We start from the raw sequence: 72,089 nt of genomic DNA on the forward strand, positions 1-72,089 counted from the left end.
ACAGGGCTGTTCATCACTGCCCACCACGGCAAGTGCTATCATCGCCCGTTGCATGAAGCTCAAAATAATGTTTATTTTTTTTAATCATGATCTCGTGCGGAATCTCTAGCGACCTCTCATGGAACCCGAGTGTTCCGTGGATCTCTGTTGAGAAACCCTGCTCCAGATAATCTTCTGGACTGGGGATCATTGCCAACTAAGAAGTTATTTGTGAGATATTCATTGGTTAGATGCAACATGCAAGTGTGTGAATTTTGGGGTCTGTGTCTGCCCTGAATGACTTGAACTGGTTACTGGCTTGGTAACTGATTTAGAACAAAGAACCATAAATTACCAGTTGTCACTTGTGGGAGAAGGGAAATAAATATTCATCTAAAACATTACTAATAACCCTTTTTCTAAAGTAAATTGTGGTAAAATATCCACGAAGAAGCAAGCAGAGGTGATGCTGATTCAAAGGATGGGCCATGCAGGTGCATTTCAAAGCCGAGGTGCAACTTGTTCAAGGTAAAGTTGCAGATGGAGTTGGTATCCATTTGGTACCAGTTGGTAACTGTTGGAGTTGGAGTGAGTGTCAGGACCAGAGGCAAAATAGTGTTAACTTCTTTGATTAACCTTTGCAGAACAAGGGTAAGTGACCCTACATGGAACACACCGAGAGTGGACTGGGACAACAAGGAGCAACTGGCCAGTAGAGACTCCTTTCTCTGGGTGTTACCTTTTCTATTGTTTCACTATTCAGGACAGTCAAGGAACCCGAGTGGTGTATGAAATCACGTGCTTGTTAGTTTAGACAATAAAATTACTTGTTCATAATCACAGAATCTCTCTGTGCCTCTCTGACCATTGTTACAAGGGGGATCCTTGTAACAGTGTAGATGCATACATCCCAAAGATGAAGTTGTATTCTAAAGGGAGGATGACACAACCTAGGTTGACAAAGGAAGTCAAAGACAGAATAAGTGTAAACGAAGGGCAAATAACAAAAATTAATTCAATGCTAGATGATTGGGAAGCTTTTACAAGCCAATAGAAGAGAACTAAAAAAGCCATAAGGAGAGAAAAGATAATGTATGAAGGTAAGCTAGCCAATAATATAAAAGAGGATATTATAGTCGCACTGATACGCAACGAGTGAAAGCAACACACTGACCCCAGCAGGACCTGGTTGAACTGTTTACTGTTTCAATCAGCGCGCGCTTAAGTACTCGCTCCCGGCATCCCCCGCTCTCTGCGGGGTGAAAGTGACGTCACCTTTTGGGCCGAGGTCTGCCCCGCACTCACAGCCTTCTCAGATGCCGCTGGCTGCGGACTCGCCTGCGACTGTTGGAGCCGGTTCGCTTGCTGTGTGGGTGAGCCACACCCAGAGCTGGCGCTAGGAGGTGCAGAGTCCACAGCCTGCGCACTGTGAGTTCTTTTAGGTGGCCGGCCTCGTCGTCGTGGGGGTGGCACCGCTACCGGGCATTCAAGGTCTAGATGCACCGGTTTGAGACGGTCAATGATAAAAGTCTCTTCAAGACTGCCGATGTCAAGAATGCAGGTGGTCCCATTATGGCGCAGCACCTTGAGGGTCCTTTGTATGGTCGCTGCAGGGGTGGTCTGTGCGCACCTCGGCGAAGGAAACCATACTTGCTCTGTTGTAGGTCCTTGGGCACGGAAGAGGGTGTTGTTCTGTGATGGAACACCGGGACTGGGGCAAGTGTTCCAAGCCGCTCCCGGAGTGTAGTTAGGACTGCCATAGGTGTGTCCTCCTGGCCACGGGGTGCTGGCACAAACTCACCGGGAACTGTGAGCGGGGCACCGTAAACAAGTTCGGCCGATGATGCGGCCAGGTGCCGTGCGGATGCCAAGCAGCACCCCGAGGAGTTCGTCAACCTAATCTGGCCCTCGGAGGCGTGCCATCAGGTCTGACTTCAAGTGCCTGTGGAAACGCTCCACCAGGCCGTTGGAGTGCGGGTGGTAAGCAGTCATTCAGTGGATGTGGGTTCCAAGGAGTTGTTCCAGTTCAGTGCACAAAGCCATGTGAACTGCACACCCCTGCCTGAAGTGATGTGGGCTGGGAGTCCGAACCGTGCCACCCAGGTGATAATCAGGGCTCTGGCGCATGTCTCTGTGGCCGTGTCAGCGAGTGGGATAGCTTCTGGCCACCTCGTGAACCTGTCCACCCTGAACATAATCTTGACCAGCTTTTTCCATCAATTTTAATATTCAAATCAGATTCCCATTTTTGTCTTGATTTATGAATTCCTGATTTAATTGTCTGTTTTGAATCAAATTATACATACAGGATGTAATTTTTTTAATTTTTCCTTTTTGAATTAATATTTCTATTTCACTAGGTTTTGGCATCAACATTGTTTGACCCAACTTTTCTCGTAAATAAGCCTTTAATTGAAAATAACAGAAAAGAGTGTTATTTGATATTTTATATTTATTTTTTAATTGATCAAACGACATCAATATACCTCCTTCAAAACAATCACCGAAATATTTAATCCCCTTTTGGAACCAATTATGTAAAAGTTTATTATCCATCGTAAAAGGAATAAGCCTATTTTGAATTAGTTCTTTTTGCTAATAAACATTTCTTTATCTCATTGTCCATATTTACCTTATTCCATAAATCAATCAAGTGTCTTAATATAGGAGATTCTTTATTTTCCCGTATCCATTTGGATTCCCATTTATATATAAAATCTTCTGGTATGTTTTCTCCTATCTTATCTAATTCTATTTTAATCCATGCCGGTTTTTCTTCATCAAAAAAAGACGCAATAAATCTAAGTTGATTTGCTTTATAATAATTCTTAAAATTTGGAAGTTGTAACCCTCCTAAATCAAATTTACATGTCAATTTTTCCAGTGATATTCTTGACATCTTTCCTTTCCAAAGAAATTTCCTTACATATTTATTCAGTTCTTGAAAAAACTTCTGAGGTAATTGTATTGGTAAAGTTTGAAATAAATATTGCAATCTAGGAAATATATTCATTTTTACAACATTAACCTATTAATGTTATTGGTAACGTCATCCATTTATCAAGATCCTCTTTTATTTTTTTTAATAATGGCAAATAATTTTGTTTATATAATTTTTTTTACATCATTATCAACTCTAATACGTAAATATTTTATCCCATTTATTGACCATCGAAATTGAGTTACTAATCAACATTGATTATAATTTCCTTTGGTAAGGGGTAAAATTTCACTTTTATCCCAATTTACTTTATACCCTGATACTTTCCCATATTCTTCCAATCTAAAAGATAATCTTTGCAAAGATTGCAATGTTTGTTAAATAAATCAAAGTATCATCAGCAAATAAATTAATCTTATATTCTTCTTGATTAACTCTAAAGCCCCCTATGTCTGAATCTGTTCTAATTAATTCAGCTAATGGTTCTATTGCCAATACAAATAAAGCAGATGATAATGGGCAGCCTTGTCTAGTTGACCTCGTTAAGCAAAATGGTGTTGAAATCTGACCATTTGTAACTACTTTAGCTTAAGGATTAGTATTTAAAGTTTTAATCCATTGTATAAAAGATTTTCCTAACTCATATTTTTCCAATACCTTAAATAAAAAATCCCATTCCAATCTATCAAATGCTTTTTCTGCATCCAAAGCAACTGCCACACTCATTTCCTCTTTTTTTGTGCCAAATGAATTATACTAAGTAACTGGATTATATTATCCATTGATTGTCTGTTTTTAATAAAACCTGTTTGGTCCATATGTATTAATTTTGGTAAATATTTAGATATTCTATTAGATACAATTTTTGCTAGTATTTTATAATCTGTATTCAACAAAGAAATAGGCCTATATGACGTTGGTTTTAAAGGATCTCTATCTTTTTTTGGCAATACAGTTATGATCGCTGTTAAAAAAAGATTGTGGAAGTTTATGCATTGTTTCCACTTGGTATATTAATTCCATAAAAGGAGGAATTAATAAATCTTTAAATTTTTTATAAAATTCAGGAGGAAAACCATCTTCTCCTGGGGATTTATTACTCTGAAGTGATCCTAAAGCTTCTTCAACCTCTTTTAATGTAAAGGGCATATCTAATCCTTTCTGTTCTTCCAAATTTAATTTTGGAAGGGTTATTTGTGATAAAAATTTATCTATCTCAGCAATCTTGATTGATATAGTTCAGTATAAATTTTTTTAAAAGTTTCATTAATTTCTAAAGGCTTATAAGTAACCTTATTTACACTTGTTCTAATTGCGTTTATTGTTTTAGAAGCCTGATCTGTTTTCAACTGCCAAGCAAGAATTTTATGTGATCTTTCACCTAATTCATAATATTTCTGTTTAGTTCTCATAATTACTTTTTCTGTACGATATGTCTGGAGTGTATTGTAGTTTTTTATTAACAAGTTGTCTTCGTTTTTCTTCTGTCATATATCTTTGAGATTCTTTTTCTAACTTTATGATATCTTTTTCCAATTGATCTATTTCTGCTGCATATTCCTTCTTAATTTTAGATGTATAACTTATAATCTGACCCCTTAAATATGCTTTCATCGCTTCCCATAATACAATTTTATCCTCAACTGAATGTAGATCTGTATCCAAAAAAAATTGAATTTGTTTTTTCATAAAATCACAAAAATCTTGATGTTTTAATAAAATTGAATTAAATCTCCATCTATAGATCGATTCCTCCTTATCCATCATTGTCATTATCAAGTGGGAATGATCTGACAGTATTCTTGTTTTATATTCCACACTTTTCACTCTATCTTGAATATTTTTTGATAATAAAAAAAATCAATCCTTGAGTAAGTTTTATGTCTATTTGAACAAAATGAATAATCTTTCTCTTGGATTAATTTTTCTCCATATATCAATCAGGTTTAAATCTTTCATTAATGATAAAGTTAGTTTTGTTACTTTTGATTTTGTAGCAACTTTAGTTGACCTATCCAAAACTGGATCTAAACAAAAATTAAAATCTCCACCTGTTAATATTTTATCATGTACATCAGCCAAATTCTAAAAAACTTCTTGTATGAATTTTGCATCATTTTCATTTGGTGCATAAAGGATCATAAAAGTCCATAATTCTGAAAAAATTTGACAATGTATAATCACATATCTCCCCACAGAATCAATTATTACATTTTGTATTTTAATTGGTAAAGATTTATTAACCAAAATTGCAACTCCTCTCGATTTTGAATTAAATGAAGCTGCAATGACATTTCCAACCCAATCTCTGTTTAATTTCTTATGTTCTGTTTCTGTTAAATGTGTTTCTTGTAAAAAAGCTATATCTCCTTTCATTTTCTTGATATATGTTAAAACTCTTTTTCTTTTCACAGGTCCATTAATTCCATTAACATTAAAACTTAAAAAAATAATCATTCATAATACCTTGGGAACTCTTTAAAATTCTCCATGTTGCTATGAGTCTCTCCCCAACCATCCAGGCAAAAAAGAAGAAAAATAGAAGAACGATAACTAATATATAAGAAAAAAAAACCAAAATACCCCCCCACTAATGTTGCGAATAAAAAGAACACAACATTACCCCCCCCCCATTTTACGGGTCATGGCAATCACCATGATTGTACACGTGAAACTCACAGCCATCGATCAGGAGCTCCTCCAGCTCCCCCGCAAAAAAAATATTAGTGAAGAAAAAAAAAATTAATGTTTCTACTCCCAATTAATACTCCTCGACTATTTTTTTCCCTTATAAATGTCCATCAAGTCTAACCTTGTTTCAGTCTTCATCATTAGTCCATTTCATTTCTATAATTCTTTACTCCTCTTCATGGACATCAGGTAATTCTTGTACAAATTTTTCTGCTTTCCGGTAGTCAACGAAAAAATTTCTGTAACCCCTGGGTCGCCTCAGGCATCGCTCAAACTCGTTCTAGTCTAGGGGGAGCCGCCTTCGGCCCCGCCAAACTGGGTAATCAGCTGGTGTGGATGCTGTGTGATGTCCCCGCCTCGCCCAAAAAACACAGACAGGACACCTTATGCGATTAAATGAGTACAATTTATAAAGATTACTATAACTAAGCGATTACTAACGATACAGTATATATGAATAAGAGAAAAAAAGAAAAGGCGCCAAACTTATCAAAGTCCAAACCACTTCGTGCACAATCGTTGGAGCTCAATTACTGAAGTCTCATGGCCACCATTCGATCCCCTCCGACTTCTCGACCCGCCTCCTGGGACCCCCACGGTGGTCGACCAGACGCTCCACACTCCTCTGTCTCCGTCTCCTCTCATCACCGAAACCTTGGGCCGGGGACCGTCGCCCAGCTTCCAGCATCCCGTCCTCTCTCTCTCACTCCATCGCCCCGACTCCCCAAGATCCCGCCAACAATCAGTTTACAGTCCCAAACAAGCTTCCAGCACTTATCATAACAAAGACGCTAGCATTCCTACTATTAACACAGGCGCCAGCATTCCTACTTTTAACAAAACAAAGACGCCATTTTGATTACATACACAGTAACAAAGAAAAAGGAAAAAAAAACCCAGTTACACTCTCCCCCCACCAAATAAAAGTCATGTCCTCATGACTATTAGATAACTCGTCACCTTTCCTGCCAACACACCGTAACCCAAGCACAAGCAGTGACATCTCCTCCCCACACAGTAAACCTCACGCCCTGTTCCTTAGGCGCTATATAGGCCAACTATCTGGGCGTTCCCTAACCCTTCTCAGACCTCCGTACCCCCCTCACCTAAACCCTTAGGCTAGGACACAGCTGGGGATACCTTGGGTCCACTACCAACTCCTCTGTCAACCTCTCACTCATGCCCCACACTGCACACAGCTAACCCTCCCCACTACACCTGACTCAGTGGAAGAAGGGCCAAAGGTCTCTTCCTCAATCGAGGGAAAGTCAGCAAAAGGCAGCATGTACCACACATCCAGCACATCAGTCTTTGAATCCGTATTCTTCCATATTTCTTTGATCGGTAGCTGCTGTTTGATCTTCTCCAAACGGAAACATGTGACCTTCACTGCTCCTGCAGTCTCATCAGCCTCCTGCAGTTGAGATTATCATCTTCTCTGGCCCCTGGCTCAGCAGTTCTGACTCCTGCATCCCGGCCATCTCAATCTGGATGCAGTTACTCCAACAGCTTCTTCCACCCCGACCTGAAAAGCAGCAGTTAAAGATTGGTCACCCTCCAGTTCAGTATTCACTGCACTTCTCTCCTGCTTTTTTTTCTCCTCATGACTTCTTCCAGATCAACCTTCAGGTTTTGCACTTCATTTGAACTGTCGATGGTCATCTTCAGGTTCCCTTCAAGCTACCGCTTCCCCCTTCCAAGATTTGTCCGCAATTTCTTCACCTCCGCAAGCTCCCTTCTCCAGGCTCTCAGTTTGCTGTGGCCCTCAGTCAAACAACTTTCTTCGTTCTCTCCAACTTGTACATCTTTCAAATGGTTCCAGATCACTCTCTCCGGTCTCTCAGTCTTCATTTCAAACTTGATTCTGTAGAGACAGTCACTCACGAGCTGCGACCTTCGCCAGCCCTGGCACGTGTCCAGAAAACACTGTAACTCTGTAGTTCTCAGCTGCTCCTGCAACGACCTCACTTCATATTCTCCTGAGGCAAATCCAAATACCAGGAGATCATCCACATACGTCAAAATTCCAAACGCCTCCACACCCCCATGGTCTTCCACATGCCCTGCAGGAAGGTTGCAAGGGCTCCGGAGATACCCTGTGGTATTGTTTCGGACCGGAAAGATTCCTAGGGAACTTTTAACCGCCGTCTTCTCCTTGTCGGCCTCACTCATCGGGATCTGGCAACATCCACTCCTCAGATCCAGCACCTTAAACGTCTTCGCACCACTCAGATAGGCCATCGCCTCTACGGCCCAATATAATCCACACCCACGCTGCCTACGTCTGCCACGCTGTAGGGGCCAGTCGCCGCAACCTCTGCCTCACCGAGGTGTCTTCAGCAGTCAACTCCCCTCCCTGGTGGTATTTCGCAGCGTCCACCAAGAGGGTCTCACCCTCAGATACTCCCCCAGGCCATACCACCACTGGCTCTTGTTTGAATTCCATACCGGCCCAATGCTGCTACACACGTCCGCACAAGCAGCTCAAAACTCTGGGTGCATCGATAATGCCTCCAAACAGCGCTCACCCGCCTCCTCCGGGCAGGCCCCCAAGCGCACCAACAGGATATTGGTTCTCTCCATAACCGAAACGCTGCCCGTCTCAACAGTGTCCGGACGCATCAGCATCAACGATTCACGAACCTCAGTCACCTCCACATTTGCCTCTAAGAACTCAATTTTCACTGACCAACAACTGTCGTCTTTATAATCATCGGCACTGGTACCCCAAATCTCCAGTGCCGTCAATGTCATCAAGGGTAAAGGCTTCCGAAAACAGTTATAACACAAACTGTACAGCAACTTAACCGGTGCCCCGGTGCCGAGGATGGCTTTAACTTGACTTCCATCCATCCATAACAACACCTGAGTGTGTGGTCCCTCTAAGCCTTCAGGAATAGGGTCTGTTCCTTGCGGGAGTTCCTTGGTACATTGCTGGGAACGTGCTCCCCCAGAGACCCCAAGCCGTTCCCCCACTGGGCCTCCTCTAAGTTTCCCGACACCTCTCGGATCAACGGAACAACTGATCCCCTTGACAAATCCCCCTGTCTCTGTCTCCTCTCATCACCGGCTCTTCAGCGCTAGTCGGAACTCGAACAACGACCTCCGGGCTACCAACAGCAGCCACCCCACCCAACACACATGCAGAGATAACCGGCAATCGCACACCCACAAAGGCACACCAGCTCTTCGCCGCAGACACAATTCAAAGAGGGCGATCACACAGCTTCCACAGAAATCAATCCCAGACGATCACCCCCACAATGTAACCCCTGGGTCGCCTCAGGCAACGCTCAAACTCATTCTAGTCTAGGGGGAGCAGCCTTCGGCCCCGCCAAACTGGGTAATCAGCTGGTGTGGATGCTGTGTGATGTCCCCGCCTCGCCCAAAAAACACAGACAGTACACCTTATGCGATTAAATGAGTACAATTTATAAAGATTACTATAACTAAGTGATTACTAACGATACAGTATATATGAATAAGAGAAAAAAAGAAAAGGCGCCAAACTTATCAAAGTCCAAACCACTTCGTGCACAATCGTTAGAGCTCAATTACTGAAGTCTCATGGCCACCATTCGATCCCCTCCGACTTCTCGACCCGCCTCCTGGGACCCCCACGGTGGTCAACCAGATGCTCCACATTCCTCTGTCTCCGTCTCCTCTCATCACCAAAACCTTGGGCCGGGGACCGTCGCCCAGCTTCCAGCATCCCGTCCTCTCTCTCTCACTCCATCGCCCCGACTCCCCAAAATCCCGCCAACAATCAGTTTACAGTCCCAAACAAGCTTCCAGCACTTATCATAACAAAGACGCTAGCATTCCTACTATTAACACAGGCGCCAGCATTCCTACTTTTAACAAAACAAAGACGCCATTTTGATTACATACACAGTAACAAAGAAAAAGAAAAAAAACCCCGTTAAACTTCTTTCTTCGTTATCCAGGAAATGATCAATTTTGCTGGGTAGCTCAATAAAAATTTATAGCCCTTTTCCCATAAAGAATTTTTCACTGGATTAAATTCCTTCTGCCTCTTCAGAAGATCGTAACTTATGTCTGGATAAAAAAAAACTCTTTTCCCTTCTATTATCAATGGCCCATTTCTCTTTTTAGCACCTTGAGTAGCTGCCTTCAAGATCATTTCTTTATCTTGGTACCTTAAGCATTTTATCAAAATTGATCTTGGATTTTGATCTTGTTGAGGTCTTGGTCTTAAAGCTCTGTGTGCTCTTTCAATTTCAATTACTTGACTTCCTTCTTTCATTTCCAAAATTTTTGGAATCCATTCTTGAAAGAATTTTATTGGATTTTCTCCCTCTGTACCTTCCATAAGACCAACGATTTTAATATTATTTTGTCTACTAGAGTTCTCAAGCGCATCCATTTTTTCCAACATCCGTTTTCTTTCTATTGTCCAGGCAAGATTATTGCCTTCTATCTTATCTATTCTTTCAGTGTTTTCTTCCACTTTTACTTCCATCTCTTTAACTTTATTATCCATCTTCTTTTGTTTTTCCACCACATTATCGAGTGTATTCTGCATCCTTCTTATATCTGTTCTTATAGCTTTTAATTCATTCGTCATATATATCAGGATATCTTTTATGTCTCCTTTAATCTCTTCCTTCTTTTCCTCTTCTTCCTCTGAATTTCCCAAAGAGTCTGATTCTACTTCTGATTCATTTCCAATTTCACTTCCAGCCGTAGTTGGGATTTGTAGTTATGTTAATATCTGTTCATGCATACTTCCGCGCATGCGTTGTTCTTGCCGTTTCTTCTTAGAGACCGCCGACATTGCTGCAACTTCCTGTCCTGCATCATCAGAAGTGCCATGCACTTCGCCGGGAGGAGATCCCACTTGAGTCCGAGGCTTCGCCAAGACGGTTAGGCCTTTTTCCCCGCCGATTTGCGCAGTCTTCGAAGTAGTAGCTTTCTTCTGTTTCAGTTTAGGAGCCATATCAAAAGATAATACTGAGTTGCTTATAAATAGTTTCTAGTAGGTATTTGTTAACTCTTCTTCATTTAAACCCTATTTCATTACTTTTTACGAGGGAGCTGGATTCCCAACGTCTCAATCCTACGTCATCACGTGACGCCCCCCCTTGTTCAAACCTCCTATGTGTCGGCTGGAAGGGCTGCAGTGGGGCCCTCACGTGCCTCTGGATTTTGGAGGTTTGACGGTGTGTGCCTGTCCTGGCCCAGTGCCCAACCTGCTTGCGTAGGCCGTGCCACACAAACCTGTTGGCGATCAGCCGGATGGTCGTCCGGATGGAAGGGTGGGCTAAACTGTGCAAGGCGTTGAAAACGCAGCGCCTCCAAGCGGTCAGGACAGTGGGCCGAGGTTGTCTGGTGGACACATCGCAAAGGAGCTCATTACCTTCGGGCCCAATGGGTATGTCTTCGAGGTGGAGTCCTGATAATGCAGTTCGATACGCTGGCCTCTCGCTGCCCTGGTGACCTCTTTGGCCTTGCCGGACATCAAGCCGAAAAGGGACCGCATGATCCGGGCCACTGAGGGCAGAAAACAGTGGTAAAAGTTAACCATCCTAACAAATTCCTGCAGGCCTTTAACAGTGCTGGGTCTGGTGAATTGACGGATGGCTTCAACTTTTGCCAGCAGGGGCACAGCTCCATGGCAGTCGATCCGGTGTCCTAAGAAGTCAATGGCGGGTAGGCCGGACTGGCACTTAGCGGGGTTGATAGCCAGGCCGTAGTCACTTAGGCGGCGTCAGAGCAGGAGTAAAGGTGCTAAATGTTCCTGATGGGAGCAGCTGGCGATAAGTATGTCATCCAGGTAGATGAACAGAAAGTCTACATCTCGCCCTGTTGCGTCCATCAGGCGCTGGAACGTCTGTGCCGCCTTTTTGAGCCCGAGCGGCATCCTGAGGAATTCGAACAGGCCAAAGGGGGTAATGAGGACCATCTTGGGTACATCGTCCGGAGAAATGGGATCTGATGATGCCCTCGGACCAGATCAATCTTTGAAAAGATGCACGCCCGTGCAGGTTGGCCATAAAGTCCTGGATGTGTGGTACCAGATAACGATCGGACGTGGTGGCATCATTCAGCCTCCTATAGTCGACGCATGGACTATACCCTCCTGCGGACTTGGGCACCATATGGAGTGGGGAGGTCCACGGGCTGTCGAAACGCCACACAATCCCCATCTCCTCCATCGTCTTGAATTCCTCTTTCGCAAAGTGGAGCTCGTTGAGCGGTAGCCTGCGGGCCTGGGCATGAAGGGGTGGTCCCTGTATGGGGATGTGGTGCATCAGGCCGTGCTTGGGGTCTGTTGAGGAAAACTGCGGTGTGATGATAGGTGAGAACTCTGATAACACTCTGGCGAACTCATTGTCGGAATAAGTGAAGGAGTCCAGGTGCAGGGCTGGTAACCAGGTCTCACCGAGGGAAAAAGTCGGAACATCTTCGCGTCAACCAATTGTCCCTTCAAATCCATGAGCAAGTAGTGCGCACGGAGGAAGTCTGCACCCAGCAATGGCTGTGATACTGCAGCCAGCGTAAATGTCCATGTAAAGTGGCTGGAACCGAACTGCAAGGGGATGGTTTTTGTTCCGTAGGTGTGGATGGTCCGGCTGTTGGCTGCTGTAAGTTCCGGTCCCGTTTGTCTAGTTCGGGTATCGTGGCTCAAAGGGGGGCAGGACACTGATTTCCACCCCCATGTCCACCAGGAACCTACGCCCAGAGAGCTTGTCCCACACGTAAAGGAGGCTATCACGGTGTCTAGCCGCCATAGCCATCAGCAACTGCTGGTCCTGGCATTTCCCTGTGAACGAGCATGGCTGTCGGCAATGGTGGGCCCCGGAACCCCACCTTTGAAGCTAAAAACACCAAGACTCAGAAGTGGTGCCGTCCCTTGGTGTGGGTGTTACGTGCTCTGCTGCTGGGGTGTGGGAGGGCTGGGCTTTCAGCCGTGCTGCAGCACTAATTTCGATGGTTGTCCCGCCATCTTGTTTGGTGCGTAAAGCACATCCCCGCGGGCAGCCACCCTGCGCGGGTCCTTGAAGTCTTCATCTGCTAGCAGGAGGTGGATGTCTTCTGGCATTTGCTCCAAGAAGATCTGTTCAAAATGCAGGCAAGGCTTATGGTTGTATGCCAGTGCTAGCATGCCGCTCATCAGGGCTGATTGCGCACGGTCACCCAGGCCATCCATATGCAGTAACCGTGAGGCCCGTTCACAGTGGGAGAGGCCAAATGTAAGGATTAACAGGGCCTTGAGTGCCTCGTACCTGTCTGTTGCCGGGGGTTGATGCAGAAAGTCGATAATGCGGCCCGTTGTCTCTTGGTCGAGGGCACCCACCACGCAGTAATACCTGGTGGCGTCTGAGACGATTTTCCCGACCTGGAACTGGGCCTCTGCTTGCTCGAACCAGACCAGGGGTTGGGTAGTCCATAAGGTTTGCGGTTTAAGGAAAACTACATTCTGCAGAGCCGAGTCATTCATGCTCGGTCCACATGCCGTTGGACCGTCGGGGTCACCAATGTAGTTACGCTGATACGCAACGATTGAAAACAGCACACTGAACAAAGCAGGACCTGGTTGAACTGTTTACTGTTTCAATCAGCGCGTGCTTAAGTACCAGCTCCTGGCATTCCCTCCCTCCCAGCGGGGTGGAAGTGACGTCTCTTCTGGGCCGAGGTCTGCCCCACACTCAGAGGTTTTTCAGATGTCGCTGCCTGTGGACTCGCCTAGGACTGTTGCAGCCGGTTCACTTGCCACGTGGGTGAACCGCCACAGTATCAATTTTTTTTTCAGATATATAAAGATTGAAAGAGTGAAAGAGTGGATATCGGACTGGTGGAAAACATCACTGAAGATGTAGTCATGGGATCAAAGAAATGGCGGACAAACTTACAAAATACTTTGCTTCAGTCTTCACTGTTGCAGAGATTCGAGAGTGTCAGGGGACAGAAATGAGTGTTGTTGCTATTGCTAAGGAGAATCAAGATGTACAAAAAAGCTGGATGAACTCAGCAGGTCGGGCAGCATCCGTTGAAAGAAGCAGTCAACGTTTCGGGTTGAGACCCTTCGTCTGGACTAAAGAAGGAGACTTAGGGTCTCGACCTGAAACGTTGACTGCTTCTTTCAACGGATGCTGCCCAACTTGCTGAGTTCATCCAGCTTTTTGGTACATCTTGATTTGACCACAGCATCGGTCGGGAAGCTGAAAGGTGCATCAGTCATCTGGACCAGATGTACAACACTCCAGCGTCCTGAAAGAGGTACCTGCAGAGATTGAGGAGATATTAGTAATCATCCACTGACTAGTGCTGTTCTGCAGGAGTTGATGTTGAGACTGCTTCTTTGCAAGTTATATGTCAGTGATTTGGATGTTTGAATTTATGGTTTTAGAACCATAGAACATTACAGCACAGAAACAGGCCTTCTGGCCCTTTTTCTGCCTAGTCCCACTGACCTGCATCTGGCCCATAACCCTTCATACACCTCTCATCCATGTATCTGCCCAAGTTTTTCTTAAATGTTAAAAGTGAGCCATCATGTACCATTTCATTTGGCAGCTCATTCCACACTTGCATCACTCTCTGCGTGAAGAAGCCCCCCCCCCCCAGTGTTCCCTTTAAACTTCTCCCCCTTCACCATTAACCCACATCCTCTGGGTTTTTTTTTTTATCTCCCCTAGCCTCAGTGGGAAAAGCCTGCTTGCATTCACTCTATCTATACCCATCATCATTTTATATACCTCTATCAAGTCTCCCCTCATTCTCCTACGCCCCAGGGAATTAAGTCCTAACCTATTCAACCTTTCTCAGTAACTCAGTTTCTCAAGTCCCAGCAACATCCGTGTAAACCTTCTCTGCACTCTTTCAACCTTATTAATATCCTTCCTGTAATTAGGTGACCAAAACTGCACACAATACTCCAAATTCGGTCTCACCAATGTCTTTTACAACCTCACCATTACCTTCCAACTCTTATACTCAATACTTTGATTTATAAAGGCCAATGTACCAAAAGCCCTCTTTACTACCCTATCTACCTGTGACGCCACTTTTAGGGAGTTTTGTATCTGTATTCCTAGATCCCTCTGTTCTACTGCACTCCTCAGTGCCCTACCATTTACCTTGTATGTTCTACCTTGGGTTTTTTTCCTTCTAAAGTGCAATACCTCACACTTGTCTGTATTAAACTCCATCTGCCATTTTTCAGCCCATTTTTCCAGCTGGTCCAGATCCCTCTTCAGGCTTTGAAAACCTTCCTCACTGTCCACTACTCCTCCAATCTTTGTATCATCAGCAAATTTGCTGATCCAATTTACCACATTATCATCCAGATCATTGATATAGATGACAAATAACAGCGGACCCAGCACTGAACCCTGTGTCACACTACTAGTCACAGGCCTCCACTCAGAGAAGCAATCCTCCACTAACAGTCTCTGGCTTCCTCCATTGAGCCAATGTCTAATCCAATTTACTACCTCTCCATGTATACCTAGCAACTGAATCTTCCTAACTAACCTCCTATGTGGGACCTTGTCAGAGGCCTTACTGAAGTTCATGTAGACAACATCCACTGCCTTCCCTTCATCCAGTTTCCTTGTAACCTCCTTGAAAAACTCTAATAGATTGGTTAAACATGACCTACCACACACAAAGCCGTATTGACTCTCCCTAATAAGTCCCTGTCTATCTAAATATTTGTAGATCCTATCTCTTAGTACTCCTTCCAATAATTTACCTACTACTGACATCAAACTTACCGGACTATAATTTCCCGGATTACTTTTAGAACCTTTTTTAAACAACGGATAAACATGAGCTATCCTCCAATCCTCTTGCACCTCACCCGTAGATACCAACATTTTAAGCATATCTGCCAGAGCCCCTGCAATTTCAACCACTAGTCTCCATCAAGGTCTGAGGGAATACCCTGTCAGGTCCTGGGGATTTATCTACTCTGATTTGCCTCAAGATAGCAAGCACCTCCTCCTCTTCAATCTGTATAGGTTCCATGACCTCACTATTTGTTTGCCTTATTTCCATTGATCCCATGCCAGTTTCTTTAGTAAATACAGAGGCAAAAAAAAAAATTAGGATCTCATCCATTTCTTTTGGTTCCATATATAGCCAACCACTGTGATCTTCAAGAGGACCAATTTTATCCCTTACTATCCTTTTTGCTCTTAATATACCTGTAGAAGCTCTTTGGATTATTCTTCACCTTGACTGCCAAAGCTACCTCATGTCTTCTTTTAGCTCTCCTGATTTCTTTCTTAAGTATTTTTTGCACTTTTTATACTCCTCAAGTACCTCATTTGCTCCCTGTTTCCTATACATGTCATACATCGCTCTCTTCTTCTTTATCAGAGTTCCAATATCCCTAGAGAACCAAGGTTCCTTATTCTTATTCACTTTGCCTTTAATCCTGACAGGAACATACAAACTCTGCACTCTCAAAATTTCTCCTTTGAAGGCCTCCCACTTACCAACCACATCCTTGCCAGAGAACAACCTGTCCCAATCCACGCTTTTTAGATCCTTTCTCATTTCTTCAAATTTGGCCTTTTTCCAGTTTAGAACCTCAACCCGAGAACTGGATCTATCTTTATCCATGATCAAGTTGAAACTAATGGTGTTATGATCACTGGAACCAAAGTGTTCCCCTACACACACTTCCGTCACCTGTCCTAACTCGTTTCCTGATAGGAGAGCTAATATTGCATCCTCTCTAGTCGGTATCTCTACATATTGATTTAGAAAACTTTCCTGAACACATTTTACAAACTCTAACGCATCTAGACCTTTAACAGTATGGGAGTCCCAATGAATACGTGGAAAATTAAAATCCCCTACTATCACAACTTTATGTTTCCTGCAGTTGTCTGCTTTCTCTCTGCAGATTGGCTCCTCCAATTCTTGCTGACTATTGGGTGGTCTATAATACAACCCCATTAATGTGGTCATACCTTTCCTGTTTCTCAGCTCCACCCATATGGAATCGGTAGACAAGCCCTCTAATCTGTCTTGCCTGAGCACTGCTGTAACATTTTCCCTGACTAGTAGTGCCACACCCCCACCCTTCATTATCACGTCTGAAACATCGGAACTCTGGAACATTAAACTGCCAGTCCTGCCCCTCCTGTTGCCAAGTTTCACTAATGGCTACAATGTCATAATTCCACATGTCAATCCATGCCCTCAGCTTGTCAGCCTTCCCCACAATAGTCCTCGCTTTGAAATAGACACACCTCAGAAGATTATTACCACCACACACAACCCTTCTATTTGTGACTTTGCATGAAACTTTAACATCATTATCTTCACTCCCGTTCCACTATCTACTCTGGCACTGGTTCCCATCCCCCTGCAAATCTAGTTTTCAGGTGTAACACGTCTCTCTTGTACATGTCTCACCTAACCCAGAAGAGGTCCCAATGATCCTGAAATCTGAGACCCTGCCCCCTACACTAGTTCCTCAGCCATGTGTTCATCCTCCAGAGCATACTATTCTTACCCTCACTGACACATGGCACAGGTAGCAATCCTGAGATTACCACCCGTGAGGTCCTGTTTTTTAACTTCCTACCAAGCTCTCTATACTCTTCAGGACCTCCTCACTCTTTCTTCCTACATCATTGGTACCGATGTGTACCACGACATCTGACTGCTCACCCTCCCACTTCAGAATGCTGTGCAAGTGATCAGAGACATCCCTAACCCTGGCACCCAGGAGGCAACAAACCATCCAGGAGTCTGTCACGACCACGGAACCTCCTGTCTGTATCTCTAACTATTGAGTCCCCTATCACTACTGCTCTCCTCTTCTTCCTCCCTCCCTTCTGCACTGCTGAACCCAACTCAGTGCCAGAGATCTGGCTTCCGCAGCTTGTCCCAGGTAAGTCATCCCCCCAACAGTATCCAAATCAGTATACTTATTGTTGAGGGGAATGGCCACAGGGGTAGCTAGCTCTGCCTGCCCTTTCCCCTTCCCTCGCCTGACGGTAACCCAATTACCTGTGTGTTGCTCCTTTAGCATAACTGCCTCGCTGTAGCTACTATCTATAAACTCCTCATCCTCCCGAATGATCCGGAGGTCATCCAGCTCCTGCTCCAGTTCCCTAACATGGTTTGTTAGGAGCTGCAGCTGGTTGCACTTCTTATAGCTGTCGTTGTCAGGGACACCAGAAGTCTCCCTGACTTCCCACATCCTGCAAGAGGAGCATTCCAACATCCTGCCTGGCATTCTCTCTACTCTAAACAAACAAACCAAAACTTACCAGAACCTACCCTCGCCTCCGCCTGTTCACACCGAAGCCTGTTGAGCCAAAGCTGTCCCACTCTGACGATGGCCACTGCATATGGCAGTCATTTTTTTAACCCTTTGGCGTGTGCCTGTGCATTCTAGCCTCTTTTCCCCGATCAGTTAAAAAAATGGCTTCTCTCCAAGATGTCATTACTTCCTCACTCTCCACCTCTTGCTTCGGTTTAAAAGACTTGAAAAATTCCTCTCCTTTTTAAACCTTTGGTGCACTATGTTTTGTGGCCAAATTTGCAGATGATACAAAGATAGGTGGAAGGTCAGTTGAAATGAGGAAGCAAGGAGTTTGCAGATCAATTTAGATTAGAGGAATGTGCAAAGAAATGGCAGATGTAATGTTGGGAAGTGTTTTGGTCATGTATTTGGGTACAACAGAAAAAGGGTGTAGATTATTTTCTAAATGGAAGAAAATTCAAAAATCAGACATGCAATGGGACTTGGGAGTCCTCAGGCAAGACTCCCTGAAGGTTAAGGAGAGGAAGGCAAATGCAATATTGGCACTCATTTTGAGAGGACTGGAACATAAAAGCGAGGATGTAATGCCGAGTCCATATATGACCTTGGTCAGCCCGCAGTTGGGGTATTGAGAGCAGTTTTGGGCCCCTTATCTAAGAACAGAACTGTTAGCATGAGAGAGGGTCCAAAGAAGATTCACGAAAATTATTCCAGGAATGAAAGGGTTAATGTATGAAGATCATTTGATGGCTCTGGTCCTATTCTCACTGGAGCGTCACTGAAACGTACTGAATTTTGAAAGGCCTAGATAAAGTTAATGTGGGGTATATGTTTCCTGTAATGGGGGTGTCTGTGGGCAGAGAGGACATTCTCACAACAGAGGGATGTCACTTACAGTAGAGATGAGGAAACATTTGTTTAACCAGAGGGTATTGAATCAGTGAACTCATTGCCTCAGACTACTCTGTAGGTCCTCATTGCGTTTATTTAAATCCGGGGTGTTAGATTCTTGATTATTCAGGGTCCAAAATGTTACAGGGAGAAGGCAGGAGAATAGGGTTAAGAAGGAAAAGGAATCATCCACAATAGGATTGCACAACTGAGATGTGATGGGCTGAATGGCCCAATTCTCCTCCTATGTCTTCTGGCCTTCTGCTCTTAATTCTGCTAAGTGTAAGGTGTTGCACTTAGTAAAGTGAAATCAAGGCTAGACTTATGAAGTCTATGTTAGAGCCCTGGGGAGTTTTGCAGACCGGAGGTACATGGTTTCCTGAAATAGAGGCACAGGTAGACAGTGCTTTTGGCATGCTGGCCTTGATCAGTTATGGAACTGAGTACAGAGATTAGGATTAAGTTCAGAGTTTATGTTGCAGATGTATGAGATGTCGGACCTGAAGTATTGGGTTCAATTTTAGTCACTCTGCGAGAGGAAAGATATTAAACTGGAAAATGTTGCAGACAAAATTTACAAGGATGTGCCAGGTCTTTGGGGAATAGTTAATAGGGAGGTGATGGATAAGTTGGGACTGTTTCCTTTTGGAAATGCATAAAACTCTTGTGAAACATGATGCACTCAGTCTTTTACCCCAAAGTATGGGAATAAGGAGCTAGAGCATAGAGGTTTAAGATAAGAGGAGGAAGATTTAATAAAAACTGATTTTACATAAAGGTTAATGCATACTACATGGACGTGAAAAGCTCTGAGAGGAAGTTGTTGATGTAGATACAATAACGTGTAAAATGCGTTTGGATAGCTGCATGGATTAGAAAGGGTCAAGCAAGGTGAAATTCACATCTCAACCCTAGTGGTCCTGAACAATTATTTTCCTTCCTGACTGATGTCTCTCCAACATTCGTAAACATTGTAATGACCAACATAATGCATAAATTACCTTCTCAAGTTCTGAGTCAGTGATTCAGTCTCGTTGAAAATGATGCATCTTTGAGTCCATACCTACAGCTTATGGTCATTCCATTGTTCATACTCTATATTTAGCTAACTGATGTGTGATTACGTGTTCTGTCTAGTTTAGTGTATTCCAGCTTACTCCAATGATAATACAGGTGTAGATGCTCAAGGCAATGATACAATAATGATGCTGACCTGAGTATTGCACAAGAACATGACACACATGATGAAGTATTTATTGATGTTCCATTTGCCCTATAGCACCTGTGGGTGCTGGATATAGGGGCAACGGTATAAGAATTAACATCAGGCCGAACAAGCTTTGGTTCCTACTTGGAGACTCAACAAACTGATTATTCCTCTCACCAAACAAATCATTCAGCACATATTCCAACCTGTCAACTCCGTAATGTCGCCAAAGTTTGGTTCCCTGATTATTGTGCCTTCAGTGAAGCCACTGGTCTGAATTTAATATAATAGCAATCAGTATATAATAAACATGAGGGTTATAAATACCAGTGTAAGAATTATAATCAAAGGTTATAAGGTCTCGTGTTAATTCCTGTTAATAAATACAACATTCGTCCCTCTCTGATCCACCCCAGAGTTCCTGCCCTTTTCTGGTTTAAAATCCAAAATCCAGTTACATGCACTTAAGAACTTCACAATCTGAACTATAGTGATCACACCAGACTTGCTTATGCAGGTAAGGGCAAATATTGGCTCCCCTTTCCCATCTCAATTTTGAAAGTTAATGAGCTGATATTTTGTTTCACACTTCAATTCCCAACCTACTTTGACCACAATAATTTATTTGAGATTCCTTAATGTGAGACTATCTTCATAAATGTCACTGATTCCTATTACGATGATGATTCTGGTCAGGATGATGCCTATGCACAACACTCCCTTGGTCAACATCTTCTGGGTAGACCATGGACCAATTTATTTCTCTCTAAGAAGATTCCGGAAAGTAGAAAGTGCAACCCTCAAGGCAAAGAAACTGCGATCCATTGTTCAACTCCATTTCACTGATTAAAGCTTCCACAGTTCGCCAATTAAAGCTTTTTGTGGCTCTCTTTTGATGATGTTGGAGGATGTTACTGAGGTTTCTGCAATTATGGATTTGCACTATAAGAACAGCCTATAAAAACTTTAGCCTTAGGGTTTTTATATTTTGTGTTTTTGGGTCAGGGTGAGGGGGATTTGGGGGTTGATGTTTTTGTTGCTTTTTTGTGGGGGAGGGAGGTTTGGGTTGATATTCACATTGTGTTTTTTGATTGTTTTTATATGAGGGAGAGGGATTTGGGGGCCGCTTTTTTGCTGCATTCCATGCGGGAGGACAGGGGTTTGTGGAGTTGATTATTTGAGCTGCCATTTTTTTTGTGTGGGGGGGGGATGGGTTTGCTGTTTCTCTCTGAACTAACTTCCATGTTTTTCTTTGTTTCATGGCTATCTGGAGAAAAAGAGTCTTACAGTTGCATACTGCATACATACTTCGATAATAACTGAAACTTTGAATCAATAATCCCTACTCTTACCTACAAAGATTTGGCCATCATATTCTTCTACTTCCAGAATGTTCTAAATGCAATAGAAAACAACTTTTTGCTTCACATCAGACCTTTATGAAAGTTTCACGGATTTACCAGCATATACAAACTGCTGGTATTTAAATCCACACTTCCAGGTGGTGGGATGAGGATCCAATATCTAAGTTCATCCACACGTATATATCATGATACTTATTATTGCAGTTACATTGATTTAGCTAATTAGAAAGATTACTGACTTGTTAATAAAGTTATATTGTGGTTAAATGTAGCATCTATGTTACTTAACAAATCTATTTGCTAAAACTATTCACTCAACTTATATAAAGCAATAACCTGCTGGAGGAATTCTGTGTATCAAGCAGCATTTGTGGTCGGAAAAGAATTGTTGACATTTTGGGTTGAGACTCCATCAGTTCTAATACATGATCTTGACCCAGCATCAACAGTTCTTTCTCCCCCACCCCCACCAACAAATGCTGATCAACCCACTGAAGATTCCTCCATCTTCCTGCTTGTTGTTCCAGATTCCAGGACCTGCAGTCTCGCGTATCTCTGTTCCCACATTTCAGTTTCCAATTGTTCATTGCTGGCGGTCAGATTTATTGCCTGGATAATTAGTGTGATCCAGTAATCACACTGATCATGGATTGATGGTGGGAATGTAGCAGCCAGAGGGAGACGACAAGTTCCCCATCAGCCTCTGGGAGGAAACTCTGCTGGTGAGAGAGAGATCCACAGAACACAGAGCAGAGTGGAGGAAGATCACATTATCAACACAGGATCGGTATTGGATAGAGCTGACCGCTGACCCAGAACACTAAACCAGCAGATAAGTAGGATGTGGAAGCTGACATTCTGTGCCACGGAGAGTTTGATGAATTATCCAAGGATAAACAGACCGCCTTATAATTAAGGAACTGATAGTCAGGTAATTCTGTTACAGTGTGGACAGGTATATGAGAGTATTGAAAAAAGATGGTCATTTCTTTTAATGTCAATGGGCTATTAAATCCAATAAAACGTAAGAGAATTTTATCCAATTTGGAGCAATTTGATTCATACTGGGTAAAATGGTTTAACTGCATAATACCTCATAGGCCTGATTTTATTCTCACAAATCAATGAATCTGTTGTAAAAAAAAGATCACTCCCTACTTGTACATAGTTCTTTCCTTTTGCTTGGTTTTTCTTTCCACTCTTTTCTATAAGTGTATACCCCAGATAAATACGTTGTGGAGATTTGTGATATATGATTATATGATATATATGTACAATGTCTGAAATCCATCTTATGGAAATGTTTGTTTGATGATGAACTTCAATAAAAAATTAAATTACAAAAAGAAAAAAGATGGATAAGAACTGGACATGTAGCTTTACAATTAACTACCAATAACTAGGCAGAGTCTGGAAATTTTATGTGGGAATGCATAAAATGTGCTTGAGGTGATATTTGATAGTGGTAACTCTGACGTCCAACAACAAGTCCACAACCCTGTCTCAGAGAAGAACTCACTACATTGAAATCTGGACATGTTCACCTGGAGTAGGTAATGTATAAACACAAGTAGAGGTTGTGAGACTAAAAAGTAACCAGAATTGTTTGAAACAACATGCTAAAGCTTTGATGTATTTGATCTAATCATGATTAATCAAGAAAAGTTTATCAGGCAAAATTATTGTGGTAGGGGAAAGAGTTGGGGGGGGGAAATGTCTATGGAATGTGAGAGGGAATTCAGTGGATTGGGGAAAGCGCTGTAGGCTGCAGGAGAGGATTCAGTGGATTTAGTGGGTGGGGAAATGCAGGTGATGGGAGAGAGTGTCAGTGGGTTATGGGAGGGGCTTTGCTGAGTGGAGAAAGTTGGTGATTGTGGAGAGTGTCTATGGGGTGTGTGAGGGGATTTAATGAGTGGGACATATTACACTGGGTCATAGGGAAATGATGATCTCATTTACATCCCTGTGGTTCTGAGATTCACAAGCTAGAATCTGTGAATACACTGGGGGAAAGTTCATGAACCCACTTTAAAAGTAGACATCTTTTGTGACTACGTTTTTGCTATGGATGCACACAATTTTGCCATAGTGCCCACTGCATTCAGCAGTGTAGTAAAATATTTAGCATTCTCCTCTATGAATTTCATAAAACTCCATTCTGTTGCCTCCTCATATTTCTTCTTCAGGGACTCATACCTCTGCTGAGCCCTTTGTGCATCCTCCATCCTGCCTTCAACTTCATATTTCTCCATCTCACTCCTCATATGCTCCATGGCTTCCTTCAGCTCTTCCACACTGCATGTTTTACCCTCTTCAAACATTTTGCTGATCTGGTCCATGATTTCCTTATTCCTGCATTCCTCAGCCACCTTCCTCTTTTGCTCCATCATCTTCATCCCCTGTGTCACCCTCTTGAGTTCCTGTTCGAAAGCTGACAAAAAGGGCAAAGGATGAATTGGTTAGTCTGTGCAAGAGAGTGTCGAAGGGATCACTTCCCTAGGTGTCTGTGACAGGATATTGAGAGGGAACTTCACTCACTGTATAATGTAAGAAACACTGCTGGGTGAACTCAGCAGGTCAGGCAGCATCTATGGAAATGATAATCAATGAGTCAGCTGTGTCCCGGTTTCAGGACTGAGAGGGAAGGAGGAAGATGTCAGAATAAAAAGGTGAGGGGAAAGATACTAGCTGGAAGGTGACAGGTGAATCCAGGTGGGTGGGAAAGGTCAAGGGCTGGAGAGGAAGCAATCTGATAGAGGAGGAGAGTAAACTTCTGAGAAAGGGGAGGAGGGGGGATCTCGGAGTAGTAATAGGCAGGTGAAAAGTAGTAAAAGGTCAGAGTGGGGAATAGAGGAAGGAGTGGTGGGAAACTGGTTTACCAGAAGGAAAAATCAATATTCATGCCATCAGGTTGGAGGCTTTACAAATCGAATATATGGTGGTGTTCTACTACCTTCAGCATGGCATCTTCTTGGCACAAGAGGAGGCCAGCAACCGATGTGTCAGAATGGGAGTGAGATTTATAATTAAAATGTTTGGCCACTGGGAATTCCCGCTTGTGGAGGATGGTGCAGAGGTGCTAAAAAAAGAGGTCGCCCAATTTATAATGCGTCTCACCAATGTAGACACCACATGGGGAGCGCCAGACACAATAGACTCCAGAAGATTTGCAGGTGCAGTGTTGTTTCACCTGGAAGTACTGTTTAGGACTCTGATTGGAGATGATGGAGGCAGTGTATGGGCAGGTGTAGTATTTAGCCTGTTTGCAGTGTTAAGGGGCCGGGAGAGATGAATGGATAAGGGAATCAGGGAGGGAAAATCTCTGCATAAAGCAGATGGAGGGGCAGTAAAGATACATTTAGTGTAGAATCGTTTTGGAGATGGCAGATGTTGGAGAGGATGATGTGTTGTATGCAGAGTCTCACAGGGTGGTGGGTAAGGACAAAGGAACTCTAACACTGTTAAGGTTGCGGGAAAATAGGGTATGTACGCATATTCCGGAAATGACAGAGATGTGGATGATATCATCATCAATAATGGAGAGAGGGAAGTCCCATTCTTTAAAGGAGGGCATCACTGTTCAATCGGTTTTGTTTCCAAAAGGTAATTTTTAGGTATTTCTCAGATTATTCTTCACAAATATGCATGTAGTCAAAAACAACATATTTAAACTCTCATCTCTGTCCTCCTCAAACTCCTCCACTCTTTTGTTGGCCCCCAGAAATACTCCTGACGGAAGAGATAAATGTGACCTTTCCCCATAACCCTAAGGGATGGGAAACTCCCCAGCTCCCCCTCTATGTCTCTCATAACAGCCAGAACAATCTTGGAAATGGGCTGTCCTCCAGCCTATCAAAGTGTTAGTTGTTAAAGTGCCAGTATGTGGACCTTGCCTACATGTGTGATAGAGTGAGCTCTGCCCACGACAGGTGGTCAGAGTATAACACCCGGTGTATTGGAGAATGGTACAGCACATTCCATGAACTGAGCCATTTCCAACCTCAAAGTCAGTAGTGTCTTTTTCCAGGGACTAGGATGAGAGGAATCATCTTATAGGAGACACAGTATTCCACCTTCTCACTGTCAATGGACACCAACACCCGAAACTACCACAAGTACCCGACCCATCCAGGCAGTAGGCTCTTACAGCTGACACGTGCATTCCTCTCTGGGCGGCAAGTCTGCCAGACCCACCAGCTTGTTCCATTTCCTAACCCCAATATCAGTGATGGAGAAATCCTCAGACATCTCAGGGGAATTTGGGCCTGTTGGTAGGCACAGGGGAGGGACCATTTCCAAATCAGGCATCAGACTGAAGGATGGCCTCATTGTTCCTGGCTCTGGAAGTCTATCCAGAGACATGTCTTGAAGTAGAGATGAGCAAGTTACCTCATCACAACCCTTTGCACAGTCTCTGAACCGTGGTAAACAAGTCCAAGGAAAAAAATCCTAATTAAGAAATGGGAAGCTCTTGGCCTACCCTGGAGTCTGAACACAAAACACAACCTTTATAGTCTGCACCCTCCTTGTTACCCAGTTCACTGTCCAGCAACAATACTGGGGGTCCCCAACCACTGGAGCACCCTTACTCTGCCCACGAGAGGGATCGGTGTCCCACGGGTGTTTTCCATTCCCATCACCCACGGCCACAATTGGGGTAAATGCTGGGGTCCCACTCCTGCAGCCATCATCCCACCATATAGCCTGTGTTCTAATCTACACTATCTAACTCTTCTCTCATCCTATTGTATTCTCCCTTGTTTCAGCATAATACACTTATAATACATAATAATTATTGCATACACGAGGAAATCTGCAGATGCTGGAAATTCAAACAACAACACACACAAAATGCTGGTAGAACAACATTGTTCTACCAGCATTTTGTGCGTATAATTATTGCATCCTACTTTTGAATGAGAAATTCAATAATACTCTGATCGCCCTTTCCAATATGACCTTCAACAAGAAGATACATTCCCTTGTAGGTTCAGTAACACATTGTTTTAGAAAGCTATGAACTCCTCCTCAAGATTGCCTGGACCAATCTGATTTGTCCACACAATATGAAAGTTCCCATCACACCTGTCGATCTGTTCTATCATACATCAAATATATTTGTTTTATTCCCTCTGCCACTGTACTGTTATTATTTCATGCCACTACAGAGTCTTACAGCTTCCTTGTCATCTACCATCTTTCCCAGCTCACTCCTGGTCTCCCATGCCTCCCAATATCTCCAGCCCCTTCACCCCTCTGAGACCTTCACTTTTTATCCCACCATTCCTATAATCCCTCTAACCCTCTACCCACCCCAGTCTCCAACTCCACCTCCTGCCATGTCTTCAATACCCTGACTGATCTTCCTCTCTCTGTACTGGAGAGTTCTGTCCTCAGCCGGAACTTTCCCTTATACTCCATTTGCTGACACCTCAATGAGTTCAGAATTCAGAATTAGGTTTATTATCACCAACATATGATGTGAATTTGTTGTTGTGTTGCAGCAGTACCGAATAGGGCAAAGACATATAGTCTATACATTTCAAAAATACATGAACAGTGCACAATAAAGGATTAATGAATTGGTATTTATGCTCGAGTTCCAATTACATCATATGGCAAGCTCTTCTGTTGTCGCTGCACCTGTATCTCTTCGATAAGGATTACCAACTGACAGCCACTACTCCTGCTCAAATCCACCTCCTCCTCTTGGGCACCCCAATCTGGCCTTGGGTTTATGTTGTTTGGGAGACCCAACACCAACTTCTTCTTAACAGGAACATGTCCAAGAACACCAGCATGTCCCTCCCTGATCTCACTATTACTTTGGTCCTTCTGATGAACTTTGAGCTGAAGTACCCAACAGGAGTGTTTCACATTTTTAGTTTTCAGACTCGAAGAGTTAATTTTAAATCTACAGATACACCCTGACCTCAATATTTTGGGCAATTTGTTTATTTTCTTACCAGAGACACGCATTCGTTTGGCTGTCAGCTCGCTGTCCATTTCCTGTACGTGGTCTAGATGAGGTTTTACCTCTTCCAGGAAGTGGGTGAGGGCAGCTAACCCCTGCAGAGAAGAGGAGATACAATCAGTCACGTCCAACTTTCTCCCATCACACCAGTCCACAGAGACCAGAGACAGGCATCTAGTGCTGGGGATTGATAAACAATTAAGGAACTCCTTTTAGCAACCTACAGGAATTGGTAAAAGCACAATTGGAGACTATGTACAATTTATATTGTAGCTTTGAATGAAGGCAGAAAGTCTTTTTAAAATGACACAATGAGTAGAGAATTGGTTGAGTAAATGGGTAAGGATCAGGCAAATCGACCACAATGTGGGATAATGCCAAATATCCAGTATGTCAGAAAGGTAAATAAAAGCATATATTCCAAATGGGAGAGTTTGTGAAGTTCTGAGATGTAGAGGGATCTGGGTGTCCCAGTGCAAGATTCACAAAATGATTGTGTGCAAATAAGTGGGAGAGATAGAGTGTAACAAAAGTAGAAGGGAAAAACTTCAGTTATATCAAATTTTGATGAGATTACAATCTGGAATATGGTCTGTATAGGTCTCTTTTAAAACTAACACACTGGAAGCAGTTCAGAGATGGGTTCCTGTACTAATAACTGGAAGGACAGATTACTTTATTAGAGAAGATAGGACAGGCTGGAACTAGACACTTATTTGGGAAAACCCAGAACTAGGAGTCATGCCAGTTAATGTATGGGGGAAGGTCGTGAGTTGCAAAGCTGAGTTAGTTAAGTAGGTAGCTCCAACAATGGAGATATTAAACAAGCATTTTTCTCCCAGAGCTTCATTGGATTTGGAACTCTCTCCATTGAAGCAGAGTGGAAGCAAAGAATAAGGATTTTTAAGGGAGAGATTGGAAGGCTCTTAAAAACTAGCTTTAAAAGCTAATTCCCACAGCCCATGGATACTCTGCCCCATTACTGACTCTCCAACCACTGAATCCCCTTTCACATCCCACAAACATCTCCCCATCACAAGCTCTCCCTACCCATGGAATCCCCTCCCACAGCCCCACAGGGGCATACTCCACCCATTGAAAAGCCTCCCACAGTCCACAACCCTCGTCCCCAATCATAGACTAGTTAATCTACCCAGTTAATCCCATTCCAGATGTTATGGAGAGTGGAAATCAAATTCACTTTTGTTGGGTGAATGGAAGGAGGCAGAGGGGGGATTTTCTGAATTCATGTAAGGCAGAGGAAGGAAAAGATATGAGAATTGAAAAGTAAATGCCTTGCTGTAAAATATTGAACACACCTCAACCTCATTCTTAGTCCTTCCTTCATACTCCTTGATGGCCTTATCAAAATCCTTCTTCAGCTCTTGGATACCACCAGGTTTTTGGTAATGTCCAGATGTCAGGTTTTCTTTAATTGATGACATTACTATTTCCACATGTGTCTCACATTCCTTTTCAAACTTTTCCTTGATCTTGACCATAAGAGAATTGTAAGTAGAACTGATCTTCTCCTGGAAGTGAAGGAAAAATGCATAGTAAACTAGGAACAGAGTATTATACATTGACCAGTGTCTTGCAGACCCTCTCTCTCAGTGATATATCTGCATACCATCTATATCTCTGAGTTGCTGTCTCTCAGGGATAGATTTGTACATTACATTATCTCTGAGTTGCTCTCTCTCAGGGAGAGATCCATACACTGACCACTGTCTTTCAGTCTATCTCTCTCAGTGAGGGATCTGTACACTAACTATATATGAGTCACTCTCTCTGAAGGGGAAATATGTACACTGACCGGGAGTGATTTTCATACAAACCAGTGTCTCTCTGCCTCTCATTCAGGGAGTGACATACACTATCTAGTGCCTCTCAGTCCCTAACTTTCAAGATGATACGTGTGCACTCTGTCTCTCTGTCTATGTTATTAAGTGTTAGGTCCAGGGATTGGTGTTCGAAGATGAGACAGTTGGTAATCATTGAACATAAGAAGCTCACCTCCAGCTGTTGGATGTGTTTGCCACTGTTGTTCATAGACCTTTTGTGGAAGATATTGAATGCCTCTATGCTCCTCACATTGTGATTCTCTATGAGTTTGCTCATAGTAAGACAGTCAGATTCTGAGAATTTTTTCATTCCATCATCATAGAATTTCAGGGCTTCATCTACTGCTGCTTGGTTTTCCACCGCTGCTAATTTGGCGACACTGCTCTCCACACATGGTATAACCCCATCTGCCATCATCCCCACGTACACCTTGGCCAATTCAGCAAATCCTGTGTGGAATGTTTCTGGAGGTCAGTGCCTGGAGATCTGATCACAACCTCAATCCCCACTCTCCATATACCAACGTAGCCAACCCATTTCCATTCACTTCCAATGGGATCACACACCCGCCAATTCCCTCCCATCATTCATACTCCCAATGGGACTACTCTGCTTTCCCATTCAGTCCCACAGTCTACTCTCCTAATGGGTCCGCAACCCTTCCCATTCAATTCCACAGTCGATATTCCCAATGGGACCCCAACCCTTTCCCATTCAGTCCCACAGTCTACACTCCCAATGGGTCCACAACCGTTCCCATTGAATCCCACAGTCCATATTTCCAATGGGACCCCACCCCTTTCCCATGCAATCCTGAGGTTCATATGCACAATGGAACCCTACACATCCCAGTTCACTTGTAGTGAACTCCATCTCTTTTCATTCACTCCTACCCTCTGCACACACGCTGGTATCCCACAGCACTCCACTCACTCCCAATGGGATCCCAACACCCTCCCATTCACTTCCATTGTCCACACTTGCAATGGGATCTCAGCCCGTCCCATTCACTTCCCTTGTACACATTTTCAATGGCATCCTAATCTCTTCCCATTCAATCCGACTGTCTACATTGCCATGTACTCCGATAGTACGTTTGTAAATTCCCAATCCAGGTGAGTGTTTTAGGTCAAGCCCCTTCACCGGGACTGCAAAGGAAGGGGAGAAATCAGGATGGGAAGGTGGGGGAAGGGAGGAAGAAGCCCAAGGTGGCAGGTGATAGGTGAAACTGGGAGGGGAGGAGGGGTGAAGTGAAGAGATGAGAAGTTGATTTGTTGAAGAGACAATGGGTTGGAGGGGGGAATCTGATAGGAGATGGTAGAAGATCATGGAAGAAAGGGAAGGGAAGGAGAAACAGAGGGATGTGATAGGCAGGTAAGAAATTTGAAAAATCGATGTTCATGCCATCAGGTTGAAGACTCCCCAGACAGAATATAAGCTGGCTTCATTGTGGAAAAGAAGAGGCCACGGACTGACATGTTGGAATGGAATGGGAAGTAGAATTGAAATAGGTGGACACAAGGAAATCCCGCTTTTTGTGGTGGACAGAGTGAAGATGCTCAACATGATTGAATAAACATCGATTTCTCAACCTCTGGTAATTCCCCCCCCCCCCCCTTCCCCATTTCCTTCACCATTCCCCATTCTTGCTTATCTCTCACACCTTCTCTTCTCACCTGCCAATCACATCCATCTGGTACACTAACCCCTTCCCTTTCTTCCACGTACTTCAGTCCTCTCCTATCAGATTCACCCTCCTCCAGCCCTTTATCTCTTTCACCAATCCACTTCCCAGCTCCTTACTTTACCACTTCCCCCTCTCCCAGTTTCACCTATCACCTGCCACTTTGTACTTCCTCCTTCTCCCTCCTTCATCTTCTTATTCTGATCTCTCCCCTCCCTTTTCCAGTCCTAATGAGGAGCTTGGCACGGAACATTGACTGTTTACTCTTTTCCAAATTTGTTTCCAGCATCAGCAGATTTTCTCATGCCAGGTTAGTGTGTTATACTGAAGAGAGGTGGTGAGGTTTTGCCCGGTTACTCACTCCTGCCCGTGATCAGCTGACCCCCAACAACTTTCTTGACTTTATCGTGGGTGTGAATGTACTTGATGAGGTTCTGCTGCTCTGTAACAAAATCTTCATCCAGATCCTTGTCCTCCAATTCCTGGAGCTGCTTGAGTTTCTTCCCATGTGTGGGAATGGGAAATGCAAAGCAGCAACGTGAGGGAAAATGATTGCGGATACATCTGCGGATTTCATTATATTTCTTGTCCTGCTCACTGATCTCCCCTGTAAAAAAAGAACCAGGAATCAGACAGGAATCACCCTTACTGAGTCTATTCTCCCATTCCCAACGTGGTGACTGTTTTCCACAGGGCTGTGGGGAGGAATAAGGGAAGGACAGGAAACAAAGGGGAGGCAGTTTGTGAGGTGTGATAGTGAGGGACAGGATATGTGGGAGGGGGATAAAGTGCACTGTAGTTGGGTCATGGGTGACTTGTCATGGAAGGGATTTATACAGGGTGGTTGAGAGACATACTGATTGAGAGAGCTGTGTATGTGGGATGGAGTCACCCAGCCAATCACATTCAGATTCAGTTTATTGGCATTTAGAAACCACAAATGCAATACAGTTAAAAAATGAGACAACGTTCTCTGGAATTATATCACAAATGAAACTCTGATGGAAAGAAGGTGTCAGCTGGGTGGGAATGGTGCATTTACACCATCAGACCAGAGGACGGTGTATGCTGGCATCAGGTTACTGCAGGGAATTGTGAGGTAATGTGAATGTGAACAGGGCAGGGGTATGCAGTGTAAGTGGGGAATGAGAAATGTGAAGGTGCCGGGAAACACTGGAGAATGTGTGCAAAGATCATCAGGTAAGAGGTTGTCCCTTTCTCCACTACCCCCCACACACTGAATTCAACCCTGCTCCCTCTATTTTCTGGCTGCTTTCCAAGTTCACCCTATCTCCTCAGAGACTGGCACTGCCACATACTCACTGTCCTTCAGTTTCAGATTGTGCTCCAGGTACTCATTCGGAGTCACATCTTTGCCATCAACGTTCAAGTCCAGTGTCAAATCACGGATCACCCAGACAAATTCAGGGAAGAAACGGACAAAGTCCCAACTGCTGCAGCCATCAGGCTGGGACCTCGTCTGGATCTGCTTGGATAGTTCAGTCACAAAACTGGGAGCAACATCAAGGATAAAGAAATGAAGGGTTGGCAGGAAAATAGTGTGGAATGTCGTGGGAAGAGGGGGAGAGGAACCATTCATTATACAGATCTCTCTCTCAGAAAGAGGGATGAAACACCGGTCAGTGTACAGATCTCCCTCTCAGCAAGAGCATGATGAAGAGACACCAGCCATAGTGGAGATATCTCCCTGAGAGACAGGGTCTTGATGAGTAAAAGTCAAAGCTGCTGGTAGTTGAGAATCCTGGATGTCAAGGATTATTGTAACTCTGGTCACGAAAAGAGATGTCTTGATTCATATGCAGGCAGCTGGGATCAAATGAATAATTGGATATAGGTAGAGGATGCCATAGTAAACTCAAAATAGAAATTTGGAGGGCAGAAAAGAGCGTGAGGTGACTTTAGCTGAGAAAATTAAGGAGAATTCTAAGTGACATAACAAATATATTAACGAAAGAAGAGTAACATGGGGTGAAGATGGCCCCTAAAAGAGCAAGATGGAAATGTATTTGTGAAACTGCTGGGGATGGGCACAGTTCTTAAGTATTAGTTCACAGTCAGAGTGGACAGTGAAGAGGGGTAGCAGCAAGTGTAGTGGGATTTTGGTCAGCTGGGCTCAAGAAGGTCTCATGAAATTCAGATTAAGTACATAGGGTTATATTGTGGAAGAACTATTCATTGTAGAGCTTTTACATTAATTGTAAGGGCTCCAGGTACCTTTGCACAACAGAAGGAACTGAGAGTAGAGGTGCATAGTTCCTTTAAATGGGAGTTATAAGTAGAGAGAACGGGGGTGTGAGTAAAGTTTTTGACAAGCTGGCTTTCATCTGTTAATGTACTGTTTGATATGGGTGGTTGCACTCCGATTGTACGAAGCATTGGTGTGATCACAGTTTGAATACTGCGTACAGTTCTAATCACGCAGTTATAGCAAGGGTGTAATTAAATCAGAAAGAGACCAAAGAAACATTTAGAAGGATGTTGCCAGGAGTCATAGAACTGAGAGGTTAGACACCGCAGCTTTTATCCTTTGGAGCATAGAAGATTGAGAGGTGATCTCACAGCTGTAATATCAAAATCATGAAGGGCATTGATAGGGTCTGTGGTCTTTGTTTGCAAGGTTGGGGAAATTAAAACTACAGGATATAGTATTACAGTTAGAGTGAAAGGATTAATAAGAACCTGAGATGTAATTATTTATACATAGAGGGTGGTGATTATATTTAATGAGCTAGCAAAGGAAGTGGGTGAGGAATGGACATTATACACATTTATAAAGTATGTGGACAGATATGAAGATGACAAGAATTCAGAGGGATATGGGAATGTGCTGGAAAACGGAATCAGATTGAGAATACATTTTGGTTGGAATGGACAAGCATGGCTGAAGGGATGCATTCCCTGCTGTTTAGCTCAGTGACTGTATGATTGAGAGACAATGATTAGTAAACAGATTTATGCCAAAAGAAAGGGAGCAAGAATTGTAAGTCTGTGCACGGATATCCCACTGAGAGAGACAGGGGCTGAGAAAAACCTGTCAGTTTACAATCTCCTTCTAAGAGAGTATACTCAGAGATATCAGTCACAGAAGATATTTCCAAGAGAGAGGGGAACTGAGAGACCCTTGTCAATGTAGAGATATCACCCTGAAAGAGAAGGACTGAGAGACACCAGTGAAGGATACTGTAGGCCTTGCAGGGATTGCTGGTCTATGTTTCTTTGACCATTGTAAATGAGGATGCTGCTCAGAAGGATAGCCAGTAAATAGATAGAATTATCATTATCGATGTCTCCCTGCAGGTAGGACAGACAACCAGTTAGTGAGAGCTCTCACTCAGAAATCAGTCTGACAGATAACAATCCCATTTCTGGCTTTTTCTTGCTCAGTGTTTACAGAGGTTAGAGGGTGAGGCTTCTCTCCACAGCCACCTTCCTGTCAATGTCACCAGTGGCAGGTGTGTAGCCAAGGGAAACCTTACAGACATAGTCTCTGCCTGTGCTCACCACCACAGTTTTGGGGGAGATCACTCTGTCGTGGTACCTTAACATCCTTATCACTTGGGATGGTGGGTTGGGAATTGGTGTTTGTGGGACAGGAAATTTGGAGTGGTTAATGGTGCTTGATCACACACAGTTCCAATAGAAAAGACGGCAGAATTCCTCCCTGAAGCTCAGCATGAAACTGTGATGACATTAATTAATATTAACATTAATTAACAACTTAATTATGTTTTACTACAAATCTACATTGTAAATGGCTTTTAACCATCTAAACTGCTTGTGGTAGCATTTGAACTCTGGTCTGTGGATCACCCCTTTGGTAATGAAACCACTGTTATAAGGAGGGGCATAGTTGTGAGGGAAAGACTGACCTTGTCAGGATCTCCCAGACCCTCGGTGTCCAACAGCAGGAGGACCTCATTGGGTCTCTGAGGGAGGGATCGACACCACATCCAGATTCCTTTGGTGTGAGATTGGACGGTTGAATCTACTGAGAATCCTGCGGAGGGAGAGAGATAGAGAGAGACAGAGAGGTAAAGTTTGCAAGAACATAAGTGGATCTGTTGTGTTCCATAGCCCAAAGACATGCAGGTTGTGAGTATCCTATCCCCAGTTTGTGAGTGAGGGATAGGGTTTGGGATGAATTGTTGGGAACAAGGGAAGAATAAAATGAGATTGTTGTAGAATCTATGAAAAACAACTGTTGATGGTCAGCACAGAGTTGGTTTTGCAGCAAGTGACTCTGGTCACCATTAATGAGACCAGTGTGCTCTCTGCATCCAAGATATGAAGCAAGCATGCAGATTAAGTTCCACAGATCTCTCTCGATCCATTGTCCAAAACAGTGATGGGAAAACCAATGGATGTCTCCAGTACATCTCCCACTTCTGACAGCTTGACAACGCAAGTGTGCTCTGTGTGTCCCAGGTCTCAGGATAATTTCTGCAAGACAGATCGTAAACAGAAGTGAAAGGTTAGAGGTGGAAGTTTACAGCCACTGCCCTTACCTTTCTTGTCTCCCGCAAGACAGTTCATGAGGTAGGACTTCCCTGTACGAGCAGGACCAACCACAGCCACAACAACCATTGGAACTTCAATAGACTGGAGGACCTTCAGAGCCTCTGGGTTAAGCTGCAGCTTCCCATCCTCGTTACAAACCAGCTCCAAGGGTTTGTCCATCTTCTGTTTGGAGGCATCATGGACCCTGGTTTCCGACATTAGACAGTCCTTTCCCAAAATATCTACAAAATCGGAGCAAGGGAATCTCACACTGCTTGAAGCAGAGTAAATCAAACAGACAAAACACACAGCACATCAGTAAAACACGTGCATCTCAACCCTGAGCCCTTAGAATATATCCCAAACTTTAATTTACTCTCTGGGATCTATTACCTACAGTATACATGTGTTGGTGCATGGCCAAGTGGTTAAGGCATTCATCTAGTGATCTGAAGGTTGCTAGGCTGAAGCTGCGTGTGTGTTCTTGAGCAAGGCACTTAACCACACATTGCTCTGCGATGACACCTGTGCCAAGCTCTAATGCCCTTCCGTTGGACAACAGTGGTGGCGTGGAGAGGGGAGACTTGCAGCTTGGGCAACTGCCGGTCTTCCACAAAAAAAAACCTTGCCCAGGCTTGCACCCTGGAAACTTTCTAAGGCACAAATTCATGGTCTATTGAGACTAACGGAGGCCTACTGCATACCAATCCCTGATACCGTGGATGGTAACTCAGCCTCTACATCACTACCAAGATCTGTTATTTTATATATACCCCCACTGAACACCTGAAATAGATTATGGCCTAACTCACTCCTAGGTATCTGTATTTCAACATATAATCTCCCCAAATCCCTGCCTCAAAAGCATTCCCAGTGATCTGTTTATTTTCTATATAGAAATCTCCAAACCCCTGGATTAGGTCTCAACCTGTAGCTCACTCCTGGGTGTCTATTGTTGTATAACATAACACCACAAAGAACCCTTCTGTTACTCACTCCAAGAGATCTGTTGTGATATTGTCATGGTCCTGACTGAACTGCAGCAGGCATCCAAGATCCAGTACTTCAATTACCCAGAGTGTGGTTAGCTGCCACTGTCCCTTAGAGACTCAGACTGCCAATTATTGCTGGCCACATTCCTTCATGGAAAGTCTGTACTTAAAGTCCTCCTGCCGAGCACTCAGTGCGCAGTCATAGGGGTTCTATTTCTAGTACTACTGTTTGTGATTTTGCCCTTGGATTTATTTGTATCATCTTGTTTATTTTGAGTCTGAATTAATTCTGGACCTTACTCTGCACTTAACCACCATCCATAGGTCTCTTGTTACAGCACGATTGAGCCATCATGAACACAGCAGAGTACGTATGTCTGCAAACCACATTGGCCTACCAGGGAGCAACTGTACGCAGATCTGACAGCATGCTTCGGGAACTCCTCACCACTCTGCAGAAATTCTCATGCTCCAGTCAGCAGGATCCAAGTTCGGCTGGAGTGACTGCCAGTTCCAGGCCTGTTCAAGCTGGAGACTCTGTCAATAAGCATCTATCCCCCATCAGGAAGGCCTCAAAGCCCCCTGCTTCTTTTGTGACAAAAGAAGCAACCAATTTTCCTCCACCAACACCCTCCTGTGTCTGATAGAACTGGACCTCACCCTAAAAATTTTTCCCTTCAGCTCTTCCAGTTTGCAGTTCTTGATGTTTACAATTATTGTTCTGTAGATTTTGTTCTGTGCTAAGTATACCCACAGGAAAATAATCTCAGGGTTGTACGTGGTGATGTCTAAGTACACTGATAATTCATTTACTTTGAACTTTAAATGCCCACTTTCTCTAAACCCAAGGGATAGCTGTGGGCACTTGCATGGGCTCAAGCTATGCCTGCGTCTTTGTCATCTATATAGAAGTTTATGTTCAAAACCTTTCCCAGTTTAACTCCCCAACTCTTTCTCAACTACATCGATGATTGTTGGTGCTGCATTGTACACCCACGCTGAGCTCAGCAATTTTATCAATATTGCTTCTAACTTCCCCCCTGCATTTAATTTAACTTGGTCCATCTCCCTTCACTCTCTTGCTCTCCTTGTCTCCATCTCTGGGTAAAAACTGACAACCAACATCTTTTATAAACCTAGTGATTTTTGACTATACTCTTTCAGTGGCTCAGGCATGGTGAGTGTTGCTGTCAGAGCCCTACAGAAGTTGGAAGAGAGACAGTATAGAGGAGCAGATTTGGGTAAGGCTGGTCAGCATCGGAAGCCTAAACTCAGCTGCAGATAAATGAAGATAGGGTCAAGCAGAGTGTCTAATATTGGATTGTGCCACAGAGAGAGTGGGAAGGCTTTGGCTTTACAGGCAGAAAAAAATGTCTGCAGATGCTGGTAATCAAAACAACATACATAAAATGCTAGAGGAACTCAGCAGGCCAGGCAGCATCTATGCAAAAGCACAAACCATTGACAGTAAGGTCAGGCAGTGTGGTAGTGATAAGGGATTCATTCGTTAGGAGTCAGAAAGGAGATTTTGTGGCTGTAAAAGAGACACCAGGATTATGTGTTGCCTCCCGGTTGCTCAGGTCCAGGATGTTGTCTGAGTGGCTGCAGGATATTCTCAAGGGGGAGGGTGAAGAGTCAAAACTCATGGTGCATATTAGCATCATTGATAGAAAATGGAAAGTGGTCCTACTTAGTAAGTATATAGAGTTAGGAAAGAGGCTGAAGAGAAGGATCTCTAAGGTAGTAATCTCCAGATTACTGGCAGTGTCATGACTAGTGCAGGTAGGAATGGGGTGATAGCATAGATAAATGAGTGGCTGAGGAGATGGTGCAGGGGGTAGGGTTTCAAGTTAATGGATCATTGGAACATTTTTGAGGGAAGGACTGACCTTTACAAGAGGATGGGTTGTATCTGAAGTGGAGGGGAACCAATATCCTGGCCAGATGGTTTGCTAATGTTACTGGTTTTGCAGGGGGCGGTGAACAGGATCACCAGGTTAGGAAGTAAAGGATCAGAGCAGAAGGTAGATGTCAGGGAATGTATTCAAAGGTAAAAGCAAAATAACAGGTATGATAGTCAGATATTTTTTAAAGTAGCTTATATATATTTTAATGCTAGGAGTTGTGAGTAAGGGTGATGAACTTAGAGCATGGATCAATACACAGTGCTACGATGTTGTAGCCATTACAGAAACTTGATTGACAAGTGATTAATGTACCAAGTTTTAGAAAAGATACAGTAGGAGGAAAGGGGGTGCAGTTGTACTACTAATCAGGGACAATATCACAGCTGCACTCAGAGCAGACATAAAGGAGGGATCAGACACTGAGTCCATTTGGGTAGAACTCTGGAAAAGGAATGGTGCAATCACACTGATGGGATTGTACTACAGACACCCTAATAGCCACCAGAACATTGAGGAACAGGTAATTATTCAAATTAAGGAAACGTGTGAAAATAATAGGATTATCGTCATAGTAAATTTCAACTTCACTAATGTAAACTGGGACTTTTTAATGTAAGGGGTTTAGATGGGGCAGAATTTGTTAATTGTATTCAGGAAGGTTTCTTAAATCAATATGTGGCTGGTCCAATGAGAGTAGGGGCTGTATTGAACCTGGTGATAGATAAAGAGTCAGACCAGGTGACTGACCTGTCAGTGGATGAGTCATTAATGACAACTAATAACCACAACTGCTTAACTTTTGGGATAGCTATAGAAAGTGATATGAATGGTCCTTGCGATAGAGTTTTAAAATGGAGCAAAGCAAATTACAAGGGCATTAGGCAGGAACTAAGAAGAGATAATTGGAAACACCTTTTCTTTAGCAAATCCACATCAGACATGTGGAGTGTGTTTAAAGATCAATTGCACAGAGAGGAGGAAAAATATGTTTCTGTTAGAAGGAAGGATGGGGATGGAAAGATAAGAGAAGATAAGGGATGGATGTCCACAGAGGTGATGAATTTAATCACAAAGAAAAAGGAGAGGTATGTAAAGTTTCCAAAGACAGGATCAAATGAGGATTATAAAGAAGCCAGTAAAGAACCAAAGAAGGGAATTAGAAAAGCCAGGACTGGCAATGAAAAGTCCTTGGCAAGTAGAATTAAGGTAAATCCCAAGGCATTCTATACATGCATCAAGAGTAAGAAGATAACAAGAGAATGGGTGGGACCACTCATGGTAAAGGGGTGAACGTTTGTTTGGATATGAGAAAAGGATATGGAGGACCAGGAGATCAGTGCTCAGTGTACAAGTTAGTTAGGGCGTTTAGAGATCAAGAATGAGGAACTGTTGGGTCTGCTAATGAGTATTAAGGTAGACAAGTCCCCAGATCTGATGGAATTTACCACAGGTTATTGAAGGATGCAAGAGTTGAGATTTCTGGAGCCTTGACCAATATCTACATGTCTTCTTTAGCTAGATGTGAAATCCCAGAGGACTGACGAGTGATTACTGTTGTACCTCTATTTCAGTAGGGAACAGAGGAAGATCCTGGGAACTATAGACTGGTGAGTCTCATGTCAGTTGTAGAGAAATTGCTAGAGAAAATTCTTTGGAATAGGACATATGAGTTTTGGAAACTCATGGCCTAATTAGAGAGAGCCAGCATACCACTGTGCGGGCAGGTTGTGTCTTACTATCTGGATTGATCTTTTGACAAGGTTATGAGAGAGATTGATGAGGGTAGCACAGTGGATGTTGCCTTCATGGATTTTAGTTCAACCCAGATAAATGTGAAGTGGTTCATTTTAGTTGGTCAAACTTAAAGGCAGAATATAGTATTAATTTTAAGATTCTTGGCAGTATGGAAGATCAGAGAGATCTTGAGGTCTTTCTAGGCAGTTTCTAGAATAGGTTATATGGTTGGAACAACATTCTGGGCCAAAATGCCTGTAATGTGCTGTAGATTTCTATGTTCTATATACTGTACATCCCAAGGAGGAAGAAATATTCCAAAGGCAAGATGACACAACTGTGGCTAACAAGAGAAGTCAAAGACAACGTAAAAGCCAAAGAGGGGGTATAGAACATAACAAAAATTAGTTAGAAATTAGTGGATTGGGAAGATTTTAAAAACCAAAGAAGACAAATAGAAAAGCCACAAAGAAGGAAATGATGGAATATGAAGTAAGCGAGCCAATAATATTATACAGGGTACCAAAATTTCTTCAGATACATTACATAAAGTGCAAAAGAGAGGCAAGAGTGGATATTAGACTGCTGAAAAATGATGCTGTAGAGGTAGTAATGGGGGACAAAAAATGGTGGACAAACTGAGTAATCAGTTTGCATCTGTCTTTGCTGTGTAACCCACTAGCAGTATGCTAGAAGTTTGTGAATGTCAGGGGACAGGAGTTTGTGATGTTTGCATCATTCGGGATAGGTACATTGGAAACTGAACATAGATAATTCACCTAGAGCAGAGATTCACCCTAGGATTCTGAAAGAGGTGGCTAAAGAGATTCTGCAGGAATTAGTAATGATCTTTCAAGGGGCAATTGATTCTGGCATAGTTTGTAGGAATGGAAAATTGAAAATGTCACACCACTCTTCATGAAGAGAGTGAGGCAGAGTGAAGGGAAATGTGGGCCCGTATGTCTCGCCTCATTGGTTGTGAAGGAGTTGGAGTTGATTGCTAAGGATGTGCATTTTGGATATTTGAAGGCACATAAGAAAATAGGGCTTGGTTAGCATGGTTTCGTCAAGGAAAAATCTTGCCTGACAAAACTGTTGGAATTCTTTGAAGTAGTAACAAGAAGGACAGATAACGAGAATTGGTGGATGGTGTCTATTTGGATTTTCAGATGGCCTTTGACAAAGTACCACATGTGAGTCAGCAGAACAGGTTATGAGCGCATGGTATTACAGGAAAGAGTTGAGCATGGTTAAAGTAATGGCTGATTGGCAGGAGACAAAGAGTGAGGATAAAGGCAGCCTTTCTGGTTGGATGTCGGTGACTAGTGGTGTTCCACAACGGAGTGATAGAACCTCTTCTTTTTCCATTATACACCTGTAACTATCTCACTGAGCTGGTAGCAAACTCACTTGTCAGCTAACTTTGGCTATAAACCACGTGACTCAGCATCGTATGGGTAACGATGAGAATGCCACCTTCAATAAGCAACATTTAGGGTTGGAATGATCTGGGTTCAACCAAGCAGGAGAGGTGGAATGTACCAGTGAGGCAATGGGAATTGTGATGAAAGCTGTGCAAATACTGCCCCATACAAAGATATTGCTCACCAGGAAATAGCAGATGGTACACTGGAATGAAATTACAGTGGAAGTATATTCACTAATATTTCAACATTGAAAAAGAAAAAAAAGGCCTATTACTGTTAAACTGGTCTAAATGTGCACATAAACATTGAAGCTTGTTTCTGTAGTAGCTGGGTGCATTGCTTTATTCACAGTGCTGAATTCCCATCACTAGTCACTGGTCAAACTTCCCTCAAAGAATGTCATGAACAAATTGGCTAACTAAGAAGTATTGGCACTTCTTCCTTAAACAATCATCCTTTGTGCTCTTCACCTTCTAACAAAAAAACAAAACCAGTCCACAGTCCTTCAGAAATGTAATCTTACACAGCTCTCTCGAATGTTCCATGGCATCTCCTACCTCTCCCCCCTCACCCACCAAACGGCTGACACAATATTCCTAAGCTGCGCAGATGCTCCTTATTTCAGCTAAAGTCAAAACATTACTCTAAGAAGCCTAACTAACAGAACACACTGTGTTTGCAGAAAACTGCTAAAGTAAAATGCTCAACAGCCTAGCAGTAAAAATACAATGTTAACCAGGGAATTATATGTCAATGACTTACATGAGGGAATTGATGGCTTTGTGGCAACATTTGCAGAGAATACAATAATTTGGTGAGACAGAACCATCAATTGTGAAGGGTGGTTACTGACCATTCGGGATGCCAGAGCGGTGTGGTGCATGTTTACCATCTGGGGAACCATATAGCAGCCGACTGATTTACGAGTGTTTGTGCTTTAAGAATAAGTCTGGAGCCTTGGTGCAACAGTTAGGTGCAAAGTTAGATTATGTACTGTTTTATTTTTACCTGTTTATATTTTGTGTAATGTGGGAATTAGTGTGGAGATATTTGAGGGAGAGATTATATCTGGATATAGCTGTCAGAATGGCATCATTAGGTCAGGAAACGTCAGGTTGAGAAGCATGGTTTTAGGCAGTGTCCTGAAAAGAAAGGAATTGTGAGAATCCACAGTCAGAATCCACAGTACCGCCCTTTCGTTCAGATTCGGTGGCCAGATTATAAAGCAGATCTGGTTGGACAAACAACTGATAGCAGCCTGCATTGCCAGAGCTGGTGACCCATGGATGTACACAACTACTTGCATAGCATTTACATTGTATTCGGCATTATAAGTAATCCAGAGATGATTTAAAAGTACAGGCAGTCCCTGGGTTATGAACGAGTGGCGTTCCTGAGTCCGTCATTAGTTGGAACAGGTACATCCAGTACTATTTAATGCCAGTTAGTCAAACATTTGTCTTATCTATTTTACCTTTCTATGCATATAAACACGTAAGAAACATATTATTTCAATAATTAAACCACTGCGTTGCTTAGTGATAATTGTAGCTTTAATCGGGGTGGGGCCTTTCACATGCTCCATTAAAAATGTTCCGATCATTGACTCACTGTAGCCTACCCTTTTCCAAAGACCGATGACGTTTCACCTCTTTCTGATCGCTTTATTACTTCCACTTTATTTTCAATCGTGATCGTGATTATTTTCGTGAACAGAAACACTGCGGACTCAGAGTGCGCCAGGTCCCTAAAGTCCACCACACTGAATTAGACTGATTTATACTTGTACCTACGGGCTACGCCGGAGCCTTCACCGTAGCCCTAATTTTCATTTCTGCATCACTCTACGTCGTAGCGAGCATGCGTTGGTGTGCGCCAAAATGCTAGTTGGCAGTGGGGTTTCTCTGCCACTGTGTTGAGTTTCTTTGTGAGAGACATGGACGAGGAAATGCATTTCAAATGAATTTCATTTTGCATGTCAGCAGGTAGATTTGACGATTTGGTTCCTGTATTACATATCGGTGTACTCACAGCCTACAAACATGGTGGAGAAGAAGCAACCGGAAATGCATAGGAGGAAATGTGATGCTACCAAGCAGACCAATCACATTTGTTGCGGTCTGCGTCGGCACGACGCATAAGTAACTTTTCTGGATAGGTGCACGTCAACCTTACTGCGTAGGGAACAGCGTAGTTACGGCATAGGGTACGGGACACCTACGGCGTAGATGTGATGCAGAAGTGAGAATCAGGGCTATAGCAGAGGATGCGGCGTAGCTCGTTCGCACAAGTATAAATCAGCCTTTAGTGCGGTGGACTTTAGGACCCGGCGCACTCTGAATCCGCAGTGTTTCGTTCACGAAAATAATCACGATCGTGATTGAAAAAAAAGTGGAAATAATAAAGCGATCAGAAAGAGGCCACCATCTGATTGAAAAGTTTATGATTCTGTTTCTACGTGCGACTAGTGTATACTCAAGAATTTGAGTAATATGCCTAGATGCATCTAAACTGCCGGAAATGGAAGAAGAAGAAGATGCGTTGCATCAAACAAAACATTGACTGGAAAGGTAAACTTCATACTATTTACAGAGATGGAGCTCCTGCAATGCTTGGTAATACATCTGGATTTGATACAAATTTCTCTGTCAATTTCTTTGAAGAGAGACATCTACAAAGACCCCCAGGCCCAAAAATTGGGCTCACTTGGGCTCACCACTGTCCATAGCTCTCTCATTAGAGATACAGTACAATCCCAACCCCCTCAAACCCCTGGGTTAGGACTCAGCCTGTAACTCATTCTCGCCTATCTGTTGTTCTGTAATAAAAACCACAACCACACGCCAGCCCACTTGATCCCTCCTGTCTCTGGAATTCACTGTCATGAAGCAGACTTCCCTTGTACAACTTCATTCCATCACAGAATTGAATAACTGATCATGCATTCATCATGAACCCCCTGAATTCCTGTACTCACCAAAATTCTTTCACAGTGGAAAGCATAATGCTTTCCCCACAACCCAGATTTATTTTCAATATATCAGCACGTACATATCACCTGACTGCAATGGCTTCCCTCTGTTCAGGAAACAACTCAAACATAATCATTAATGTTCTGTTAGTTCCAGATAATAAATACATTGTTGCTCTCTTATCTACTGCATAATTCCTGCCCTTTCTGGTTTAAAATCCAACATCCAGTTGCATACACAAGAGAAATTAACAACTTGAACTGTAGTGATCTCAACAGAGTTGCTTATGGAGGTATAATGACAAGACAAGGTCCACTCAGGACGGAGGAGCAACACCTTATATTCCGTCTGTGGTACCCTGCAACCTGATGGCATGAATATTGATGTCTCTTTTTGGTGAATGAATTTCACCTCTCCCCTGACTCCCCTCCTCTCCTATCAGAATCTTTCTTCTGCATCTTCCTACCCATGGTCCTACCCATGGTCTTTCCCACCTATCATCTCCCAGCAGCCCCTTCCACCCCACCAACACTTTACTCACATATGCTCCTCACCCCCTTCCTTCTCAGTCCTAATGAAGGATTTCAGCCAAAAACATTGACTGTTAACACTTTTTCATAGATGCTGCCTGAGCTTCTGATTTCCACCAGCATTTTGTGTACGTTGCTTGGGATTTCCGGCATCTGCAGACTTTCCTGTGTTTGTGATTTAATACACACGAGGGATTGCTGTACTTGCTGGCTCCCAGGTGGTACGATGAAAACCCCGAAGTATGCAGTGGATACCTGGAATAAGGTTCCTTGGCCCTTGAATTGCAGCCATCTAAGTTCACATCAGAACTCAATAAGGTCATATGTATCACCTTGCTCCTTTCCTGGAAGAGCTATTACTATGTCCCCGCACTCTGGGAGAAGGGTTCCCACTTCTATACAGTGGAAGCCTCTTCTCAGAGACTTTGAGGAGGATGAACTATCACTTCATTGGAGAACAGGGGTCTGTGTTAAAGGGGAATCGGTCTGCAGCTGATTATTCTATAGAATTTCATACCTTCGCCAAAGAGAGGAGTTGGTATATGGAAGCACTAACTGATCAATTCCATAAGGGATTGAGTGATGAGCTAAAGGATGCCTCTGTGGCCCGAGAGCCAGTGGATGATTTACTCCATCTTATGGACCAGGCAATTTGATTCAATAACCAATTAATGGAAAGAAGAAATAAACAGATTCTCCCTTTGATTGTCCTCTGTCCTGTCCTATTCTTATTCCCTGGGCTAGGACTCCTCCTCTACCGCCGTAGGTCCCAGCCTCAAGGAGCCAATGCAAATGGGCTAAAGTGGAGAGAAGGAGGGAGAGTTGCTGCATTTACTGTGGAGAGGCTGGACATTATTGGACATCTTGTCTCAAACTGCTGGGAAACTCACATGTCCGTCCAGAGTAGGGAGAGTTGTGATGGTTGCTATCCTCACTCTCAGTTCAGCTCCTGCTGGAGTGGTGCTTCCCATGTCACTGGCACAGGGAGATCAAAAACATTCCCCAGACACCCTAATGACTTGTGCAGTGGGGTGTTTATTGGAGCACAGACTGGCCAGAAGATTGAAAATCCCCTTTCACATCTCATCCAGTGGCTCATTGCCATGACCTTTGGTGGAGGGACAGATCAACCATCAAGATTCCCTGCTCAAGCTGAAGATTGGTCAGCATGTGGAATCAATCCACCTCCATCTCATTTGTTCCAGAAATACCACTCATTCTAGGTCATCTCTGGATGTCGTTCTGCAATTGGAGAGTCCCTTGGGTTAGGACTCAGCCTGTAACTCACTCTCGCTTATCTGTTGTTCTACAGGGGTGTCAAACTCATTTTAGGTCACGGGCCGGATTGAGCAAAATGCAGCTTCATGCGGGCCGGATCAGTCGGACGCGTGCGAACGCAGCTTTCATTGCCTCCGTTTTTTCAGCCTGCTCTCATGTGTCTCAGTCTCTGCTATAACTACAAAGTGTTTCACTTTACAAATTCCGTTTCTTATGAAGAAGACAGCCGAGCAAGACTGCTGAATAAACACTAAAAACCCTGAAAACCTGGTACCTGAATAAACTCAGCATTAGCCATATCATACGCCATAGGCGCTTCGATTACTGGGGCCAGCTTTAATAGTAATTAGATATTATCTCGCAGGCCAAAGATAATTCCACCACGGGCCGGATTTGGCCCGTGGGCCTTGAGTTTAACATATATGTTCTATAATATAAACCACAACCACACCCCAGCACACTTGACCCTCCTGTCCCTCAAACTCACTGTTATGAAGCACACTGCCCTTGTATAATTTAATTTCTTCAAAGAATTAAATAACTGATTGTGTATATACAACCTCCCTGAAATCTTGTACTCACCAAAATTCTTTCTCGCTGGAAGGCACCAAGATTTCACCAGGATCCAGATTTCATTTCAATTGTGTCTGCATGTGCACGTCACCTGACTGCAATGACACACCTCTGCCAGGAAACAACTCCCTGAGAGGATAAAAGTTTACTGATTTATTGCTTTATAGGGTACAAACCTGAAATCACATTGCTTGTAGAGTTCAAGTTTCAGACAGGTAGAAATGACAGCCATGGGAATTGAATCCTGAACAATGTACTTAGATCACTACAAAAACATGCTTTTGCTTTGAGCTGTGATCAGACACTTATATTCCAGTTTGTAAATCACTGTAGGTTTAAAATTCAACAAATATTTTCCAGCACAAGAGAAATTCACAATTGATACAATGGTGATCTCACTACAGTTGCTTATGGAGGTAAGGGTGATCCATGGCCTTCTCTATTGGCCCCCCTCAGGGTGGAGGAGCGACACCTTATATTCCGTCTGGGAACCCTCAACTCTGATGGCGTGAATATTGACTTCTCCTTCCGGTGAAAAATGTTCCCCACTTCTATCTCCCACTCTGACCTTCCCTGACCTTTCACTTCTCACCCGGTTTATTTCCCAGGGGCCCCCTTCTCCTTCCCTTTCTCCTATTGCCCACTCTCCTGTCCTATCAGATTCTTTCTTCTGCATCCCATGATCCTTCACACATATGGCCTTTCCCACCTATCATCTCTCAGCAGTCACTTCTACTCCACCAATACTTCATTCACACATGCTCCACACACACCCCATATAACCATATAAACATATAACAATTACAGCCCGGAAACAGACCATCTTGGCCCTTCTAGTCCATGCTGAACGCTTACTCTCACCTAGCCCCACCTACCTGCACTCAGCCCATAACCATTCATTCCTTTACTATCCATATACCTATCCAATTTTTTTAAAATGACAAAATTGAACCTGCATCTATCACTTCTACTGGAAGCTTGTTCCACACAGCTAACACTCTCTGAGTAAAGAAGTTCCCCCTCGTGTTACCCCTAAACATTTGCCCCTTAACTCTTAACTCAACTCCCTTCCCAGTCAATCCTAATGAAGATTCTCAACCAAAACATTGAACGTTTATACTTTTTCAGATGACAGCTGAGTTCCTCCAGCACTTTGTGCATGTTGCCCTGTATTTCCAGTACCTGCAGATTTCATGTGTTTGTGATTTAACACACATGAGCGATCGCTGCACCTACCAGCTCCCAGGAGATACGACAACAATGCCTAAGTATGAGGAGATGTTTTGAATAAGGTTCCTTGGCCTTTGAATTGCAGCCGTCTAAGTTCCCATCAGAACTGAGTAAGGTCACCTATATCATCTTGATCCTTTCCAGAAGAGCCATTGCCAGGTCCCTGCACTCTGGGAGAAGTGTTCCCCCTTCTATACAGTGCAAACCTCTTCTCAGAGACTTTCAGGAGGGATAACTAGCACCTCACTGGAGGACAGGGTTCTGTGTTAAAGCTCCTCAACTTGTGCTAGGGGAATAGGTCTGTAGCCAATTACTCTATAGAATTTCATACCTTGGCCACAGAGAGCAATTGGAATATGGAAGCACTAACCAATCAAGTTCATAAGGGATGGAGTGACAAGGTAAAGGATGCCCTTGTGGCCTGAGACCCAGTGGATGATTTAGTCAGCCTTATGGACTGGGAAATTTGATTCAATAACCAATTATTGGAAAGAAGCGATAGACCAAGGGATTATACTGAGCAGACTCTCCCCTTGACTAACCGCTGTCCTCTCCTATTGTTATTGCTCAGACTGGGACTTCTCCTCTACTGCCATAGATCCCAGCCTTGAGGAGCCTATGTAAATAGGCTGGACCAAACTCTCTCGAGCTGAAAGGGAAACAAGGAGGGAGAGTTGCTGCATTTACTGTGGAGGGGCTGGACATTATTGAACCACCTGTATCAAACTGTCAGGAAACTTGCACGTCAGTCCAGAGTAGGGAGGACTGTGATTGTTGCTATCCTCACTCTCAGTTCAGCTCCTGCTGGAGTGGTGCTTCCCATGTCACTGTCATGGGGAGATCAAAAACATTTCCCAGACACATGAATGACTCCTGAGCAGTGGGAAATTTACTGGAGACAGACTGGCCAGAAGATTGAAAATCCCCTTTCACATCTCAACCAGTGGCTTACTGCCATGACCTTTGATGCTAGAGCAGATCAACCGCCAGACTTCCCCGTTCAAGCTGAAGAAGATTGGTCAGCTTGCAGAATCAATCCAGCTCCATCTCATTTGCTCCCCACAAATACCATTCACTGTGGGTCATCCCTGGATGTCATTCAGAGAGTCAACTGGACTACTGATGTTGGTGTGGGCTGGTCAAATCAATGCAAAAGAAATGTCTCCAAAAGTGGCAGGACAACTCCCGAGACACCTTCTGAGTTGTCTGTTGAACCTTCCACCTTGAACCCCAGGGCCTAGGTACATCCAAAATATTCAGACATTATGGAGGTCTACAGCATGAAAAAGGCCACCCTGCTGCCGGGTACTTGCCCTCCTTAGGGACAATCCTGTTCTCTATCTCTGCATCCTAGCAGTTCTGATTTCTGGGTTTATTGAATCATCCACATTTCCCACTGAGGCCTGTTCTTTCTTTCTCACCAAGAAGGATGGCGGATGAAGACCCTGCATAGACTATACAGGGCTAAATAAGATCACTTGTCATAGCACAAGATATAGGAGAAGAATTCGGCCATTGGGATATAAATTATATTGACAAAATATTTTAAACACACAAACAAAGTCAAAAAGGGCCCGTCATTTTAAAATATTATTCTATAATGTGACCTTAATTAATGGAGCTGATTGATGCTCCATCAATTCAGTATGCTTCACTTCCTTTACTTATGGTACTGAAACAGTTTTACACTGTAGATCTCGTCCCAGGAAAAAATATTCACACAACATCAAAGGAAAATATCTTGAACATTCTCCAGTGTCATGTGCTAATGAACTAATTACAAGTTATCTATACCTTCTTTGTAAAACCAACATCTGTCTGAGTATTTTCTTACAGCTGTATCTGTCATTCCAAATGGACTCTATGAGCATTTCACCGTGTTGTTCTGCGATGTTTGTTGTCCAATTCTATTTTCTTTCTTTCTCCTTCAATCCCGCACTCTCTCTAAAATGACAACAACATTCTTTTCTCGCCATGCTCGCTCTCAAAAAATAATGTTGACAAGACAAATCCTCTTGGTCAGACTTAATCAACTGAATTTTTATTTTAGACATCAAAAATGAAATTCTTGATTCAATGATGTTATTACAGGAACATTTACCCAATAGCGTAGCTGTATTAATAAAATGAAGCATAGTTTTAACCAAGGTATTACAAATACAGTCCCAACCCTCTAAAACCCCTGGGTTAGGACTCAGCCTGTAACGCACTCTCGCCTATCTTTTGTTCTATAATATAAACCACAACCACACCCCAGCGCACTTGATCCTTCCTGTCCCTCAAACTCACTGTTATGAAGCACACTGCCCTTGGATAATTTAATTTCTTCAAAGAAATTATTGTATATGTAAGCCCTCGAACCCCTGTGTTAGATCCTAGCTTGTAATCCACTCTCAGTGATGAGACATTCTATTAGTGACCTAACTGGGTGAGGTCCCAGTCATTAACTCAGTCTTGTGTATCTCCAGTGTACATTTATAGAACTTTGTCAAAGTTTTTGGTGAGGGATATAATTACTAATATAAGAACTATAATGTTATCATGTCTCTTGTGATAGTTCCTCTAAATATATACACTATTTCCCCCTCTCTGGTCTACCCCACAGTCCCTGCCAATTCTGGTTTAAAATTTAACATTCATTTGCCTGCACAAGTGAAATTCACAATTTGAACAATGGTGATCACATCAGAATTGCTTATGCAGGTAAAGGTGATCCATGGCCTCCTCTTGTGGCCACCCTCAATGTGGAGGAGCAACACTTTATATTTAGTCTGTGTACACTCCACCTTGATGGCATGAATATTGATTTCTCCTTTAAGGGAACAAATTCCTCCCACATCTATTTCCCACTCTGTCCTACCCTGACCTTTGACTTCTCACCTGGGTTATTTCCCAGGTGGTCCCTCCTCCTTCCCTTTCTCCTATTGTCCACTCTCCTCTCCTATCTGATTCTTTCTTCTCCAGCCCATGACCCTTCACACCCATGATATTTCCCACCTCTCATCTTCCAGCAGCCCCTTCCACCCCACCAATACTTCATTGACACATGCTCCCCAACTTCCTTCTCAGTCCTGAAGAAGGGTCTTGGCCAAAACATTGACTATTTACACTTTTTCATATATGCTGCCTGAGCTATTGAGCTCGACCCACATTTTGTGCATGTTGCTTTAGATTTCTAGAGTCTACAGACTTTCCCACCTTTGTGATTTAATCCATGTGAGGGTTTGCTGCACCTCCTGGCTCCCAGGTGGTACGACGACAACCCTGAAGTGTGCTGTGGATTCCTGGTACAATTCTGCTTAGTCTTCAAGTTACAGTTGTTCAAGTTCCTTTTGGAACTAGTAAGGTCACCTATATTATCTTGCTCCTTCTTGAAAGAGCCATTGCCAGGTCCCCACACTGTGAGGGAAGTGTTCCCCCTTCTTTACAGTGCAAACTTCTTCTCAGAGATGTTGAGGACGGTTAACTATCACCTCACTGGAGGACAGGGGTCTGTGTTAAAGCTCTTCAGCTTGCGCCAGGGGAATTGGTCTGTAGCCGAATATTCTATAAAAATTCATACATTGCCCACACAGAGCAGTTGGAATATGGAAGCACTAACGAATCAATTCCATAAGGGATTGAGTGACAAGGTAAAGGATGCCCTTGCGGCCCGAGACCTGGTGGAGGATTTAGTCAGTCTTATGGACCTGCAATTCGACTCAATAATCGATTAATGGAAAGAAGAAAAAGACAAAGTCGATTACACCAAACAGACTCTCCCTTTGACTGTCCTCTGTCTGGGCTAGGACTCCTCCTCTACCACCATAGATTCCGGCCTTGATGAGCCGATGCAAATGGGCTGAACTGGAGAGAAGGAGGGAGAGTTGCTGCATTTACTGTGGAGTGGCTGGAAATTATCAGACCTCTTGTCTCAAACTGGCAGGAAACTCGCAGTTCTGCCCAGTGTAGGGAGAGATGTGATGGTTGCAAGCCCCACTCTCAGTTCAGCTGCTGCTGGAGTTGTGCTTCCCATGTCACTGTCACAGGGAGATCAAAAACATTCCCCAGGTGCCTTTACTGAATCTGATGTAGTGGGAAATATTTTGGAGCATGGACTGGCCAGAAAATTGAAAATCCCTTTCACATCTCAACCAGCAGCTCGTTGCCATGACCTTTGGTGCCGGGACAGATCAACCACCAAACTTCCCTGCTCAAGCTAAAGATTGATCAGCAAGTGGAATCAATCCAGCTCCATCTCATTCGCTCCCCACAAATTCCACTCATTCTAAGCTATCCTGGATGTCATTCCACAGTCAGAGTGTCAATTGGGCTACTGGCATTGATGTGATCTGGTCAAATCAGTGCAAGCGAAATGTCTTCAAAAGAGGCAGGGCACCTTCTGAGACAGCTCCTGAATTATCTGCTAAACCTTCCACCTTTAACTCCAGTGCATCTGATCTGTCTAGGTACATCCAGAATATTCAGACTTTATGGAGATCTGCTCCAAGAAAAAGGCCACCACTCAACCACCTCACCAGGGCTATGACTGTACCATCTGTCTGCTACCGGGTACTTGTCTCCTCGGGGATGGAGCTACTCTTTATTGGTTCCAGGGAGAAAAGCCATCGAGGACTACATCCAAGAAGGTCTGGTTTCTGGGTTTATTTAACCATCCACAGTTCCCACTGAGCCCTGTTTTTATTTTGTCACCAAGAAGGATGGATGAAGGCACTGCATAGAATATACTGGCTAAATAGATCATTTGTGAGTCCAGAATAAACAATACAAACAAAATAAAACAAGGGCCCATTATATATATATCCGTATTTATTAGTCTATAACATGACCTTAATCATTGAACTCATTGCTGTGCAATCAATCCAATTTGCTTCACTTCTTTTACTTATGGTACTGAAATGGTGTTGCCCTGTAGAACTCAATCCCAGGAAAAAAATATTCACACAACGTCCAAGGAAAAGGCCTCAAGCTTTCTCTAAGTTGTGAGTGCAAAATAACAAACTAGACATTATCTGTACGTTCTCTGTGAAACCAAAATCTGCTTGGGGATTTTCTGACAGCAATACCTATCCTTCTAAATGGACTCTGTGAGCATTTCACTATGTTCTGCAGTGATGTTTGTTGTCCAATTCCATTTTCCTTCTTGCTCCTTCTTCGATCCTGTGCTCTCTCTAAAATGGCTATCCCGCTCTTTTTTTCACATGCTCTCTCCGAAATAAAATGTAAACAAGACAAATGCTATTGGCTAATATAACAAGACTAAATTAATCAACTGAAATTTAATTTTAAACAGCAATGAAATACTCAATTGCATAATGTCATTACTGGAAGACTTACCCAACAGCATAACTGTATCACAAACATGGCTGAGAGCTGAACGTGTATGTGTGTATTTATGTTTATTTTTGTGTATGTTTATGTTTATGTAAGGGACTTGAGACTTTTATGTAATTTGGTGAGACAACGCCATGATTTGCAAAGGATTGGTAATGACTACTCAGTACATTATTAAACCAGTTCAGGGAACTGCATAGCAGCAGACTCATTTCTGAATCTTTGTGTTTTAAGAATAAGTCTGCTACTTTGGTGTAACAGTTGGATGCAAAGGAATATATCAGGCATTATGAGATCAGGCACACATGAGTGGCAGATCACAGATTACATATTCTGTGGTTTGAATTATGTATTGTTTAATTTTAATCCATCATTTATATTTTGAATGTTGTGGGAATTAATGTGGAAATATTTGAGGGAGATGGAGAGTTTATACCCAGGTATATCTGTCGGAATGCAACCTTCTGGTTTTAGGCAAGGTCAGGTTGAGAACCCTAATGACCTGCCAGCCCTTGACCTTGATTACAACCATCCACTAACCCTTGACTCCTGGGCAGAAGCAGAGCATTTTGTCAGAGCTGCCCTTACTTAATGTCGCCTCTAGGAATTCAGAATTCTGGTGCAAGCTCGAGGAAATGGTTGAAATTTACCAGATGCACCCAAAGATATATCTGTGATAGCAAAAGCGCAGTTCCCGAGGGATATGTGAGACAGTATGGCCCAAGCAGTGCTTGGACAACTACAGGGAACATCAGCATTGAAGAGAGACCTCACTTTAAAGGGCAGCGATTGGGGGAGGTGAGAGTAAGTGGGGAACAATAATGTTGTGGTTCAGAGAGCCGGATCATGCAGAATGTACATATCGAGTGTATGAGAAAATGCTTCTGGTTGGATAATCCAGGGAGGGATGTTCCAGTCTCCCTGAAAATGTGAAGGAACCTGAGCTTAGCCCACCAGGAAGCTTCAGACTTGGCAAGAGCAGTGGTATCGACTGTGATAATATCATGGGCTAATGGGATAGACCAGAGGAGGGGAAAGAGAAGACATAAAGTAGCTGCCGTGGATGTAGATGATGTGATGTCACAGAGAAATTTCTTTGTGTGCCGGCAACCAGGGAACTGGACAAGGAATGGTGGAATAGACATGGGAGGGTAAAGAAGAGGATTTGTTACAACCGTTGCCTCTCAGGCCATGATTGGAGGCAGTGCCCTGAAAAGAAATCACTCACCAAAGCAGAGAGAAACCGCAGCAGCACCCTTTCTTTCTAATTTGACTGCTGGCCAGATTATAGAGCAAGTGAGGCCAGACAAACAACTGATGCTAGACTCTGTTGCCAGTGCTGCCGAGCCACAAATGTACACAACAGCATTGTAGGGGTCCAGCAGTGCAAGATGTCAGTCAACACAGGGACATCGGTATTGATAACTGACCCACCCTTGCCAATAACTGGACAGGCCATTTGTATTACAGGCGTAGGAGGGAATACTGTGAAGGCAGAAAGAAGCAGGTCACAGATACTCAAAATTGGTGGAGTGCAGCTTCCAGTGTATTTCTGGATCTGTCCAAATAGTAAGTGCACCAATAATACAGGAAAGGGAGAAAGAATATGACAGGTCAGGGGCAGTGAACACAAACATCTAATGGAGTGCACAACATAGCCAGCATAGCTCCATCTGTTCCGAATGGAGCCAGGATGGTGTCTATGGGTTACTTTGTCAGCAGTTTCCAGCTATGTGGGCTAGACACAAGCAAGGTGTGGTCGAGTGAAGATAAATCAGTTAAAATAGAGGCGACTTACATAAACCCCATAAACAGTGTCCTATAAAGGCTGATGCACTGACAACTGTTCAGAGTATAGGGAAGAAATTAAAACACCAGATAATACTAAGAGAGACTGTGTCAACCACTAGCTCACCTATATGACGAGTAAAAAAAGCCAGAAGGATCATATCGGTTAACAATAGACTATATCGCCCTGAATAAGACCACACCAAGATTGCATCACTTTGTGGCGAGACCCTTAACAATCCTGAATGGACTATCTCCAAAACATTAAATTTTCTCTGTCCTGGATATCGCTAAAGGATGCTGGGGGCTCCCTTTGGCATCTGAGTCCCAAGACTGATTTGCTTTCGCCCTGGGCGGGCAACAGTATAAGTGGACCAGACTCCCCCAGGGATTCCACAATAGCCCAGCCATTTTTTTTTTGTAAGGTTATGGTGCAGACTTTGGAAAAGCTCAATCTAACACGCAACTGGTCGATCATCTTCCAATATGTAGATGATCAACTAATTGCTTCGGAAGATGAAACGGGTTATTTATGGGTGAAAGCCAGTGTCTTAGAGATACTGCAAGAGGAGGGGGTTTAAAATCAGTCTACACAAGGCTCAGATAGGAAACCAAGCCCTACAGTGCCTACTCTACACAATTTACCACAGGCGGATGGACATGTCAGATGACGGACGTTCTGCATTCAGCTTCATGCCCTGCCCAGTAAACGTAGGAAGGCATGGGGTCTATTCAATTATTGCTGTAATTTCATACCAGCATTCTCAGCACTAGTGGCACTGATAAAGGCCTTAAATAAAGGAGGGCATCTTCCTCTAGAGGAAGTAAGACGAGTACCAAATGAGGAAAAAGTTTTTGCAAATATCATGAAAGCTCTGGTCTCTGCACCTGCACTTGTGTTACCTGATGCGGCTCAACCCTTCCACCTGCACTACAGTAATTACAACACACTGGTGGTGCAGGAACATAGGGACACAAGAAGACCAGTGACATATTATTCAATGAGCCAGACACACTTTGTAGCAGAACCTCCCTGCTGCATAGCAGCTTTAGACCGTGCAAGGAGGGCAGTACGAGTAAGTGAATCTGTTGTGTTGATGGGGCAACTGATGCTGCACACTCCTGTGTAGGCAAGTGTATAGAGTGTGGGTAGAGTGAGTGGGTATGAAAATGGATATGGTAAAGAAATGGTTAACAAGTAAGAATTTGTGGGACTGTTATGTTGTTGAACAGATTGGCCCTTGATACAAAATAATGGGAAGAACAATATATGCCCCTGGTATACCGGATGACATGCATGAAAGCAAAGCTAAAAGGGCTGTTTTGCTTAAAAGCAATCAATTACCATTGTCTCTAAAAATGTTTTTTTACAATGTTTGGTTGTAAGCTTAATAGGATGCATTGTCCCTGGGGAGGCAGAGGCTGACTGTTGAAGGCCACCCAATTGTGGTACCTCGCAGGTGTGGGGGATGCATATTGACTTAATACGTGGGTTTATTAGAATGTTATGTCTTGGGTTTATTTTTTTGTTTCACGGGAGATGAAAAGAGAAGAATCTGGAGAGAACTAGGTATAGGACACGACCCAGCAGGAGACCCATTTGTTGAAGATGGATTGTGAGCGACGTTCGGAAGGTGATGTGGGCTTTCACGCAGATTGAGGGCCCAGTGCGTGAGTGACAGAGAAGTTCATGGTGAGCTCCAGCTTTTGCACATTTGACGGTATAAATTAAAATGGGCCTTTTTCTTTTTCTTTTTCTTTACTGACCCTTCAGTTAGGTGAAGATTCATAAATATAATTCCTTTAATGGTATGCAGCGTACTGTCTGTTATTTCCTGGCATTCAGCTGTAACAGGATAGCAAATTGCACAGCATCCACACAAGCTGGTGTTTGGGGTGGTAGAGCCTCCACACTCTCACAAATGGTTTTCCCAAGACTTAAGCAGCCAAGGAAAGCAGGAGATTTCACAAACAACACGAACAAAATGCTGGAGGAGATCAGCAAGGCAGGCTGCATCTATGAAAAAAAAATTACAGTCAACGTTTCAGGCCAAAAGCCTTCAGCAGCATCCATTAATGCTGCCTGGCCTGCTGAGTTCCTCCAGTATTTTGTGTTTGTTGCCCAGTTATACTCCCCAACTCTTCCTCCACGACATTGATGACTGTGTTGTCGCTTCTTCAATTGTATCAATCTTGCTTCGAACTTTCACCTTGCACTTAAATTCACTTGGTTCATCTCTGACACCTCCCTTCACTTTCTTGCTCTCTGTTTCTCCATCTCTGGAGAGAAACTGACAACCAACATCTTTTGTAAACCTACTGATCCTTGACTCTACATTTTCAGTGGCTCAGTCAGTGTGTCAGTGTCAGAGCCCTATGGAAAAGGAGCAGATTCTGGAGTTTTAGAAAAAAAAAAGGAGCAGGTAAAGGGGGAGGATAGATGTACAAATAATCAGGGACAATTTGGGTAGAAGTCGGGGAAGGAAGAGTGCAATCAAACGGATGGGATTTTACTACAGGCACCCTTTAAGCCATCAGGATATTGACAAACAGATACGTAATCAGATTAAGGTGTTACGTACCCGTGACACATGACGCGTGACTGGGGTTGAAGCTATACTGGACTTGAGGTAATGGTCTTGTGATGGTGGAGTGACATCATTTTCCCGCCAGTAGAGGTCATGTGACAGGTTTTTTTTACAGGGTATAAAAGGAGGACCCCTCCCTGTGAGGAGGGGCAGTTCGTGGCTGGATTTGCCATGTTGACTTCATGCCACTGCGTGATTTAATGTTATGACGCAGTTTAGTTGAAAGATGAAGTTTTATCTAATGCGTAAAGTTTAAAAGGTCATTGCCAGCAGTTTCTTTACAATACTGCGAGTTGAGAATCAGTGGAGAGTGAAGATCGGAGTTCGGGAGTTAAAGTTCGAGGAGAATCGATTTCGACGGTGAAACAGATTTGACCTTGTTTGATCCTTATTCGGAAGAAATTCATTGACTGTTCTCGTGTTAATCCCTGCGAAATAGCAGAAAGGATTGGGAATAGTTCTGTAAAGGAAAGGTCAGTGCCTTTAAGCCGTTTCGTTTCGTTACGTAAATTCTTCGTGGGAAAAAGTTCGATCTTGGGAACCGAAACAACACGACGTGAAAGAGAACTTAAATCATCTTAAAAAGTCTCTCCCTTAAATGGACTGTGAGCATTCTGAACTTTTGGCAATACTACTTTGAAGAACTGTTTTTGCAACATCGCTTTAAGAACTGTTTAAGCTTCATTACTTTAAGAACTGTTTAAGCTGCCGCACAGCAGCTGATTTCTGGTTACGTTAGTGTTTTGTTTACTTTTGGGGGGGTTTGTTTTCAGTGTTTAATAAACGTGTTATTTGTTATAAAAACCCCTGCCTAACTCATATATTTATTGTTGCCTGAATCCGTAACAAAGGAAATGTGTAAAAATAATAGGGTTGTTGTAAGTGGGGTTTCAACTTCGTAATGTAAACTGGGAGCTTCTTAATGTAAAAGGTTTGGATGGTGCAGTACTTGTTAAGTGTATTCAGTAAGATTTCTTAAATATATATTTGGACGGTCCAATAAGAGGAGGGGCTTTGCTGAACCTGGTGATGGACAATGAGCCTGCCAGGTCACTGCCTTTCAGTGGGTGAATAGCTAGGGAACAGTGACCAGAACTCCTGAACGTTCACGATAGCATAGAAGATAGGTCTGGCCCTTGCGAGGGATTTTAAATGGAGGAAGGCAAATACCAATGGCATTAGGCAGGAACTAAGCAGAGATAATTGGAAACACATTTCTCTGGGAAATACACATCAGACATAGGGACGGTATTTAAAGATCAATTTCACAGTGTGCAGGAAAGGTATCTTCCTGTTAGAAATAAGGATGGGGATAAAAAGATAAAGAGAACTTTGGATGTCCAGAGAAATTGATGAATTTAGTCAAGAAGGAAAAGGGAAGAGTTTGTAAACCTTCAGAAGTTAGGATCAAGCAAAGCACATCAGGAGTCTAAATAAATCAGAAAAGAACAAAAGAAGGAAATTAGGAAAGCCAGGAGTGACTGTGAAAAGTCCTTGGTAAGTATGATTAAGATGAACCCCAAAACATTCTATCCATTCATCAAGAGCAAGAGGATAACTGGGAGATTGTGGGACCATTCAAGGATAAAGGAGCAACATATGCTTGGATGCGGAGAATGTGAATCGTGTACTTAATGAGAACTTTACTTCAGTATTTACCAAGGAAAAGGATATGGAGGACCAGGAGATCAGTGCTGAATGTATAAATAGATTAAGGTGTTTGGAGGTCAAGAAGGAGGAAGTGTTGAGTCTCCTAATGAGTATTAAGTCAGTGGGGTCCTCAGGGCCTGATGGGATTTATTTCAGGTTATTGAAGGCGTGAAGCTAGATTGATGGGACCTTGACCAGTATCTGTGTGTCCTCTCTAGCCATAGGTGAGATTCCGGAGGACTGGCGAGTGGCTAATGTTGTACCTCTATTTGAGAAAGGAACAAAGGAAAATCTTGGGAACTCTTGACTGGTGAGCCTCATGTCAGTATTCTTAGGGATATGATACATGAAGCTTTGGAAACTCATGCCTAATTAGATAAAGCCTTCATGTGGCTTCATGTGGGGCAGGTTCTGTCTTCATAACTGGGTTGATTTTTCGGCAAGTGATGAGAGCGATTGATGAAGGTAGGGCAGTGCATGTTGTCTTCATGGATTTTAGTAGGAGCTTTGACGAAGTCCCTCTTGGGAGACTAATCCAGAAGATTAAGATGCATAGGATCCACAGCGAAATGGCCATTTGGATTCAAAACTGGTTTGCACATAAGAGACCAAGCATAATGGTTGAAGGGACTTACTCAAGCTGGAGTTATGTAATTAGTGGTTTTATGTAGAGATCTGTGCTGGTAAATCTGCTGTTTGTGATGTATATACAGTAAATGACCTGGATTAACATGTAGATGGGTGGGTTAGTAAGTTTACAGATAATACCAATATTGGTGGAGTTGTGGATAGTGTAGAAGACTGGCAGACATTAGAGTACCATATAGATCAGTTGTAGATATGGGCAGAGAAGTGACAGATGGAGTTTAATCCTGATAAATGTGAGCTGTTGCACCTCGGTAGGGTAAATGCAAGGAGACAGTACACTGTTAAGGGCAAGATCTTTGCTCAGCAACAGTGTTTCTGAGCAGTGAGATCATGGGAACCAAGTTCATAGCTCCTTCAAAGTGGCTACACAGATTGATTCAGTGGCTAAGAAGGCATATTGAATACTTGCTTTCAATACTTGAAGCATTGAGTTTAAAAGTAAAGAGGTTATTTTGCAACTTTTTAGGACTCTGCATAGGACACGTCTGGAGTATTGCATTAAATTCTGGTTTCCGCACTATAGGAAGAATGTTCAGACTTTGAAGAGGGTCCAAAAGAGGTTTACCAGGATGGTGCCTGTTTAGAGAGAATGTGCCATCATATGACGCTGGATAAACTTGGCTTGCTTTCTCTGCAGTAGCAGAGCATGAGGAGATATCTGATAGAGATTTATATAAAGTAGACAGACGAGAGACATATATATAAATTAGACAGGGAGGATCTGTTTCATAGGGCTGAAAATAAAGAGCACATGCATTGATGGGAAGAGGAGGTAGATTCCATGGGAATGTGAAAGGTGAATTTGTTACTAAGTGTGGTGGATTCCTGGGATGCACTGCCAAGTATGGTATTAGAGGCAAGTGCATTAGAGGCTTTAAAGAGATGTTTAGATAGGCAAATGAACGTAAGCAGGATTGGAGGATATGGATATGGTGTAGGTAAGAGAGGTTAAAGTTTGAGTGTTTTTATTTAAATTTTCTTTTTAGTTGGATCAGCACAACATTGTCAACTGAAGAGCCTGTTCCTGTGCTTTACTGTTCTATGTTCTGTACTTCATGTAAAAATACCTCCTATAAAAATGCTACTCCTTTTTTTCAATTTCTTCACCTCTTCATCCTCTGTTCCCAGGATGAGGCTTTCCATTCCAGGACAGAGTTTCCCTTCCTTTATTATTGATGCTAGTTTCACCCACATCTCCATGTCTCATTCATCCCATCTTCCCACCGCCCTAATAATGACAGAGTACCTCTTGTCCTTACCTGCAACCTTATCAACCTGTGCATCCAACACATTATCCTCAGCAACTTCTGATATCTTCAAAGAGATCCTATCGCCAAACATATCTTTACCTTCCTCCCGCTACTTATCGCAGGGATCACTCTCTCTCTCTCTCCGTGATTCCCTTGTCTATTCAACCCTCCCCAGCAATCTCCCTCAAGTCATTTATCCCTGCAAGTGGCCTAATTGCTACACGTGCCCCTCATCTCCATTCAGGGCTGCAAATAGTCCTTCCAGGTGAGGCAACACTTCATCTACAAATCTGCTGGGGTTGTCTATTGTGTGTAGTGCTCCCGATGTAGCCTCCTCTCTGCTGGTGAGACCCATCGTAAATCTGGGGAAGCTTCATTGAGCCACTCCACACTATATGCCAGATGCGGTCCTTCCCGGTGGCCAAACATTTAAATTCCAATTCCATTCCCGTTCTGACATGTCCATCCATGACCACCTGTTATGCCAAGATGAGGTCACCCTTAGGGTGGAGGAGCAAATCCTTATATTCTATCTGGGTACTCTCCATTCTGACAGCATGAATTTTGATTTCTTCTTCTGGTGAACACATTCTCCCACCCCTTCCTCCATTTCCCACTCTAACCTTTTCTAGCATCAAACCTTTTTTACAGAGCAAGGTTTATCTGAACCCATTATCCGGGATTCCACAAACTATTTTGTCTCTGACTAGTGTAACACCCTGGGAAAGGTTCAACTGCTAATGTAATGGTGTTTCTGTAAAAGCAGTGTCTGGGTTCCGGTTAGCGATAACAGGTGCTTTGGAATGTGAGTTGCCCAATGAAGGGAGCGTGTTTTTGTGCTGTGTGCCTGACACCGAGGTGATAAGGGTCTTTTGTTCAGCAGGAGATGGAGAGGAGATGCAAGAGAGGAGGGATCGTAGGAGTGGACTTGGAATTGAGCCAGGAGCTGATGAAGCCTGGGGAACTTGATGCAGGATCAGCGAAGGGGAAACCATGAGCTCCAATTTGTGAATATTGGACTCTTTCATTAAAATGGGCCCTTTTCATCTTGATCTATTTTTGACTAACACTCTAGTTAAATTAAGAATTATAAAGCTGAATCATTTAATTGTATATGGTGTTTCGTCTGTAATTTTGTCATACTGATTAGTAACCAGGTAACAAATCACTCAGCATCCACCCAAACAGGGGGTCTCGGGTGAGTTTACACCTCAATTTCTCACATTTGGTGGGGTAAGAGATAGTCTTTCCTAGACTTAGGCAGCCGACATAACCTGAGGGGTACACTAGTAAGACTCTCAAGTCTCCAGACACACAGGACTTATTCAGTGTGTGAAGCTCAGCTAAGTACTAGTTAAAGCTAACACCTTGTTTCTGTTCAGAGAACAACTTGTATCTCTTAAACTGACTTTTTTACTTGGGATAGAATACTCCTGAAATTTTGTCATTAGGGTATACAATTTAAAGTTTGTCTCATCAATTTGAAAGCTGTTGTAGATGTGCAAAGCATCGTCACCAATTATATGTTGAAAAGATAGACCCCTTCAATTTTTCCTCCACCCCTCCGGCTCTGCTCGCCACTGAATATATACTTAATTGCTGTTTGAACTGTTTCCAGTTCCAGAGTCATAGAGAGGTACTGCAGAGAAACAGGCCCTTCTAGTTCATGCAAAAACCATTTAAATTGGCCACTCCTATTGATAGGCACCAGGACCATAGCCCTCCACATCAGTATCATCCATTTACCTACCCAAACTTCTGTTAAACATTGAAATCGAGCTGGCAGCTTATTCCACACGCACAACACTCACAGTGAAGAACCTTCCCCTCATGTTCCCCTTAAACCTCACCTTTCATCCTTAAGCCGTGACCTCTGGTTTTAGTCCCACCCAACCTCAGTGGAATAAGACTGTTTGTATTTACCCTATCTATACCACTCATAATTTTGTCAACCTATATCAAATATCCTCTCAGTTTTCTACGTTCGAAAGAATACAGTCCTAAGCAAATCAACTGTAATGCCCTGGTTAAGATTTCTACTGCTATGCTGTGCGGTATTCTTATTTAAGCATTTTTCTGCAAAAACAGTGTGTCCTGTTAATAATAGTGCTTTGGCTAAAAACAAGGAACCATGTCTTCAAATTTACGAATGATGCATCAGCCAATCAGGATTTCTTCCGTGCATGTTGTAACTTTCTGCCCAGTGAAGATTCGGGAGAGCTAGGCTAGATCAAAGGACAGTAGCTTGTTTTGGGGTATCTTGAGCGGGACACAAGGGAAGATGCCGCAGAATACCCTTCGAAGGAGAGACTCCATTGTAAGAAGCACTTTGTGCTGAAGAATGGCTCCAAGGAGAAGGAACCAGTACTCTTGAGAGAGAGTCCGTTCGCGATGGTCTTCGAGGGAAGTTCAAACTATGGCCGATATCCTTCATACAGAATGTGGGTTCAGCACGTCAGTAAAGCGATACTGCAGACTTTTCCAGATTATGTGCACTTTGGACTGGTTTATCTGTAATGGGTCCTTTTAATTTTATTTTCCTATTCTATAACTGTTTGATAAAGTTCAAAATTTGGTAAATATATCTCCTTTGTAATTTTATGCTAGTATGCAAACAATTAATTTTGAGGCGAACGATATGTTTGCATGGAGCCGAATATACACAGCATTCGCTACAATCAATATTCTTCTCCGGAACGGCCCAACTTTCCTGTTTGGTTGAACCCCAAATCAAAACCAAACCTAGATGTATATTGCTTACGAAAGGGGGCCTCCTCACCACTTAGTTAGGTGGCTTAGGTGGCTATTAGCAGAATTAGCTAACGAACCAAGTTTGCATACTAGCCCCGGTGAGATCTTTGCTTATAACAGATCCTGCAGACTCGATTACCCATTAGATTGCCGATAAAGTGCATATGTGTAATTGGACATAGAGCAGTGATTTCCAGCTGAAGCGGTTACCTGTTCGAGGAAATAGAAGTCGCCAGGCGATGTTCAAGATTCTCTGGGGTGGGGGGGGGGGGCGGTAAGCGGCACCCAAACTTGAGGCACCGACCATTAGTAGAGCAGGCACTTACAAAAAGGTACATGGCACTGAAGCACAGGAAGAACCATAGCTCTGTAGTCGGTGAACACTCGTCGTCATACGCGTTTGAAACTCAGTAATTTCATCTGACCATACCAACCAAACAAACATTAGTGGGGATGCATAAATTAGTAGCCAAGGGGCCTTGATTCAGGACACGGCACGAGTTCGTGCAATTTAACTGATGGTAAGTCAAGTACACCCTCTCGTCTTTCTTTTCAGATCTATGGGAAACAATTTGCGCAATGATCCAGCGCTGTCCGGAAGCAAACTGTAAAATAGAGCCAATCGGTAAACCTGCCGTCTCCGAGGGTTCCTATTGAGGGGTTCAAAAAGTGACCTCGGCTGCATATGTGCGGTCAAGAACGATCATTGGGGATTATGAGACCTTACGTGATTGGTCAATCGCGCTAACTGGAAGAGTATAAAGGTAGCTTTCCGAACATCAGCTCTGTCCCGACTAACATTCATATTCCAAACTGAATCTTTCTCAGCGTCACTTTCGCTGATGTGATCGTCTTGATCTTCACCTCACCGTTCCTTTGCGTGCCGATACCTTCATTCCGTCTGTGTTAACTCGCTACTGTCGTCAACGTCTAATAGGCATTCACAGTTTGTGTTTTTTTAAATTTTAATTTTAGCCACTTTAATCATGGATAAATACGTATGATCTCCATGAGTCTGCATGCAATGAAGACTTGAATTCTAATCCTGCTATGAAACAGAAACTACAGAAAGTGCGTCAATACTATGTTACATTCTTGGAGCATTGTTATAGTCCGTTTCTGTCAGAACAGCAACATCCCATGTGTTTAATTTGTAATACTGCACTGTCTAATGAAGCCATGAAACCATCAAAATTTCAGGAATACTTCCATAAAAGACACCCTGAAAAGGCTACTTATAGTATTACTCAGTTCCAGAAGATTAAAGAAGCATTTGAAAAGCGTTGCACACTCGAGTCATTTGCCAAGAAAGCTAATAAAAAAACATTGATTGTGGTCTCATTCCTTCTTATAACAATTGCAAAATGATAGCAAAGTGTGGAAAATCTCATACAATTGGTGAAAGATTAATGATGCCTGCTATACCAGAAGTGCTCACCACTGTTCTCAAAGCGGATACCAATACTTTAAAATCACTTTCTCTGTGTAATAACTGTAGCCCGTCGAATTGATGAAATGATTGAAGACACTGAGTATCAACTATGCACAGAGTTACAAAAAATATAATTTGGGATTCAACTCGATGAGTCAGCTGTGCGGGACAATGAGGCATTGCTAATGACTGTTCCACAAAAACTGACACCCAAATAAGTATAACCGTAACAGGCAACTATTTGGTTTCGCTCGAAGAAATGGACCCAGACTCAGTAGTTTCTCCGAGACTCACTTTATTGTTAATACAGAGAAGAAAAATAGAGAGTTGCGAGAAATGTTTTATATTATACACTACCTACACCACTAACATGTATAGGTAACTTAAGCAACCCCTAGTAGTCTGCACCGCCGAGTATACTTAACAACGTCTGCATGGTCCCTGAGGCAGGCGATCGACCGTGGACTGGCTAGGGTGAAGGTCCATAGCGCCGCTTCAACTGCTCGTCCTGAAGGTGGGACCCAGGCGAGTGGTCTGCACAAGAAAGAACTTGCCCACCTTTTAAAGCCCTATCGCCACCTCCCAGTCCAGTTGGTAGGGGCGAGGTATTCAATCCGAATTTTAAACGACCCTATCCTCTTGGTTTAGTGACCTTCAGCAATTGGCCTCTGCCTCTTCAGGGATAATGCATTCTTCAGGGACAATGTGGAGGAGGAGAAAATGGCGGCGCGACATAGCTTTGCCATCTCTCAGAGCGACCATCTCTCTGGAGATGGATATCTGTTTCTTGTTAAGTAGGGATCCATGCACAATCCTGATTTGATGGAGACAGACGTGAGAGCCTGGAGGAACATCTGGAGAAACTTCTGAAATGCCCGTTTCGCTGCCGCTGCCTCTGTGCGGTCCGGAATCGCCAGAGGAGAAGGACTCCGAAACATCGGCTTTGCTTGTTTCGGCGGCCGGGACGAGGTCGAGGGCGCTCGGGAGGCTGTATCGGAGGGGCTGGTCGGAAGCTTGAAGTTTTCGGACGGACTCAGAGTCTGCTATCGTCGGGTGCTTCCAAGGGCATTAGTTGTCAGTGCCTGGAAGTTTATGGCAGGGAGAGTTTTCTCCCTTTTGCTGCCTGATATCGGGACTACGGGAGTCGTTCAGGACTTGAGACTTAAACCGTGCCTATGGTCTGCTTTTATCAAATTATGGTATTGCTTTGCACTGCTGTAACTATATGCTATAATTATGCGGTTTTGTCAGTGTGAGTCTTTAGTTTGTCCTTTCTTCATTTTGTGATATCACTCCAGAGGAACATTGTATCATTTCTTAATGCATGCATGCATTTCTAAATGACAATAAACGAGGACTGAGTGTCCTCATAATCTAAAAAAAAGTCTATTAATCTTACAACCAAACAAATTAAAACAAAATATTATTTAGAGGCAAGGTGATTAATTAATTTTCAACAAATCAGCACTTTTGGTTTGCTTTCAGGCCATTTAATCAGGTAGACCGGAGGCACATTGTTTCTCCCTTATCTAGTATCAAGGGTCAATTTGTCCAACACGCAGGTGTCAAAACAGAACAGACCCACAAATTCCTAATTGTTGACCATTTCCTTGCTATATCCACTTTTCAGACCCACACATCTCACCCATACACTTACCCTGTACAATGACAAATGTACGTTTTATCAAAAATGAAAAAGTTTATTAAAAGATTCTTTTTTGTGAAGTTTAAAACAACTATCAAGGGAGAATCAATCTATGATGAGCTCAAAATGTATATTGAAGATAAAAGTATTCTGATTCGGAACATGATTTCTTCTGTAACAGGTGGAGCACCAATTACAACAGGTCGCCATGCTGGTTTCGTGGCATTTATGGGGGGGGGGGGGGGAACCTAAGTCTGTTTGCAATCTATTGTGTAAATTGATCGTCAGCATTTCACTGCCAAAACTCTCAGTCAGCCACTTTTTCAAACAGGAAATGTAGAAACAAAACTTTGGTAGAAGATGTTTTCAGTTTCGCTACATGGAAAGTATGACACTCACTTTCACAGACGGTGATTTGCAATATTACTGCTTACACCTGTAGTCACTGAAGAAGGATTTTCTGAATTGATTCAAGGATTTGAACCATTTGGAAATTCCGGACTGGGCAATTAACCCATTTCTTTTCAAGATGGTGTTACGAATGTGACGCAACTCTGAGGGGCCGAAGGGTACAAAGTCGCCCCCTCCTTTTTGAGAATCGCAAGATCGCTATTATTTCGGGTCTGAGACCCAGGAAATGAGAGAGAGACGTCCAGAATACACAAGGTTTGGAATGTGTCCTGACCTCAGCGGAACGGAACCACTGATAATGGCCATTGTCTCTTGGAGAAGGAATTGTGTATTGAGAACTGTACTATTCATTGAAACCCCTCAGGAGACAACCAGTTGGTCTGGTTGAGGGATTGCATCATCCTAACTTGATTGACATCTGAGACCCCGTGAGTAAGGATAAAAGAGGGGTCTGGGGAACAACCCCTTTAGACGCACCAGGAGAAACGATAGAAACCCGTGACAGCGTTTAATAGCGAAAGCCGGTGGGGGCTCGTGTGCGTCCTCCCTTTGCCTGGGGTGGCGAGCTCACCACGGAAGAACGGTTTAGCTAAAGGAGAGGCCACAAGTGAACGGCCACGACAACGAGACTCCTGACGGATCGAAATCATAAAGGAAAGCCGGCAAGTTTTTCTCCAACTCTCTCTCTCTCTCCAACAATTGCAACACAGCGGTCCCCAACGGCTGCAGGCTGCATGAACTGAGTGAACTTTATATTTCCATCGGACAATACATTATCCCCTAGACAACGATAGAGCTTATTTCTTATTGATTATTATTATACCCGCACTTTTAGATTTAGTATTGACGACGTATATTATCTGTATATATGCATTGATATTATTTTTGTGTATTTTTTACTAATAAATACTGTTAAAAATAGTATCATCAGACTTCAACGGACGTCTCCATCTTTGCTGGTAAGTGACCCAGTTACGGGGTTCGTAACAGTGGAAAAACAGGAAGAGAGCTTGTAAGAAGAAATGATCGAAATTCAGAATGACGAAAAGCAAAAATAATTTTCAAAACTGTCGGCTTCTGTGCTGTGTGGCTACACTGTGACAGGAAGCTTCCTGGTCACTGGAGAAGAGCCAAACTGCTCTTCATTGCATTTCCATCCTCCTACCTTACGGAAAGAGACTAAGTAAGTGCACCGCATACTTACAAACAAAACCCAGAAACCGCTTGGACATTGTTACGCATCGGAACTTAAGGCTTTTGCTGACACAGATTGAACCAGATATTTCAAATCTTGCTAAACACCACCATGCTCAAGGATCACATTGATATACACCATGTGGGTACTGTGTAAACCCTGTCTAGGTGGGCGTTGCGTTCAAGAAGTTTGGGAAACACTGACTTAGATCATAACAGACTATTTCATGTTTCTCTCACCTGATTCTCCTGATGAACTTCGAGTCAGCTTGCTGTCTTCCCGACAGCTTTTCTCCATCAGAACCTAGCGTCCAGAGTCAACTGAAAAGTGAATTTACTGCTGGTATTCTCTATCCCCGCAGCTCCGGGTTGTGCTGGTGCTGGTGTATCCTATTTGTGCTGCTTGGTTGAGTATGAGAAAAAGTTTGGTCTGTCGCATTCTTCTGTTCTGTTTTCATTCGTTCAGTTTTAAATTTTGGACGTGGCTGCTTATATAACTTGTGTTTGGTCACCTTACAGGTGCTGTCAAGGATTTTTTTCCCCAGGCATATCTCTTGTTTTGGATGGCCGTTTTTTTTTCACTTTGCTTTAAAGCAGTTCGTTATCGTTAGTGGTAATAGAGGCACTTAGATTGTTTTCGACAAAACAGTGAGCCGATAATTAGATAGTGAACTTGTTGTCGGCCTAACAAGGCGGGACCAAGAGTTGTTTCGCAGAATAGTTTTACTGGCAGAGAAAGTGAATCGATCAGGTGACGCAAATCTAGACGGTACAAGCACACATTAGGCTTCATGCATTATTTGCTTCATCGGGACGAAAGTAGGAATAGCAGTATGAATAGTAATTTGCTTTAAAGAATTTAAATAAAGGCAATCACTTAATCTTCAGTAGTTCTTCCCCCCTAAAAGTATAATAATGCAGCCTCTGCGATGTCAGTCTTGGCTTCTGTCCGGACTCCCAGAAATTTGCTGCCCTGAAGAGTTCATATGCGAGAATTGTAAGCTAATCCAACACCTCGGGTACAAGGTCACTGAATTTGAGGAGGGGGTTGTTGACTGGCGATGTTGTAGAGAACTGGCAGAGGTGCTCCAGATGTCCTTTAGTGATGTAGTGTGCACCCCAAGAGAACCACGGGTTGAGACTCTAGACCAGAAAGAGACAGGTACGTGACTGTGGGAAGGAAGCGCAGGGTACGAGGTGCACACTATCCGGGGGCATCATCTCAATACATAATAAGCAAATGTTTTGAGAAGCTGGTCAAGGACTACATATGTAGCGTGCCACCATCCACACTGGACCCCGTACAATTCGCCTACTGACACAACCGATCAACAAATAGCGCAATAGCCTTACCTCTGCACAAAATCCATAAACACGAGAAGAAAGATAATTTTGTGAGAATGCTGTTATTGGACTGCAGTTCAACATTCAATACCATAATTCTCTCTATGCTGGACAAAAAGCTGGGAGACCTCGGCCTTCACCATGCCTTGTGTAGCTGGATCTGGGACTTCCTGTCAGATCGCCGGTAGGAGATGAGAGTGGGCTCCTCCACCTCTGACCCTCAACATCGAAGCCCCCAGGGCTGTGCGCTAAGCCCCCTACTTTACTGTCTGTACACCCATAACTGTATCACCACCCACAGCTCCAATCTGCTAATTAAATTTGCAAATGATACTACATTGATTGGCCTTGTCTCAAATTATAATGGTGCAGCCTGCAGAGAAAAAGTCATCGCCCTGACACAGTAGGTTAAACAAAATAACCTCTCTTTCAATGTCGCAAAAACAAAGTAGCTGGCTGTGGACTCCAGCAGGAACAGAGACAGGCTCACCCCTGTTGCCATCAATGGATCTGGGGTTAAGAGAGTGAACAGATTGGGGGTTCCTCAGTATACACATCCCTTGGTCAGTATATGCTGGCTGTGTGGTGAAAAAAGCAAAACAGCTTCTCTTTCACCTCAGACGGTTGAAGAAGTTCGGATGAGTCCCCAAATCTCTACAGGGGCAGAATTAAGAGCATTCTGACTGGCTATATCACTGCCTGTTATGGGAAATGTATTTCCCTCAATCACAGGACTCTGCAGAGAGTGGTGTGGACAGCTGAGCCCATCTGTGGTTGTGGCCTTCCCACTTTCAGGACATTTACAGTGACAGCTTAAAAGGGCCCAAAGGATCATTGGGGATCCAAGTCAACCCAACGACAAAATGTCCCAGCTGCTACCCTCTGGGAAACGGTACCAGGACGACTTCTTCCACGAGGTCATTAATTCACATGAAGCTATATTGACTCTTCTGTTGTATATCTTACTGTACATACTATTTATAACAAATTACTAAAAATTGCACATTCAGATGGAGACATAACGTCAATTTTTTACTTTTTATGTCCATCCATTTTGAACATCTGGCAATGCTTAGTGGTGATCCTGAAACCTCTGAGATAGCAGGCAGAGCAGAGAAGCCACACAGGACCCTCTCTAAATTTAAACCAAAACCTTGGAAAAGGGAAGTAGTGATAGTAGGGGACTCAATTATTTGGAGGTGGGAGGTGGGGTAGCAAATCAGGTGTGTACCAACAAGAGTCACGTACGGTGTGTTGCCTACCAGGAGCACAGGTAGGAGATCTCCCTGGTCAAGTAGATACAGAGGCATGCAAAAGTTAGGGTACCCCTGGTCAAAATTTCTGTTAAAGTGAATAGTTAAGTGAGTAGAAGATGAACTGATCTCCAAAAGTCATAACGTTAAAGATGAAACATTCTTTTCAACATTTTAAGCAAGATTAGTGTGTTATTTTTGTTTTGTACAATGTTAGAGTAAAAGAAAAAGGAAAGGAACACCATGCAAAAGTTTGGGCACCCCAAGATATTTGAGCTATCAGATAATTTTAACCAAGGTCTCAGTCCTTAATTAGCTTGTTAGGGCTATGGCTTGTTCACAGTCATCATTAGGAAAGGATAGGTGATGCAAATTTCAAAGCTTTAAAAATACTCTGACTCCTCAAACCTTGTCCCAACAATAAGCAGCCATCGGCTCCTCTAGGCAGCTGCCTAGCACTCTGAAAATTAAAATAAATGATTCCCACAAAGCAGGAAAAGGCTATAAGAAGATAGCAAAGCGTTTTCAGGTAGCCGTTTCCTCAGTTCGAAATGTAATTAATAAATGGCAGTTAATAGGACGGTGGAGGTCAAGTTGAGGTCTGGAAAAATATCTGCTTAAAATATCAAAGAAATGTGTCACCTTTAACTTTATGCCTTTTGGAAATCAGGTCATCTTTTACTCACTTAGCTAGTCACAGTAAGTGAGTGAAGCAGTAAGTGAAATTTTGACCAGGGGTGCACAAACTTTTGCATGCCACCGTAATACCTGGCCAGAGTTGGGGTGGATCCAGTAGTCATTTTCCACA

General features: G+C 43.2%; 1 protein-coding gene across 2 annotated transcripts; it reads right to left on the reverse strand.

The window, feature by feature from the left end:
* Nucleotides 1-21,883: 21,883 nt before the first annotated feature.
* LOC140719066 (guanylate-binding protein 1-like) lies at nucleotides 21,884-46,866 on the reverse strand. 2 transcript variants are annotated; one of them, XM_073033439.1, is made up of 10 exons: nucleotides 46,773-46,866; nucleotides 35,359-35,592; nucleotides 34,723-34,850; nucleotides 34,035-34,144; nucleotides 32,156-32,343; nucleotides 31,194-31,439; nucleotides 29,320-29,597; nucleotides 28,623-28,835; nucleotides 27,296-27,398; nucleotides 21,884-23,760 (listed from the first exon to the last, which is right to left on the reverse strand). In XM_073033439.1, the coding sequence occupies exons 2-10, from the start codon at nucleotides 35,567-35,569 to the stop codon at nucleotides 23,381-23,383; spliced, it is 1,857 nt and encodes a 618-aa protein (XP_072889540.1). In that variant the 5' UTR covers nucleotides 35,570-35,592; nucleotides 46,773-46,866; the 3' UTR covers nucleotides 21,884-23,380. The 2 variants fall into 2 exon arrangements, with proteins under 2 accessions (XP_072889540.1, XP_072889541.1); XM_073033440.1 differs by having other exon boundaries at nucleotides 35,359-35,621; nucleotides 46,773-46,856.
* Between the last annotated feature and the right edge of the window lie 25,223 nt (nucleotides 46,867-72,089).

The sequence above is a fragment of the Hemitrygon akajei genome, chromosome 31 (assembly GCF_048418815.1).
Source record: "Hemitrygon akajei chromosome 31, sHemAka1.3, whole genome shotgun sequence".
Taxonomy (NCBI): Eukaryota; Metazoa; Chordata; class Chondrichthyes; order Myliobatiformes; family Dasyatidae; genus Hemitrygon; species Hemitrygon akajei.

Excerpts from the sequence above, each read along its gene's own strand:
- LOC140719066 (XM_073033439.1), bottom strand. The coding sequence starts at position 35,569 with ATGTCGGAAACCAGGGTCCATGATGCCTCCAAACAGAAGATGGACAAA. Across the intron at positions 32,344-34,034 it reads CAATCCCTGCAAGGCCTACA|TTTTGTGACTGAACTATCCA; the intron begins GTATCCTTCACT and ends TGTTGCTCCCAG. Across the intron at positions 29,598-31,193 it reads TCAGCTGATCACGGGCAGGA|GATTTGCTGAATTGGCCAAG; the intron begins GTGAGTAACCGG and ends CATTCCACACAG.